A 62,870-nucleotide genomic window follows, 5' to 3' on the forward strand; every position below is an offset into this window, starting at 1 on the left:
AGGGGCGGGGCTCGCCCTGAGGCGGCAGGTCACCAGTCTATCACAGAGCTACACAGAGACCAACAACCATCACACTCACCTTCACACCTATGGGGGGTTTATGGCCCTTTTCCACTACCCTTTTTCAGCTCACTTCAGCTCGCTTCAGCCCGACACGGCTCGCGTTTCGACTACCTTAGAGCAGCATGACTCAGCTTGCTTCAGCCCTGCTCAGCTCCCAAAACTCGCACGGTTTTGGAGTGGGGCTGAAGCGAGCCAAACCGAGCCGAGTGGGGCTGGGGCGTGAGGAGACACTCCCCTGCACTGATTGGTGAGAAGGAGTGTCCTCACACGCCCACACACGCCCCGCGAGTACGCTGGGATCTGTAAAGACCATAAACCCGGAAGAAGAATAATTACGAATTACGAGAATTTCTGAAGCCTTATGCGCCTCACCTCATCTATACGCTCTTGCCAGTATCTGTTGGCGTTGGCGGTGACAACAAGCCACAGCACCAAGACCAGCAACACTAACGACTCCATGTCCTCCATGTTTATTGTTTACTCTCCGGGTCGTGAGACTACCGCTTAAAAGGTCACTGATGTCACTGTTTGCGCCGCCTAACGACATCACGTGACGTCCACCCACTTTCGCTAACTCCACCCAATGTGTCCACCCACTTCCAGCCAGCACGGTTCAGCGCGGTTGTAGTCGAAATGCAACTTCAACAGCCCCGCTCAGCTCGACTCAGCCCAACTCAGCACGGCACGGCTCAGCCCAACTCAGCCGCGTTGGTAGTGGAAAAGCGGCATTAGAGTATCCAGTTGCACCAGGAGGAAACCCGCACAGGAACGGGAAGAGAACATGCAAACTCCAGACGAAGGCTGTCTGTAACATGAGACTGTTTTTATTGAATTAACCATAAAACATGAACAGTAGTAAAAGCAAATTGCTAATTGTTAGTTCTGTTAGACATCCTTAGATGATCAAAGAAATACTTTTTTCCCTGTTAATATTTTTCACATTTAACAAACTTGCATACAGCATTTAAGAAAGCACCAGCGACTCTGATCTCACGTGATAAAACCACAGAATCAACACTTTCCTCTTTGTTCTCTCTTCAGGACCCAACCTTCACTCCCCTTCAGGCTGTAGGTAAAAAAAAAAGGCAAATAATAATTTTTGCTTTGCTAAATGAATTCGTCCAGAGCTGTCTTAGTGTTTATTGCATGTCAAACAAGTGAAATATGAGGCCGCGTGCCAAAATGTCAGAGTTGTCCTTTGATAAATATAAAACATGGAATATAAATATGAAGCCGTTCCCTGTGCAGCAGCGTGTCAGAGCGTGAGGCCGTGTCTTAGGGTGAGACTGCTTTCACAAGCACGTCGTCAGTAAGGCACTCGAATAGAGAGCCAGAGAGTCGGAGGAGTTCCCTGGCTAAATACAAAATTATCATAATAGAGCTAGATTTATCTCACATACGTAGTGGTGAGTTAGTGCAAGACTATCTGAGGAAGATATACTGTATATTAACAGAGCTCCATACTTAAAAGAATATGGTAAAGCATCGACTTGATTTTTGATGGCTTTTGCGATCGTACGACATCTGAGTACCACCACAGGGAACCCGACTCTAAGTGTAAGGCAACGTATCTCATAAACACTTGACCCCTGGACAACGAAATGTGTATCTTTATTTCTATTATATACTGTAGATGGGTTTTTAATCCAGCGCTTATTTTTAATTTGCTTTTTAAAGAATAACTTGGGATTATTTCTGAACACATTTTACAGAAAACGTTCACGACAGTTTCATATAAAACGAGTTAAAACAGTTTTATTAGTCCACTCGCTTGTTGGACAGATGACAGTTTGTGTCATGTAAAGGTAGTAGACAGATGTAATCGCAGAAAGAGTTTTATTGAAAACACACTAACAAATGGATCCAAAACGGAGATAAACAGAGGCAGAGTCGAAAACCAGGCAGTGGTGGAGTGAGGCACAGACAGGATATACGAGGAATACAATACTCACAGTCCAAAAACACAAACAGGGTCAAAACCAGAACAGTGACACAAAATACAAGGCTTTCGCAAAGTCTGTGTGTTACTCAGAGTCCTTATATAAATGTCTGTGCTGTGATTGCACTCGAATCAGGAACAGGTGCATGGCGGTTAGTCCTAATGATATTAACCATATTTGGTTAATTATAATTAATCATATATAGTTAATCGTCAACAGGTCAGTAAGATGATTGGGTATATAAAGAGCATCCCAGAGAGGCGGAGCCTCTCAGAAGTAAAGATGGGGCGGGGTTCACCGCTCTGTGAAAGACTGCGTGGGCAAACAGTGCAACAATTTAAGAATAACATTCTCAATGTAAAACTGCGAAGAATTTAGGGATCACATCACCCATGGTTCATAATATCATTAAAAGATATCTGAGAGAAATCTCTGTATGCAGGAGACAAGGCTGAAAACTGACACTGGATGCCTGTGATCTTCAGGCCCTCAGGAGACACTGCATTAAAAGCAGACACGTGTCTGTAGTGGAAATCACTGTATGGGCTCAGGAACACTTCAGAAAACCATCGTCTGTGAAAACACTTCATTACTGCATCCACAAATGCAAGTTAAAACCAGATATAAACAATATCCAGAAACCCCGCCCCCTTCTCTGGGCCCGAGCTCTTTTACGATGGACTGAGGCGAAGTGGAAAACTGTCCCGAGGTCTGACGAATCAAAAGTAGAAATTCTTTTTAGAAATCATGGACACCACGTCCTCCAGGCTAAAGAGGAGAGGGACCATCCGGCTTGTTATCAGCACACAGCTCAAAAGCAGCATCTGTGATGGTATGAGGGTGCATTAGTGCACATGACATGGGGAGCTTGTACATCTGGAAAGGCGGCATTAATGCTGAATGATATAAACACGTTTCAGAGCAACATGCTGCCATCCAGACAAAATCTTTTTCAGGGAAGGCCTTCCTTCTTTCAGCAAGACAAAACCGCTTTCTGCACATATTAAAACTGCATGGCTCTTTAGTAAAAGAGTCCAGGTGCTAAACTGGCCTGCTGCATTTGACCCTGAACTGTTGAGCAACTGAAATTGCATATCGGGCAAGAATAGGACAACATTTCTCTTTTAAAACTACAGTAATTGGTCTGCTCAGATCCCAAATGTTTACAGAGTGTTGTTAAAAGTAGAGGTAATGTAACACAGCGGTAAACACACCCCTGTCCCAACTTTTTTGAAACGTGTTGCTGACATCAAATTCAAAATGAGCAAAATTTCTCAGGTTCAACATTTGATATGTTGTCTTTGTACTATTTTTTAATCAAATATAGAGTTTCCATGATTTGCAATTCATCGCATTCTGTTTTTATTTATGTTTTAACTTTTTTGGGAACAGGCTTGTACAAAAATTGAATAAAAATAAAAACGTATGGCAGGTTTTTTTTCTTTGTTCTGAACTTGCTAGAAGTAATTTATGTTTTGAGAAGGAAAAAAAAATCAGAACCCTGAATACAAATGTCAAAAAGAAAGCTTTTATGTTAATTCACGATTGTTAAGATGAAGCATGCAAGATTTTGTCGGATTGTAATTTTCCATTTTGAGTCGTTAAATAATTTAATAAATGAAATCCTCTGAGTGTTTTTTTTCCCTTCAAATGTTTTGATCAATGAGATGAAGCTGTGCGTGTAAAAATCTCAAATTTGATTTCTGTTCATCCTGATGACTTGCTAGTCCCTCAACACACACACACCACTCTGCCTTCCTTGCATTATTTATGCAAAATTAAACCAGCCAGTGTCTCCTGTCTGATGCTCAGAGACCTGGATCGATCCTCTTGTTCCTTAAAGCACTTCTAGAAATTTCCGCTCGTCTTCGTCAGGTTACTGCGGAAGTCTTTTCCAGTGGATCCGAGAACACGAACGGTTTGATCAGTGTCTGTGTGTCAGCAGCTGAACAGAGTAAACCAGCAGAGACGTTCTCCACGTCTGATTACACTGGAGCAGACCCAGGGCAAATTAGATTTTTTGCATCATCAGATAAAAGGAACATAAAAAAATCTAAAATATAATATAAAAATACTCTATAAGCTGTATATACTGCAGCTACACTGTATTGTTGCATAGTCTTTTTTTAACGATAAATGTGTAAAGATAAATAATGATGATGTTGAAAATAGGGTGTAAATGTTTTCTTTTAATACTAATAAGTAATTTTATATATATTTTTGTTAAATATGTTTTGTTAGTGGTTATAAATGACCACAATTTAAGTCCAATTAATTTCATATCATTATAATATAGTCTATTTTGTTAATATAACTACTGTATATAGATTATTATACCATCATTTCAGTCACACTCACATAGATATTTTTCAAAATCTGAGATCATAATTTTATTTTTCTTTTAAATAATAATAATAATAATAATAATAATAATAATAATAATAATAAATGGAATATTTCAAGGTCGAGTTGGAACACAAAAAACAAAAAAGGTTTTAAAAAAACATTTTAAAAAAAGATCAGAGATAAGCTGATCTCATTAAAACGGATAAATCTCCGTTAAACCAGTTCACCACAGCGCAGGTGAATCCTCGAATCTGATTGGTCAGAAGGTGTGCGTTATTTGTGTTCAGTCTAAACACACAGGTCATTATAGAAAATTGTGCGTGCTGATTGGTTGTGAAATTCGGACTATTTCTCGATAATCTCCTCGGGAGACTCGGCAAAATGCCGGCCAGTCGCTTCGTCATTCTTTGTAAGTGAGGGAAGAATTACAAATGATGAAAGAAAATGCTGCTCCTAAAATAAAAGCACTAAAGATGCTCCGAAGTTTGGTCTAAAACGATTCAAAAGGAATACGGAGTTGTGATTTATTTTTTCGATTTCAAAACAAAGGATTTTATGTGACGCGGCGTAGATAAGTGACACAAGTCTGCGCCACAAAGTTATTACATTTACATGAAGATTGAGAAATTTTTTAATAATTTTTTTTTAAAAATCACCTGTGTTTTTACACAAAAAACAATTATCGTGGAATTATCAGTGGAATAATAACCGAGAGTTCACTTTCAGTGATCTCATCTCATCTCATTATCTCTAGCCGCTTTATCCTTCTACAGGGTTGCAGGCAAGCTGGAGCCTATCCCAGCTGACTACGGGCGAAAGGCGGGGTTCACCCTGGACAAGTCGCCAGGTCATCACAGGGCTGACACATAGACACAGACAACCATTCACACTCACATTCACACCTACGCTCAATTTAGAGTCACCAGTTAACCTAACCTGCATGTCTTTGGACTGTGGGGGAAACCGGAGCACCTGGAGGAAACCCACGCGGACACGGGGAGAACATGCAAACTCCACACAGAAAGGCCCTCGCCGGCCCCGGGGCTCGAACCCAGGACCTTCTTGCTGTGAGGCGACAGCGCTAACCACTACACCACCGTGCCGCCACTTTCAGTGATTAATTGTTAAATAACACGACTCGGATTGTAGCTCCGGCTGTAACGTGAACAAACAATACGCGACGTTTTACGCGACATATTAATGCGCTCGTCCTGATAAGTTATCGTTTCTTTAGTAACAGCTCAAACAAAGGGGTTCGTATAACAGACACTCCGGATAATCCATGAAAAAAAGAGAAAAACATGTTTAATAAAGAAAAGCGTATCATTGTTGACGTGGTGATGTTTCGGTGATATTTATGGAAGGAGTCTCGAGTGTTGGTGCTTTGTAACATCTGGGGGGTTTTGCGATGCTTCCCAGCTTTTCAGGAGAGAGAGAGAGAGAGAGAGAGAGAGAGAGAGAGAGAGAGAGGTGCAAGTCTGTAATTAAATGTAACTATAAACCGATAAAAAGTACATTTCGTTCATTAATAAATGAAATCTTGTAAACGTTGCTGCATGACACTCTGACGGCGTGGATTATTTTCCTCGAACTGCACAGCCTGTAGTGTGTTATTCCTTACATCACTGGAAACAATGACGTTTCTTGATTATAATCAAGCGTATCAAATAATTAACAGTTATTCCATGAAATCAAGTCGTACATGAGCTGACGGCGCTATAATCCACGTACGACGAGATTGAATGGAATAACTGATTTATTATAACCACGTTCACTGGATTTTGAGAAACGGAGCATTTTTATTTTGATTTTTCTCAAACTCGAGCAATAAAACTTTACACAAAACGTCCGACATCCATCAAATGCATTCATTCCATATTTTGTTGCTTTTTCATTTATTTTTATTTTTGGGGCTTTTGTTTTCGAGTAGTTTTTATTTCGTCCTCGGTTGCTTCAGCAACACGCGCCGCCATTTTGTTTTTCTCTCCTCATGGTATATGAGCTGATATCCTGGCAGTCGAGTAGCCAATCAGAGCGCACGATTGCTCATATCCAGTGAATGTAGATAGAATATATCTTATTATAAGATTACAATAAACAACATACTGTATAAAATTATTATAAAACCTATTTCTACACATTTTTACTCATTTCAAGATTGAAATTTGGCACTTTTTCTATTGGAAAATAGTTTAAAGCTTTTTTTTTCCTTTTTTAGAAAAGAGTGACTTGATTTAAAGCTTTTAAAGCCTGAAATTCGAGAAAATGTCGAGATATTTCTTGAGTAATCATCATTGCGGTTTGTTTTAATCCTTTCAGTAAAGATGAGATGAGATAAATGGGCTAAATCTGAGATAGCGTCGGTATCTCTTTGTTGGTTTGTTGGTTGTTTTGTTTTTTGCAGTGATGGAGTCCACGCTGTAGGTACAGTGGATGGGCGATACATGACGTTAGATCTGTACACACTGTAAAGGTGATTGGGTCATTTCAGAAAATCTCACACACACACACACACACACACACACACTGCTGCTGTCAGAAAGCACTTTTCTTAATGAACGCTGGAGTTCTGAAAATATTAAAGAACTGAAGAATGAAAAAAGAATTCGTGTGCACCTTTTAGCTTTTAACAAGTAGCTAAAGGGAAAAGCCATAAAGGTGGGTTCTACACTCGGGTAATGCCACCTCACTGCGCTTTTTATTAGACCTTTCAACCCTTTTACAATGGGTTAAGTGATAAAGTGACATTTACTGCCCGCTGCACTCCAGCGCTGTTCACACAAACACACACACCGAGAGAGAGAGAGAGAGAGAGAGAGAGAGAGAGAGATTCCCTTAACACTCCGACTCGGACCATCGTCCGTCCCGTCTGCTGCTGTCCAGAGAAGAGATTTGTGGATCCTGAGCGCCACCTTGTGTCTGTGCAGGATGCAGGATGTCACCCGAGTGTGTGTGGGTATTAATCATAGGCAGGAGAGTGTAAAATTCAATCGGCTCCCTCCATCCATTTGAGAAGAAGCAGCCTGAAGGTTGGCCTTGTACAGACAGAGAGAGAAAGAGAGAGGGGGGAAAAGAAATAAATAATAAAAAGGAAGAAAGCGAGAGAGAGAGAGAGAAAGCCCTCACCGTACACTTCATCAGAACCTCCTTGTTGGTAACAAATGGCGTGTCTCTCCGGTGGAGTTGTGCCATCAGAAACTCGCCCTCTCTCTATTCATTTCATTCCCGCGCCAGAGGAAGAGGTCAGGGTAGGAGCACCGGGCTGCTTCCCTCGCTCACACTATAAACCACTTTTTAGGAATTGTTTCTCAATAAGAAATGATCAGTCCATTTGTCTGCAGCCGACGGCGCCGTCTACCCGCCCGGACCGCCAATATTTTTTCGCTTGACCTGATCAGGGCAATAAACTAGACTGAGACACTTTCAATTTGTCACCGTGCTCACAGAGCCTCTGAGGTTCAGCGACTGATTACATCTCCCCACACACACACACACAGGTAAAAATTCCTCCCTCTCTGAATCTCCTCAGCCCGCAGCAGCAGCAGGAGCAGCATCAGCAGCACTTCCTCCCTCTCTCTCTCTCTCTCTCTCTTCAGCATTCAGCTCATCGAACCGTGTGTGTGTGTGTGTGTGTGTGTGTGTGTGTGAGATGAATCAGTTTCTCTTTTAACATAATGCACATGAATCGCTGATGGAGTGAACGCCTAGGAGAACATGAGTGATGAAGCGTGTCCCGTCCCAAATATTAGAAAACGGACATCATTTGCACCTTGGAGGACGTCTGCGGATGAGGAATACGGAATATTTCAGGTTTATGTGCTTTCGATGACATCATCGAACCAGTTCATTCATTCATCAATCAATCAATCAATTCCCCAAAAATTCATACACTTTTTTTATACCTTTCTAATTAATTAATTAATTTTGGTTTAATTGTACAGTTTCACTCATAGCTGTTTTTTTAATGTAATACATGAATACTGTACACTCTCAGGAGGAAAAAATCTCGAGCTGTTTATTTACTTTGCATTATTCTTATGTTTGAAGGTTAAAAACAAGCTACACGTTTAAGTAGTTCTTCGAGGGTTCTTTGGGGTTTTAATCTTCCAAAAAAAAAAAAATTCAGGAAGCTTTTCTCATATGTTAAAATTGTCCCAAATTTAAATTGTACATTTTAATAACTGAGTTTATTTTACACTATTTATAAAATAAGCACACTTTCATTCAGGAAAAAAAAGGGGTCTTCATGGGTTCTTTAAGGGTTTGATGATCTAAAGCCTTTCATCCGTCTAAAAAAAGGGGGGGGTTCTACCTTCTACTTTTTTAAATGTCAAACTTTTTTTTTTTAAATATTTCTTGTTTACGCACCATTGCAAATAAAATGAGCTTCACCTTCACTTGTGTTTCCTACCAGAATGTGTTCAAGGTTCTTACGAACCCTTAATTCTACACCCACGAGGTCCACCTGCTGTTTAATGGCGTTCTCTAATCAGCCGATCCCTTGATGCATCAAATCACGCAGATACAAATCAAGAGCTTCAGTTAATGTTCACAACGTTCAAACATCAGAACGGGAAAAATTGCGATCTCAATTTTTGTGTGACTTTCTTTCTTTCACTCAGTGCGTTTACATGCACATCCAAATCGAGCTACTGTCGGTAATCGAGCTAAGGGTCCCAGCAGGGGTGCCAGAGAAATCCAATCCTACATGCACACAAGGAAATCGAGCTATTGTGTGAGGTACATTGTGCACCCGAGCCACAGGTGGTGCTACACGCCCCATCGTGTTGGTACACTTCCGGTTGTCATCATGAAGAAGAGCTATTCAGAAGTATAAACAAAGTTATCAGTTCCGTGTTCACAAGAAGAACGACGACGTTCGTTCTCCTTGTTCCTCCTGACCTCTTCTGCTGCTCGCTACTACTACTGTTGTCATGCCAACCGAGGCTGTTGTGTTTCCCGCTTGTGGTCTCGTCACTCCCGGAAGGGGCAGTGCTGAAGTAAGTAGCTCGACTACGTAGCTCGATAGGGTTTACATCCACTAAGTAGCTCGGCTACAATCGCATAATCTAGGTCGCGTAGCTCGATTATGAGAAATCCAGTTCGGTTCGATTTCAGCCGAGCTAAGGTGTTTCCATGGCATTTAGAACTTCGATTTCAGTCAAGCTACGGCAGAAATTCAATTTTCTCTATGTGCATGTAAACGCACTGACTGTGTTGGTTTGAGCCAGATGAGTATGAGGTTTGAGTATTTCAGAAACTGCTGATCTCCTCCTGGGGTTTTCACACACAGCAGTCTCAACAGAATGGTGCAAAAAACAAAAAACATCATTAAGTGAGTGAGCGATGACAGTTCTGTGGGTGGGAAAAAAAACCAAACGCCTTGTTGAAAAGAGAGGGTCAGAGATCAGATAAATGGACAGATTTGAGGTGGTTCGAGCTTTTTTTTTCCTCCAGGAAGGCTATAGTAACTCATATAATCACTCTTTACAACCGTGGTGAGCAGAAAAGCATCTCAGCATGCAACAGCAGAGTAGAAGAACACATTGGGTTCCACTCCTGCAGCCAAGAACAGGGACCTGAGAATCAAGAACAAGAATCCTTTTTATCTAAGAATGTATTAACAGGAGAAATATGCAGTACAAACTCGGGGATTTAAAAGTACCGTATCTTGGTATCTGGTGCACTTTTTTAGAAAAACAGGGGTTCTTTAAGGGTTCTTTGGATAATTAAAGTCTTTTTAGCTTCTACATTGGAAAGGAACTCTTCATGATGAGAAAACATTTAATTTTGAACACTGGGCATCATCTTTAACGTTACACACAGTTACAAATAAAACATACGACACTCTCTTTAGGGGTCTTGAACTCATCTGCTTCTTCACCCACGTTATTTGTAATTGTGTCGCATTCTTCCATCTTTTATTTGTACAGATGTCCTTCTGTTTGTTTGCTTTGTTGTTTCTCCTTCTTCTGTAAAGAGTCCTTGGGTTGGTGATATGAATTAAACATTGTCAATCTTCTTCTTGTCTATCAGATGGAAACCTTAAAGGTTCTTGGTCGAAACCTAAAACTTCAACCCAAGAGTGATTTTCTCTCAGAAATGTTTCCGTTTTTGAAATTATCATCCAATGAGCCCTTAAAGAACATATTGGTGTGGACGAACAGGATAAGTGTGCAGAACAAACTCCAAATTATTGCTCGTTGTTTTTGGTTCATGTCCCAAACCTTTCAGAAAATTAAAGTTTTGTTTATTGTTTACTTTTTTTTCAGTGTTGTTTAGTTCATTGTGCACTATTACCTCCATCAAGGACATTATGGTTGGGGTGGTTTGTTTGTTTTTGTAACCTTAAGCAGGATTGTGCAAAACCTACACGCCTGATTTCTATGAAACTTGGTGGAAGGGTGTAACACGATCCAAAGAAGAACTCATTAAGTTTTGGAGTGGATCTGAATCACGGGGTGGATCCACGACTTTAGTTTTCCTTTTGCAACACTGCAAGATACAGCATTTGATCTTGGTGGAAGTCAAGACTCCCCCCTCGTATCCTTCAGGTTTCTTTGTTTATCTCAGTTGCAAATAAAACAAGTTACACCTTAGAGGGTTCTTCAAGTGGTGGCCCCACTGGCTGAAGGTTCTTCAAGGGTTCTTAAAAGATTCCTTGCACTGTTCAAGGTTTCATAAAGTCTTTCAAAAAAAAGGAACCATTTCTCAGAGAAAAACTTTGGTTATTAAGCAATACATTTTAACTAGCACTTTATTTTACACTATAAATATGAAGTACAGCGTCTAGTTTTTAGTAGGTAATAAAAGGGTTCTACTTTCAAAACCCTTTTTAATTAAAGGAAAGCACTTTGTTTTGACCCTGTCCAGGTTCCACAACATTACTTTTTAAAGCTGAAACTAAAACGAAGCAGCAGCACACCTAAAGGATCGTCAGCTGTCGCTCTGGATGAAGTAAAAATTCTACCAAAAGGTTTCCACGTAGCACCCGTTTCAAAATGTATAACGGTTAGAGGCATTTTTTACATTTTAAATTAGCAAGGGTTGGTTTCCAAAACGTTATTTAAAACAGCTTGGCAAAATGCCTCTATAAAAATATGACATTATTCATATTATGATTATGATACTCATAGATCATAGCTTATAATAATTATGATAAATACTCCTGTTAGCCGGCGGCACGGTGGTGTAGTGGTTAGCGCTGTCGCCTCACAGCAAGAAGGTCCTGGGTTCGAGCCCCGGGGCCGGCGAGGGCCTTTCTGTGCGGAGTTTGCATGTTCTCCCCGTGTCCGCATGGGTTTCCTCCGGGTGCTCCGGTTTCCCCCACAGTCCAAAGACATGCAGGTTAGGTTAACTGGTGACTCTAAATTGACCGTAGGTGTGAATGTGAGTGTGAATGGTTGTCTGTGTCTATGTGTCAGCCCTGTGATGACCTGGCGACTTGTCCAGGGTGTACCCCGCCTTTCGCCCGTAGTCAGCTGGGATAGGATCCAGCTTGCCTGCGACCCTGTAGAAGAATAAAGCGGCTTGAGATAATGAGATGAGATGAGACTCCTGTTAGCCATGCTGCTAATACTATAGTAATAATCTATCTAACATGTGACATCACATGACCTCACGTAATTAAATATAACCATCCATGCATTTATTGTCTTATTAACTTTCACTGATACTGAAACATCATCAGATGTTTTTATAGTGTCCAGTAGTGTTGGAGGACGCGAGGCCGGTCTCAAGATCACATTTTGAAGTTCTCGTCTCGGAATCGACTACTCGGTCTTGTATCGGTCTCGGACGTAGAGGACTCGGGATTTTATTTCAAGACCAGTTCACAACTGTGGGGATTTCACTAAATCACCTGCATATTATCTGATTTATTTGTTAACATCATTACTGTGATTGGATGTAAAATTCCCTGCTTCAAATGCAACCAATAACGTGACTCATTGCGAAAATGAAAATTTTCTTCCTGTTAATGGCTGTCACCCCTCCCCCAACCCTCCTTCACACACACTGGTCTGGTTCTGGTCTTGACTCGGCCTCACCACGCTTTGGTCTCAACCCCTCTAAGTCTTGGTCTTGCCTACAACACTAGTGTTCACTTTATCTTTTCTGATCATTAATGATGATAAACATCTTAAACACTGTCAGAAACAAGGGTACATACAGTGGTGCTTGAAAGTTTGTGAACCCTTTAGAATTTTCTATATTTCTGCATAAATATGACCTAAAACATCATCAGATTTCACACAAGTCCTAAAAGTAGATAAAGAGAACCCAGTTAAACACATGAGACAAAAATATTATACTTGGTCATTTATTTATTGAGGAAAATGATCCAATATTACATATCTGTGAGTGGCAAAAGTATGTGAACCTCTAGGACTAGCAGTTAATTTGAAGGTGAAATTAGAGTCAGGTGTGAGTGGGCACCCTGTTTTATTTAAAGAACAGGGATCTATCAAAGTCTGATCTTCACAACACATGTTTGTGGAAGTGTATCATGGCACGAACAAAGGAGATTTCTGAGGACCTCAGAAAAAGCGTTGTTGATGCTCATCAGACTGGAAAAGGTTACAAAACCATCTCTAAAGAGTTTGGACTCCGCCAATCCACAGTCAGACAGATTGAGTACAAATGGAAGAAATTCAAGACCATTGTTACCCTCCCCAGGAGTGGTCGACCAACAAAGATCACTCCAAGAGCAAGGCGTGTAATAGTCGGTGAGGTCACAAAGGACCCCAGGGTAACTTCTAAGCAACTGAAGGCCTCTCTCACATTGGCTAATGTTAATGTTCATGAGTCCACCATCAGGAGAACACTGAACAACAATGGTGTGCATGGCAGGGTTGCAAGGAGAAAGCCACCGCTCTCCAAAAAGAACATTGTTGCTCGTCTGCAGTTTGCTAAATATCACGTGGACAAGCCAGAAAGCTATTGGAAAAATGTTTAGTGGACAGATGAGACCAAAATAGAACTTTTTGGTTTAAATGAGAAGCATTATGTTTGGAGAAAGGAAAACACTGCATTCCAGCATAAGAACCTTATCCCATCTGTGAAACATGGTGGTGGTAGTATCATGGTTTGGGCCTGTTTTGCTGCATCTGGGCCAGGACGGCTTGCCATCATTGATGGAACAATGAATTCTGAATTATACCAGCGAATTCTAAAGGAAAATGTCAGGACATCTGTCCATGAACTGAATCTCAAGAGAAGGTGGGTCATGCAGCAAGACAACGACCCTAAGCACACAAGTCGTTCTACCAAAGAATGGTTAAAGAAGAATAAAGTGAATGTTTTGGAATGGCCAAGTCAAAGTCCTGACCTTAATCCAATGGAAATGTTGTGGAAGGACCTGAAGCGAGCAGTTCATGTGAGGAAACCCACCAACATCCCAGAGTTGAAGCTGTTCTGTACGGAGGAACGGGCTAAAATTCCTCCAAGCCGGTGTGCAGGACTGATCAACAGTTACCGCAAACGTTTAGTTGCAGTTATTGCTGCACAAGGGGCTCACATACTTTTGCCACTCACAGATGTGTAATATTAGATCATTTTCCTCAATAAATAAATGACCAAGTATAATATTTTTGTCTCATTTGTTTAACTGGGTTCTCTTTATCTACTTTTAGGACTTGTGTGAAAATCTGATGATGTTTTAGGTCATATTTATGCAGAAATTCTAAAGGGTTCACAAACTTTAAAGCACCACTGTCAGTACCTTAGAGGGAACTGATCCAGCGACAAGCTGCTGTACCGCTAAAGGGACAATAATGTACTTTATTTTCTGAGAGTGTAAAAGGACAGAGGGAAGGACTGATGAAAGCATCAGGATGATGATTTTGTTCGTCCCCTGACATCTGCACCTCAATTTGAGCCTTAAAGTCACTGATTCATCAATTAAAATATTTATACTTGTCCTTAACTGTTTTTTTTTATTTAACTTATTGAATTTATTTTTTAAATGTTTTCTGGTTCATCCTACTCATTCATTTTATTGTACTCCTATCATTTTGGTAATTTTTTTCCCCTCTTTGAAGGAAAATAATATTTAATAAAATCATAAATAATTTATTTTTTATTTATAAAATGATCAATGAACATTGTTTAGAATTTAATCATTTTAATTACTGCAATGTAATGACAGTAAACGTATTACATTTGTATTATCTAATATTGTTTAGTTATAAATACATAAAACAGAAAGAAGTTGAAATTTTCATACCAACACCAGTGTGAACATAAAGGACTACGGAACAAATTTTATATGGTACATTTTATAATTTTAAGTATCTTTTATATACACACACAGTTTTTTTCTCCTGTGTAACCATCATTCTTCTAACTTCATTCTGAAGTCCAAAATCCGGTCTCTAAAACAGCTAAACTGACACGAAGGTAAAAATTTAACCCGTTTGTTGACTCTTCAATCTCTGAACAAGCCTAATTACAGAACCTGTTAAAAAATGTAAAAAAATAAAACCTAGGTGTTAAAGATTCACTCCGGCACTACGTCACTATGAGCAGTGAGCTCAAAGGGTTCTGAATGAAAATCGCACCGGCCGTTAATGAAGAAACCCTGGTACTGAATTTCCTCGAAGCTTAATTCAGTGAAGCGAAGCCTGGAGTGGAAAACAGAATGCGTGTCTTGTGGCTCAGAGACTCTCCTACGATGTGTCATGAATTTTACAAAACCTGCAATCAATAGCAGCTGTTATTACGCGGCGAGCTGTGAGACGATTCAACGGAGGAAAAAAGTCAAAGAAATCACTTTACTATTGACATAAAAACGCATTTAAAGGAATAAAAGGAAATTTCGCCATTTGTTTTTTGATTACGCTGTAGTTGGAGGGGGTGATAAGCTGACACCGTGCCCTGATGTCAATCACAGAGCCGTGTATCAAATGACCCGAGTGGGCGTGAGCCCAAACGCCGTTGCTTCATCTCTGAGAAGTCGTGATCACATGACCTCACTCGGCAAAGAAGCAAACCATGGAAGCAGCGTCTCAAAATCTGTTCGACACCATGAATACGCTCACGCACCACTGAATCCTGGATCCGAAGAAAAAGGCGTTGATTGATTTTCTAAATCAGTCAGCAGCTCTGACAGTAGTGCAGGTTTATAGCTGCTATAACGTAAGCAAGAACAGGAACTAACTCATTTCCATTATAGATAAATAAACAGTACCGTACACACTCTTTAGGAAACAGCTGGAGTACAAAAGGAATAAAAGTCATCATAATAATAATGAATATCAAACCCAGTTTAAGAAGCTCGTTGCTCTAAATCATTAAGTTTCAGTTTTGTAACGTTCTCAAGATTCTGTACGGGTGAAAAGGTTAAGGTTCTAAGGAACTCTAGTATACGGGTCATTCTAGAATTCGAGCTACATTTCGCATTTCACGTCTCCGTATATGTATACAGTAGAAATCTCAGCATACAGTGTCTTGCAAAAGTATTCATCCCCCTTGGTGTTCGTCCTGTTTTGTCGGGTTACAAGCTGGAATTAAAATGTAATTTCTGGACGGTTAGCACCATTTGATTTACACAACATGCCTACAGCTTTAAAGGTGCATATAGTTTTTTATTGTGACACAAACAATAATTAAGATGAAAAAACCGAGATGTGGAGTGTGCATAAGTATTCACCACCTTTCGTATGAAACCCCTAAATAAGAGCTGGTCCAACCAATTTACTTCCTAAGTCACAAAATTAGTTGATTAAGATCCACCTGTGTGCAATCAAAGTGTCACATGATCTGTCACATGATGTTTGTATAAAATCACCCTGTTCTGGAAGGACCCTGACTCTGCAACGCTACTAAGCAAGCAACATGAAAACCAAGGAGCCTCCAAACAGGTCAGAGACAAAGTTGTGGAGAAGTATAGATCAGGGTTGGGTTCTAAAAAATATCCCACAGAGCTCCATTAAATCCATTATAGCAAAATGGAAAGAATATGTCACCACTACAAACATGACAAGAGAAGGCCCCGCCCACCAAAACTCACAGACCGGGCAAGGAGGGCATTAATCAGAGATGCAACAAAGAGAACACTGAAGGAGCTGCAAAGATCCACAGCGGAGATGGGAGGATCTGTCCATAGGACCACTTTAAGCCGTACACTCCACAGAGTGGGCGGGGCTTTATGGAAGAGTGGCCAGAAAAAAAAAAGTCATTGCTTAAGAAAACATGTTTGGAGTTTGCCCAACAGCATGTGGCAGACTCCCTAAACACATGGAAGAAGATTCTCTGGTCAGATGAGACTAAAATTGAACTTTTTGGCCATCATAGGAAATGCCGTGTGTGGCGCAAACCCAGCACCCTGAGAACACCATTCCTACAGTGAAGCATGGTGGTGGCAGCATCATGGTGTGTCTGCAGGGACAGGAAAGCTGGTCAGGACTGAAGGAAAGATGGATAGTGCTAAATACAGGGCAATTCTGGAGGAAAACCTGTTTGAGTTGGCCAGAGGTTTGAGACTGGGATGAAGGTTCACGGTCCAGCAGAACAATGACCCTAAACATACTGCTAAAGCTACACTGGAGTGGTTTAAAGGGAAACAGTTAAATGTCTTGGAATGGCCTAGTCAAAGCCCAGACCTCAATCCAATTGAGAATCTGTGGCATAACTTGAAGATTGCTGTACACCAACGCAACCCATCTAACTTGAAGGAGTTGGAGCAGTTTTGCCTTGAGGAATGGGCAACAATCCCAGTGGCTAGATGTGCTAAGCTAATAGAGACATACCCCAAGAGACTTGCAGCTGGAATTGCAGCAAAAGGTGGCTCTAACAAAGTATTGACACTTTTTTTTGGGGGGGGGGGGGAGTACTTATGCACACTCCAGATTTCTGTTTATTCATCTTATTGTTTGTGTCACACGATAAAAAAAAATGTGCACCTTTAAAGTGGTCGGCATGTTGTGTAAATCAAATGGTGCTAACCCTCCAAAAATCCATTTTAATTCCAGCTTGTAATGCAACAAAACAGGACAAACACCAAGGGGGATGAATACTTTTGCAAGGCACTGTATATATCACACACACAGTGTAAATGCTTTCTGAAAATGAATCACTGAAGTTCTCAGGATGTTGAAAATACTAAGAAAGTGTTTCAGACACATGATAATTTCACCATGCAACTCTCACGCTGTTCACTTCCTGATGATGAAGGAAGAACCAAACCCAAAATTCCTGACCTGAATTTCACTCTTCACCACACACACACACACACACACACTCACTAACTAACTTCAGTCTACGTCACACTCCTGGCATTTTAATTGAAAAACATTTGTAAGCATTCAACTTAGTTGATCTTAAAACATTTTTTTAGATAATAAGTAAAAATTCTTCGAAAATCTGTGGCAGTGATGTAATAAAATTACAGGTTGTCGGGGGGGAAAAAATCTATAAATAATTTAACTCTCTTTACCAGCGTCTCAAACCCCACCCCTTTTCCCATCGTCCTGCTCATCAGCAGCTAAACACAGAGTCATGAGAGTCAACACACACAAACCCAACAGCATCCTGGGGAATTAATCTTATAACAGGCTTGCAGCCATAAAATAATTCATTTGTTTACGGATTTGAAAATGTCCAAGTCGATTAAGCCAGCGTATCTGAGAGAGAGTTGAATAAAGGCAGCTTTAAGGTGGTTTTTATGGTCAGGCTAATTAATACGTGCTAATTAGTTTGCGCTAATTTGGCCAGTGCACTTTTGTTGTATAACAGGTTTCAGATACAACACAGGAAAACACCTTCTTCTTCTTCTTCCAATTATTTTATTTTCAATGTGAGAAACTGATGAAATGCACAATGAATTATATTCCAGCACATTTAGCGGAAACTGAGAAATGTCTAATTATTTCTCTCTTTTTAAAAAAAATAAATTATAAACATATATTCCTCTGCCGCGTCACCATATTGTTTTTCATTTTCCCTCCTGGGATTCACTTTACATTTCATAAATATGAGGACGAGTCAAACGAAACCTTATTGTTATTATTGTACATTGTTTAACGCAAATAGGTTTCAATTCAATATACTTCATTTATATCGCACTTTTAACAATGAACATTGTCACAAACCGTCTTTACAGAAACCCCAGATATAATATTTACATTTAAATTCATCAGCTTTAAGGTGGTAGTAGAAAAACTGGAATGATAGATCTACATTTTATTTGTTTGTTTGTTCAACTTTTTTGCAGCTACAAATTTAACATCCTGTTACTCTCGGTAATTTCTCAAAATTGTAAGGTTTTTATTTTATTTGACTCCGCCTCTAACCCTAACACGCCTCCAAAGAGTGAGAGAGAAAAAACAAAAGGAAAATGAATACACCAAGGAAAAAAGATGACTGGTATTTAAAAAAAAGAAAGAAAGAATGAAAATAAAAGCAGGACACAAATAAAACTAATAACGCAGACACCCATGAGGTCCACCTGCTGTTTTGGGCACGTGTTCAAACATCAGAACAGGAAAAATTGTGATCTCACAGTGAAGTGTGACTTTCTTCCTTTCACTGTGGTATGGGTGTCGGTTTGAGCCAGATGAGTATTTTTGGTTTGAGTATTTCAGAAGCTGCTGATCTCCTCCTGGGGTTTTCACACCCAACAGTCTCTAGAGTTTACACAGAATGGTGCGGAAAACAAAAAACATCATCGAGTGAGTGAGCGACAGTTCTGTGGGTGGAAAGAAACAAACAAACACCTTGTTGATAAGAGAGGGTCAGAGATCAGAAAATGGACAGATTTGAGGTGGTTCGAGGTTTTTTTTTTCCAGGAAGGATATAGTAACTCATATAATCACTCTTTGCAACCGTGGTGAGCAGAAAAGCATCTCAGCATGCAACAGAAAACAGAAGAACACATTGGGTTCCCGTCCTACAGCCAAGAACAGGGATCTTCGAGTCAACAACAACAATAGGAACTTCACTAGGAGTGTGTGTATACAGTATGTACTGTACGTGTCCAGCTGAAGATCTTCCAGAAGCACGAAGGGTTTAATTTTTTAAGCTCATTCATTATTAATCTGGATTAGTCATGTTTCTATAGTCATGCTTCAGTAGAAATAAAAGCACCTCTAGATATGAATCTATTCACTTACTGTTTTCCATAAAGACCTGGGTGGTTTTTTTTTCCCCCCTCATTTATAAATCTGAGTCTTGATGTTCATCTCTGGATCCACACTGACACCTAGTGGTAAAAGTGAAAGACTAAAAACAGATTTCTTGCTTTGTGTGTAATTTGGTGGATTTATTTCATAAATGGGGCATTTCTGAGTAGTGCAGATATAGTTTACAGAATGAGATTAATAATAAAGGTATAATCTCGGATTTGGATTTAGGTCGACATTATAAACTTTAAAACGCAAACTGCAGCGAGGTTTTCAGGTTCGGTTTTGAAGTGTGGCAGCACAACCACGCGATTTCAAAAAGTGATGGAGATAAAAAATCAAAAACTTTAACAAAAAGTACCAGTTTTAAGAAAAGAAGGTGTTTGGGACAAAATGAGGCACGTGACGCTTCATTTGCATATTAATGAATATGCAAATGATTTTGTTTGTTTGTTTGTTTAATAAGGGTAAAGGTGAACATGTTGTTGGGTCACTTCAGTCACTCTGTGGGCACTGAATAAACCATGAAACTAACAGCACTTTCAAGATGATCAATTATTAATCTGATTTCTGTTATAAAGGAGGCGTGGCATCTATAACTGATCATCTCCGTGAAGGTGTGGCCTCTGTGTATGACCGTCTCAGTGAAGGAGGTGTGGCCTCTGTGTCTGTTCTCTCAGTGAAGGAGGCGTGGCCTCTACATCTTTGTCTCAGTGAAGATGTGGCCTCTGTGTCTGTTCTTTTGATGAAGAAGGCGTGGCCTCTACATCTTAGGGGATCGGCATGCTCTTGCGACAAGGCTTTCGCAGATAGCTTTTCCCAGACAGTTGTAATTTATCGTTGAGCGGGGAGTAATAGGCGTGCGCGATGTTATTCACCGCCACAACGCAAGGGGGCGCGAAGTCACGAAATCGCTAGGAGTAGTTGGTGGGTGTGGTTAGTGGAGTGTTTATCCTCCGGTTACTTATGATGACTAGAACTGGAGTCATATAGATGTACGTACTTCCTCACTTCCTCGATCAACCGCTCTTCGTGCTGCTCCATCTTCGCTCGTGTTTTTAAAAATGGCGGTCGTGAAAACAAACCAAACCGGGAAAGTAGGGAAGCGGAAGTGCGTGTACAGCAGATGTAGAATGGACCAATCAGAGCCCTCTTGTCTGCGACGCTGGCTGCGGTGGTCACAATTTTTGGGAGGTGCGCGCAGAGTGTCTGCGAAGGGGGGGGGCTTCGCAGACGCTATCTGCGACGCCATCTGCGAGGACTGGGTTGTCAGCATAAATTGGCCTTTAGTCTCAGTGATGGAGGTGTGGCCTCTATACCTGTCAGACTCAGTGAAGGAGGCGTGGCCTCTGTGTATGACTGTCTCAGTGAAGTTGGTGTGGCCTCTGCGTCTGTTAGTCTCAGTGAAAGAGGCGTGGCCTCTGCGTCTATCACTCAGTGAAGGAGGCGTGGTCTCTGTGCCTGTCAGTCTCAGTGAAGGAGGCGTGGTCTCTGTGCCTGTCAGTCTCAGTGAAGGAGGCATGGCCTCTGCATCTGTTAGCCTCAGTGAAAGAGGTGTGGCCTCTTTGTCTGTTCTCTCAGTGAAGGAGGCAAGGTCTCTGCGTCTTAGTCTCTGTGAAGGAGGCGTGGCCTCTGTACTTGTCAGTCTCAGTGAAGGAGGTGTGGCCTCTGTACCTGTCAGACTCGATGAAGAAGGCATGGCCTCTGCATCTTAGCCTCAGTGATGGAGGCATGGCCTCTGTACCTGTCAGACTTGGAGGCGTTGCCTCTGCGTCTGTTAGCCTCAGTGAAAGAGGTGTGGCCTCTTTGTCTGTTCTCTCAGTGAAGGAGGCAAGGTCTCTGCGTCTTAGTCTCAGTGAAGGAGGTGTGGCCTCTGCATCTTAGTCTCAGTGAAGGAGGCGTGGCCTCTGTACCTGTCAGACTCGATGGAGGCGTGGCCTCTGTACCTGTCAGACTTGATGAAGGAGGCATGGCCTCTGCATCTTAGTCTCAGTGATGGAGGCGTGGCCTCTGTACCTGTCAGACTCAGTGAAGGAGGTGTGGTTCTCTCAGTGAAGAAGCAATGCAAAAATATTTCTGGTTTAAAATTAAACTTCACAGTCAGATCTCGTCTGTAAATCAGATCAGATTGTGTCGTGTTTCCTTTATACACATCACATCATCTCAGAAGTGGCGCACACTTTAATAATAAACAACGTCCTGCTGCATGAAACACAACACACATACACCACACACACACACACACACACTGTTCACAGCAATCTTAAGAAGTTTAAAATCCAGTTCGTTCAGAAAAACACTCCACGTTTCCCTCCTGAGTTTCAGCCCCAATATTAGCAATGACAGTAAAGTAGTGATGCCTGATTGACTTCTGGATACCAATAATACTAATAATACCAGCTAAAAAAAAAAACACACATGTTTGTGTGAAGATTTGGATTTATTTGAGGCTGTCATGTTTCATATCCATACAGAAGTTTGAGAAGAAATTAAATCTGGAGGAAGTTTTAGTTTCATGGAGGACGATCCACACCTCATCATACGGAGAGAGATTATTGCTGAGATTAACTGTCAGTCTACTACGCACTACGTTTGAGGTTTACAGCGCTCCGACAGGAACTGAACATGCAGAAAGTTGATTTTGGAATAATAATAATAATAATAATAATAAATATTTGTGACTTGAGCAGCAGCTCCAGCTTTGACTACACAAGGAATTGGTTTATTATCGTTATCATCATCATCATGCAGATATCGTAGAGATTGTAATTAATTCAGCTTGAGGAGTAACGTTTAATAAAATGAAAGCAGGCTGATGTGAAAATACCGACCGTTTCTGTTTGTGCTCTCGTTCAAAACGGTTTTTTAAAACACCCTGGGGCAATAAGGTAATGTTTATAAGTAAATGTACAGCCTCATGAGGAAAAAAAAAACAGAATAATTATATTTTCTAATGATTTTCTGCCGAATTTCAGAAAAATCAACATGGAAAATCTGTGTTTAAAAAAAAAAAAATCTCCAGGCTTTCTGTGGGTTTAAATGAAAGCACATTTTTAGGCACCGGTGTAAAAATGGCAACATTATAAAATATGTTTAATATTTGGCACATAATGGTGAAGAAAAGGCCACTAACTCTCAGCTACACAGTATTTCTTTGAAAAAATAAAAAATTAAATAATAATAATAATAATAATAATTCCAGTGTATGATTTTGTCCCAAGCTCTTAGATCCATCTAGATCACTCTCTTTTCTAAAAAAAATTTGAAAAAACTGGAGAAATATATTTCATGTCTTTAGTTAAGCCATGCAAGAGATAAGTAAAAAAAAAAAATCAGTACAAAAATAAAAAAAAATAAAATAAAAAAGGAAGCCCTATGAACGACCTTTGACCTCAAGACAAAATCATGTTCATGTGCTGGCGGACGAAGAAATAAATATAGTGTGTGTGTGTGTGTGTGTGTGTGTGTGTGTGTGTGTACACATACACGCTCAAGTATTTTAGGATTATCAGTTCAGCAGCCGGTCTCAATGGAGGACGAATTCAGAAGACTTTGGAGCGTTTGCTTCCCAGAGAGCCGTGCTGTGGAGGAGAAGAGACGGGGGGGGAAAAGAGGAAATGAGAATTTTTCTTAAAGCAGAAAAGGTCACAAAAGTGATGAAAATAAGTGTGGAAATGGGTGAGGCGTCACCTCTCTTTCCTCTCTGATGCAAATGAAAAGGTTGGAGGAAGTTTATCTCGCATGGCTACGTAAACTTACACGCAGTAACATTTCAGTCATAATTTGTTCTTTGAAATGTGTGCCACTGAGCTTTTTTCCCCCACAATGAGTAAATAATAATTATTATTCTCTCCACATTCACTGGATATGAGCAATCGCACGCTCTGATTGGCTATTCTACTACGAGGAGATCAGCTCATATACTGTGAGTAGAGAAAAAAAAAATGGTGGCGCGTGTTCCTGGATGTGGATGGTTTTCCTTGGTGGACGTCGGCGCTCTCCGAGTGAACTTCTAGTTTTGTCTTGCTTCTTTTTGAGGGCCACATACCGTACAGTGTAACACTGACACGAGGAAATGAAATACAGCAAATCAAAACACAGTGTGTGTGTGTGAGAGAGAGAGAGCGCTCATACCGTGGCCTGTTTATAAAAATGAGGTGCCAATTCCACCAGCCAGGACGATTCCACCGCAGTCACGTCTCGCATGTAGTACTTGGAGGTCTGAATCACCTCGTTAAACACCACCCTGAAATAAAACAGACATTCCGGGCACTAAAATGTAAATTTAAACCTAGACTGCCTTTCAGACTTTTCAAGCTGTAGGTCATAAACAGAATTTTATCTTTCTTTAGTGGACCGAAAACTAGTGAATTCGAATCACAGACTTCCAAATTTATTAGTTTTGGTTTTTTTTTTTAAATAGAATTATTAATGAATTTAGAGCCACGTGGCCTTGAATGCGCCATTATTTTTTCCTGCTTCACCATGACGCAATACAAGATACTACATCATGCATGAGATCACGTGGTGGGCTTTCCCCGTTCGCACAAGGTATTGTGGGATACAAATTTGAAACAGAAGAGAAAAATGGAGGATGTGAGTGTGCAAATGAAACGTGAAAGACTGACTACAGTAACAGAAAGCGAGAAGAAATATATATGTTGTTTACCAGCTGGGAGGTCCGTATGGTGAAATACCGTGACCGAGGTCTTGAAAGTACTGAGCGAGGCCCTCTGGGTCGAGGTCAGTATTCAAGGCCGAGGTCACGGTATTTCACCATACGGACCGACCTTAAGCTCGTAAATATATATATATATTTTTTTACCAAATTCTAACAGAAAACGAGAGCACACGAAAGGGAAAACCGAGCCGAGCCATCGTTTTGAGTCCTCATTCATGGCTATAATGCAAATTGCTTCCTCCTCGGTATACAAGTGCACTTCCATGGCAGGAAAACAACTACATTTTGCCGCCTATGTAGTCCCCTATTTATACAAATAGGAGTCATTCAGGATTCAGCCATGTTTTTGCTCGGCGTTAGCAACAGTTACAGGTTTTTAGCTTTCTCCTGAAATGTTTTCTTTTATTTCTTCTTCCTCAGGGGAGTAAAACTCGCTTTCGCTGTGAACACTGTCGTTATCGCTATCCATGCTGTAAAATTAATGCTATTCTCCTGAGAAATGCAAAAATAAATGTTGACAAAAATTGCTACTATGTTTGTTGTTGTTGTGAACGAGCGAGTCGCCAGAGGTCCGTAACCGGGGTCCGTACTGTAGAATACGGACCCGCTCGCCAGCCAATCAGAGCGCAGGACTTGATGGAAACCAGACCGCGAAAAAAATAAAAGACGTTATGTTATATACGAAGGAAAGGAAACGCAGGACCAAACTAATAAATATCGGCGCTCAGCGAGCACCTCGGTGTGATCAGCTGTTCGTTTAGCGACAGAATGATGGAACGGTCAGTGCATGCTCAAAGGGAAACCTGCGCATGCGCACACACAGACTTCCTCTGTCTGCTTGACTACGCGAAGTGAAGCGAGCGATTGATTTCATGCATATTATTTCCTTTAATCCCCTCAAATTAAATAACTTCCCAGCCACAGAATGGCCTGATATTTTGTGAGATATTACAGAAATAAGCATATATCACAATGACCACATTTCAGACGGAACTAAATTTCACTGATTTTATGAAATCGAAAGGCCGTCTAGCTTTAAAGAGGTTTATCCAAATCCAGAACCATCCGTACCCTGGTTACAGCCCTGTCTGAGGTCCATTCTGACAATAAGATGTAGACATGTCCGTGGTAGCTATTTGTCGGGTCCTTCAAAGGACCCTTCAAAATGGCCGCTATTAGACGCTTTTTTTTAATACTGTAAAAACAGGTTTAAATGTCCTTAAAGTCCAGTCAGTCCATAATATTAACTAATATTAAATTACAACACTGATTTACATCAACATCAGTCAACTGGTTTGTGTTGAAGAACTCATTCAGATCCCACTGTGAAGTTCAGACCCTTCAGAAGGAGGAGGGCCTCGTCATAATCGCCTGGATTGCAGGACCTGATTCCCCTGTATCGGTTTCCTATCATGTGAAAATGGGAGGAGTTTCTCAGCATGTTGTAGGCGGAGACTAGCAATGGATATGTTCTGTAAAATAAATATAAATTAGCAAAGGGTGCCAATACTTTAACTTCAGTAAAATTACAGACAATGTAAACTTTTTTTCTCCTCCTGAGTACACACTGGCCGAATGCTAAATTTTTTTTTAAATCAGGAACTGGGTAAGATCTATGACACCATCATGTCCATTACACTCCAGAAATATTGGCACCCTTTGGATTTCTTTGGGGAAAAGCATAAAAATGTCTCTATGGTTCTCGCATTAAAAGTATGAAAGAGATATAATTCTGGACTGAAGTGAATTTAATAAAATAAAAATCCAAATGTCGACCCTCGCTTTGCAGACTTTTTAAGAGAAGGCTCCATGCTGTCAGGTTTCACAAAGTACTAAAACCCCAGAAACCCCTCCTCTCACAACTCTCACTTTAGTTCCGATTCATTCTTATTCGCCGCCTCGCCTTAGCTCGTATCGTTTCTCCGTTTGACTACAAAATATATTTACAAAGAACAATAAATCCAGGTTGCGTACCATTTTGGAGGTTTCTCTCCGTAAAGCACAGAGTTGGGATGAATGTGAAGTTCCCGGTCATCCCGTAAAGTCCTGAGAGTGAACAGAACATGAAAAGTTGAGTATTTAGCATAATTTATCCCACAGCACGACTGAATTCTGGATCTTGATTGGTCAGAAGGTGTCAAATAATTTTAATACATTATAGTAAAGCTGTAACTTTAAAGGGGCCGACTCGGCCTTCCCAGAATCCTCTGCGCCTTTTTCCTTCCGTCGATATTCCACTGTTTGAAAGGTGCAAACTGTAACACGAAATTTTTAGATATTTTGTGAAAGTAGTTCTACTTTAAATCCTTTCAACTGATCCATTCCATTTTCGTATGGTTACTGTGTTGTAATGGACCAGAACCGGCCTCGGCTTTCTCGCCACGCAAGAGAGAAAACATCAGGCAGATTCTATTCCAGACTTCCACTGATGATACGTGAACGAAAAAAAAGCTCAGCGTGAAACTGTGGAGGTTTTGTTGTACAGAGAGCGAACAGTGTCGCTGCCACCTGCTTTCAAAACAAAAACGACGAACCGGATTCTGGGAAAAGTGAGCCGGCCATTTTAATTTTTGTCTTTTCTTTCATCTTCAGGAAACAGGATGATTTTTTTGTCTTATGAACAGCTTCAAGAAAGGCTGCTGAAGAAACGGCTGCTATAACAGAAATGAGAACAGGAGCTGACTTGGTTTCCAAATGTTCCCCAACCCCAATAATCATTCTGTAATACATTTTTTTTAATCTTTGCTGAGGCGATTCTTTGTTCAAAGGTGCTTATTTTATAGCCTTTGAAGAGGAGGTTCGTGACTCACGAAGAGTAAAAACTAGCGTTCGCGGAGATTCTTCCAGGTTCAAAAAACGATCAGGATTTATTTACACAGACACAAAAACTCTCCGTGGTTGACTTCAAGCAAAAATAACACAAAATTAACTTTAAATTCAATAACTTAGTGGTCAGGCGGCACGGTGGTGTGGTGGTTAGCGCTGTTGCCTCACAACAAGAAGGTCCTGGGTTCGAGCCCCGGGGCCGGCGAGGGCCTTTCTGTGTGGAGTTTGCATGTTCTCCCCGTGTCCGCGTGGGTTTCCTCCGGGTGCTCCGGTTTCCCCCACAGTCCAAAGACATGCAGGTTAGGTTAACTGGTGACTCTAAATTGACCGTAGGTGTGAATGTGAGTGTGAATGGTTGTCTGTGTCTATGTGTCAGCCCTGTGATGACCTGGCGACTTGTCCAGGGTGTACCCCGCCTTTCGCCCGTAGTCAGCTGGGATAGGATCCAGCTCGCCTGCGACCCTGTAGAACAGGATAAAGCGGTCAGAGATAATGAGATGAGATGAGAACTTAGTGGTCAATCTGTTTCACTCCTTCCACACAAAGACAACGCAGTGCCCCCCAGCTGACATCCATCACTACGTTATGCAGACGGAATTATCTAATTAGGAGGAGAAGACCGACCCAACATATTTATATTATTTACTCGTATTTCAAAGCTTAAGATTTAATGACAAATTACTTTTATATCGGTACAAAACAGACACAAATATATCCTCAGTATAATAATAATAGAGCGGCGGCTACAATTATCGACACCTAAACAATCTTTTGGCCGTTGCAAAAGTAGAAAAGACTTTCAATACGTAAATTGTGCATGAATAATTACTCAAACTTCCAGTGGAAAAAAATGAGTTGGTTCCTGATTACTTAGCGTATCAGATCATGTGACACCGTTCCATAATTATCGACATCCAGATGATTATTTATTTAAATAATAATAATAATAATAATAATAATAATAATAGGTATGTGGTATTAAGTTAATAAAACAGTTTTTATTTAAAATTTGTTTGACATAGACTTATATTTAGGACAAAATATGTTTTACATAAATGAGGAAGTGATTCTAATGTTTGTAATCATATGAACTGATAATGTTTATCCTGCATCAGAAAATCTTTTTGTTCCACTTTATAAGTATTTTTGTAGATCACATTTTCTTAAGAATTTGTTGTTGTTGTTTGTATTAATTTCTAGTTTTCCAATAAATATCAACGGGCAATTGAGATTGCAACTAGAGGTCTGCGCGGGACAGAATTTTCAGTCCCGCTCCCACCCGCGCCCGCATTGTGCAGTCCCGCTCCCGCCCGCTCCCGCATTGTGCAGTCCCGCTCCCGCATTGTGCAGTCCCGCTCCCGCCCGCTCCCGCAAAGAATTATGATTTTCAGTCCCGCTCCCGCCCGCCATATTTTGTCCCGCTCCCGCCCGCAAATCCCACATGATGCAGACGTTCGCGTTATTTCTCACGAAAGTTCTTGTCATTGGCTTGGGGAATTAAACATGCTGAGCTTAGCTGAGCTCTCCACTGACCGATCCTTCATTTATTGTAAGTTTATTGTTTAGACTCTGACATTCTGCTGACACATTCCAAGTTGAGCGCTGCATGCGCTCATGATTGACAGCTCTCGCTTTGATTGACAGCTCTCGCTTTGCACACTCGCACTCCCACTTCCGAGTCTGTGGCGTTATGATTCCAACCGCGATTTCATTCTCCTCTCATATGAAGTGCTGCGCAACCAAAACCAGCTCCTCAGATTATACACTGTCTATTTCTAGCTTTAAATTGAACAATCTGTGCGATACACAGTCCTTTTTAATACTAGTTAATACTTTTTAATACTTAGGACTAATACTCTTGACTTTTTAACGGTAATTGTACCTCTTTTTAAAGCAGCACTTACTTCTGAAGCACTGTGAGCTTCACTAGAGGAACTCTGCTCTTCTGCCATGATCGGAGATCTCAAACACGGAAGAGTGGAAAGAAATCGGAAACGTACGCGAGATTAGACCACATCCGCAAATTTAGGCATCTCAAAATGTTTTTATTAATGCCAAATAAAATATCCAGCACAAATTATATATGATAGACATAAATTAATAATTTATAAATTTTATTTTAAACACGTTTTTAGTTAGCGGGACTGCAGCTTATCACCTCTCCCGCCTGCGCCCACATTGTGCACTCCCCCTCCCGCCCGCGCCCGCAATGAGCTTTCAAAATTTGTTCCGCGTCGCACTGCTTTGCATCGGGTCCCGCGGGACTCCCACGGGAGTGCAGGGCTCTAATTGCAACCACATGAAAATCCAGGTCAAAGGTCGCATGTCATTCCTTGAACCAAAATATAAAATGCCTACTGATATTGTAATATGTGGTAGATATTTACAACAAACTGCACAAAAAAATATATTTTTTTCTGAAAGGAATAAAAAAAAATCTGAATATTTCAAGCATGTAATTTTTTATATGTGAGGAATTTAATTCAGGTCTAATTCTATTTATTGCAATCGGATATTGAGGTATTTCACCTGATGTCACAGGGTCACGTGACGCCCCGGTGTCCACCATTTTGAAGGTCAAGCTAGCTAATGTCAACAACATAGTAGCTAGTATGTTACTGTAGCAATGTTTACGTTCAGTCATTTGGATGACTGTTAAAACCTTTCAGTCTCAAGTTTTTCCTTTACTGTATTTACTAGTTTACTGTAATTATGATCCGGCAGCTATTTACACCGGATCCAGTGTAAATAGCTGCCGGCGCGCGCTCCGGCTTGCTCCCCCTCAAATTAAGCAGCGCGCTCCGGCTTGCTCCCGGAGTGCTCCGGCCGAGGTTCCGGAGCGCGCTCCGGCTTGCTCCCCCTCAAATTAAGCAGCGCGCTCCGGCTTGCTCCCCCTCAAATTAAGCAGCGCGCTCCGGCTTGCTCCCGGAGTGCTCCGGCCGAGGTTCCGGAGCGCGCTCCGGCTTGCTCCCCCTCAAATTAAGCAGCGCGCTCCGGCTTGCTCCCGGAGTGCGCTGCTTAATTTGAGGGGGAGCAAGCCGGAGCGCGCTCCGGCAGCTATTTACACTGGATCCGGTGTAAATAGCTGCCGGATCATAATTACAGTAAACTAGTAAATACAGTAAAGGAAAAACTTGAGACTGAAAGGTTTTAACAGTCATCCAAATGACTGAACATAAACATTGCTACAGTAACATACTAGCTACCATGTTGTTGAAATTAGCTAGTGCTAACAGCTAGCTGCTAGTACACTGCTACAACACAGACACCGACCCTAATAATACAGTTCTTGGTCATTGCCTGGTAACAGCAAATTTATAACGGGCCATGTCTCAACAGACTAAGAAGTTATTTCAATGACATTTAATAACATTTTGTTTATCCTGAGGACCGAAAGTAAATGAAAATGTGAACAAACCTTAGCTGTAATAAGATGGCGACCACCGGCTCCAGGGACGACCCGCTGATGTAGGCATGTTACCCAGCCTGACACAAAATATTTGTAGGCATCCAAACTCTTATACGCTTTCAGATCAATACCTGTGTATGGCGATGGGTTTTTAACGACATAGGTATACAGATCACGTGGGCCGAAGTCAGGTAAAGACGAGGGCTTCGTGTACTTCCGTACATCAGTGAACAATCCTGGTGGAAGCAGGTAAACATCGTTCTCTAAGCCTGCTAACCTCAATTTTTGCAAATACCTCTCCCTCTGCTCGCCCTGTAAATGCCCTACGTCGCTGGATAGTGAAGGTGTTTTCTGCATCTCGCTCCTTTTTCTTTTATGTTTTTCGTTTGTCGCCTTCCTCGCATTCAAACTGATTCGAGCTGTGACGTTCAAAATGGCAGCCTAACGATGCATCACATGACTTGGTCACGTGGGTGAAAAACCTCAATATGCAACCGGGGAGACACACACACACACACACACACACACACACACACACAGTGCTCAGCGTAAATGAGTGCACCCCCTTTGAAAAGGAACATTTTAAACAATCTCTCAATGAACACAAACAATTTCCAAAATGTTGACAAGTTTAATATAACATCTGTTTAACTTGTAACATGAAAGTAAGGTTAATAATAAAACTTAGATTACACATTTTTCAGTTTTACTCAAATTAGGGTGGTGCAAAAATGAGTACACCCCACAACAAAAACTACTACATCTAGTACTTTGTATGGCCTCCATGATTTTTAATGACAGCACCAAGTCTTCTAGGCATGGAATGAACAAGTTGGCGACATTTTGCCACATCGATCTTTTTCCATTCTTCAACAACGACCTCTTTTAGTGACTGGATGCTGGATGGAGAGTGATGCTCAACTTGTCTCTTCAGAATTCCCCATAGGTGTTCAATTGGGTTCAGATCAGGAGACATATTTGGCCACTGAATCACTGTCACCCTGTTCTTCTTCAGGAATCCAACAGTGGCCTTAGATGTGTGTTTAGTCATGCTGGAAAAGTGCACGACGACCAAGGGCACGGAGTGATGGTAGCATCTTCTCTTTCAGTATAGAGCAATACATCTGTGAATTCATGATGCCATCAATGAAATGCAGCTCCCCGACACCAGCAGCACTCATGCAGCCCCACATAAGGACACTGCCACCACCATGTTTCACTGTAGGCACCGTGCAGTTTTCTTTGTATTCCTCACCTTTGCAACGCCATACAGTTTTGAAGCCATCAGTTCCAAAAACATTTATCTTGGTCTCATCACTCCAGAGTATAGAGTCCCAGTAGTCTTCATCTTTGTCAGCATGGGCCCTGGCAAACTCTAGGCGGGCTTTTTTGTGCCGGGGCTTTAGGAGAGGCTTCTTTCGTGGACGGCATCCATACATGCCATTCCTCTGCAGTGTACGCCGTATTGTGTCACGGGAAATAGTCACCCCAGTTTGGCTTTCTACTTCTTTAGATAACTGCAGTGAACTTGCATGCTGATTTTCTTCAACGCTTCTCATCAGAAGACGCTCCTGTCGAGGTGTTAACTTCCGTGGACGACCTGGACGTCTCTGTGAGATGGTTGCAGTTCCATCTTTCTTAAATTTTCATACCACTTCTGCTACAGTATTCTGACTGATAAGTAAAGCTTTGCTGATCTTCTTGTAGCCTTCACCTTTGTGGTGTAAAGAAATTATTTTCTTTCTCAGGTCTTGTGGTATTTCTCCTCCATGTGGTGCCGTTGCTGACAGCATGAAATGGGGACGGGTTTTCTTTAAGTAACACCCTTTTATAGTCAACTGTCTGCTGGACACCTGTGTAACGACTAATTAGACTCACCTGTGATTGTGTTCTTGTTAAATTAGACATTTGTAGTCGACAATTGAGCTTTGCTCCAGAGACTTTCAGTGGGGTGTGCTCATTTTTGCACCACCCTAATTTGAGTAAAACTGAAAAATGTGTAATCTAAGTTATATTATTAACCTTACTTTCATGTTACAAGTTAAACAGATGTTATATTAAACTTTGTCTTGTCAACATTTTGGAAATTGTTGGTGTTCATGGAGATATTGTTTAAAATGTTACTTTTCAAAGGGGGTGCACTCATTTACGCTCAGCACTGTGTATATATCAGAGCACATGCAAAGATCGATCCATAACAGCTGTAAATATCCCTTAATCCCACAGGGTGTTGATAATGGTGGACACCGGTGAAAGTGATCACTATTATCGACACCTTACGTGACTTCTCAAATGTGCGTTTCGATACGAAATGGCGCCTGTCAAATGAAAGAGTCAGAAACAAAGTAGGTTTCGACGAGGAGCTCATGAAATATCGGTGAATTTGATCAGTAAAAACATGTCTATGATCTTTCCACCATGCTTACCTGCGATGATAACGTCCGGGTTTTCCTCAAATTGCTGATCGTGCTGAAAAAACTGTTGGAACTGAAACTCACCTTTGTAAAATAGTTTTTTATTGGTAAATCTGAAAAGGTGTCGATAATTACGGACTGTCGATAATTGTAGCTGCTGCTCTAATAATAATAATAATAATAATAATAATATCATCATCAATTGGCTCCAACACTGTTAGTACTGGCAAATGAGAGAAATAAAACACGTTGTGTCATGCTGCTATCGGAAAATAATCAACTTCTGGTGGTAACAGTGACTCCGCTTCATTACCGCATTTCTTAAACAAGCGACAAAACAAGATGCAGCTCCTGTTCTGATCCGAAAATGTAATATCAGCACGTGATAAGTGAAACGTCTCACCTGTAGGATCCGGAGTGATGCAAGCGAGCCGCGTTAGCAAAGAACCCGGACACGATGCACCTCAGAATCACATCTGGGTCACCTGATCAAACACGTATACACAAAACATGAAGGGATTTACAACCCCGATTCCAAAAAAGTTGGGACAAAGTACAAATTGTAAATAAAATCAGAATGCAATAACTTACAAATCTCAAAAACTGATATTGTATTCAGAATAGAACATAGACAACATATCAAATGTCGAAAGTGAGACATTTTGAAATTTCATGCCAAATATTGGCTCATTTGAAATTTCATGACAGCAACACATCTCAAAAAAGTTGGGATGGGGCAATAAGAGGCTGGAAAAGTTAAAGGTACAAAAAAGGAACAGCTGGAGGACCAAATTGCAACTCATTAGGTCAATTGGCAATAGGTCATTAACATGACTGGGTATAAAAAGAGCATCTTGGAGTGGCAGCGGCTCTCAGAAGTAAAGATGGGAAGAGGATCACCAATCCCCCTAATTCTGCGCCGACAAATAGTGGAGCAATATCAGAAAGGAGTTCGACAGTGTAAAATTGCAAAGAGTTTGAACATATCATCATCTACAGTGCATAATATCATCAAAAGATTCAGAGAATCTGGAAGAATCTGTGTGCGTAAGGGTCAATGCCGGAAAACCATACTGGGTGCCCGTGATCTTCGGGCCCTTAGACGGCACTGCATCACATACAGGCATGCTTCTGTATTGGAAATCACAAAATGGGCTCAGGAATATTTCCAGAGAACATTATCTGTGAACACAATTCACTGTGCCATCCGCCGTTGCCAGCTAAAACTCTATAGTTCAAAGAAGAAGCCGTATCTAAACACGATCCAGAAGCGCAGACGTCTTCTCTGGGCCAAGGCTCATTTAAAATGGACTGTGGCAAAGTGGAAAACTGTTCTGTGGTCAGACGAATCAAAATGTGAAGTTCTTTATGGAAATCAGGGACGCCATGTCATTCGGACTAAAGAGGAGAAGGACAACCCGAGTTGTTATCAGCGCTCAGTTCAGAAGCCTGCATCTCTGGTGGTATGGGGTTGCATTAGTGCGTGTGGCATGGGCAGCTTACACATCTGGAAAGACACCATCAATGCTGAAAGGTATATCCAGGTTCTAGAGCAACATATGCTCCCATCCAGACGACGTCTCTTTCAGGGAAGACCTTGCATTTTCCAACATGACAATGCCAAACCACATACTGCATCAATTACAGCATCATGGCTGCGTAGAAGAAGGGTCCGGGTACTGAACTGGCCAGCCTGCAGTCCAGATCTTTCACCCATAGAAAACTTTTGGCGCATCATAAAACGGAAGATACGACAAAAAAGACCTAAGACAGTTGAGCAACTAGAATCCTACATTAGACAAGAATGGGTTAACATTCCTATCCCTAAACTTGAGCAACTTGTCTCCTCAGTCCCCAGACGTTTACAGACTGTTGTAAAGAGAAAAGGGGATGTCTCACAGTGGGAAACATGGCCTTGTCCCAACTTTTTTGAGATGTGTTGTTGTCATGAAATTTAAAATCACCTAATTTTTCTCTTTAAATGATACATTTTCTCAGTTTAAACATTTGATATGTCATCTATGTTCTATTCTGAATAAAATATGGAATTTTGAAACTTCCACATCATTGCATTCTGTTTTTATTTACAATTTGTACTTTGTCCCAACTTTTTTGGAATCAGGGTTATAAAAGAACAAGACCTTTAAAAATAAAATGAGTGAAAAATGCAACAAAATACGATCTGAACATTACTTTCGCTCAACTCGAACAGAACAGTTCCTTTAACAACGTCAAAAACATGCTGCGAATTCATCATGAACCAGTGGGTGTGGCTTATTTGATTGACAGGCTGTTGAAAAGCCCCGTACTTTTTTTATGTTTAATCAGGAATGAACTCAGACCTTCACTGGAGGTTCGAGGAACCTTGAACTTGTTGAGCAGGCGACGGAGCTGCTCTCGCACCGTCATGGCCCGCAGCAGACCCTTATAGTTCAGGAAGTGCTCCTGACACCACTGAGAACTCTTCTGGTGCTACGGAGGGATGTGTAGAAAGGATTAACGTCATAACTCAAATAAAACGTGTCGATTCATACGTTTTATTCAATACTTGTGATTTAGTGACCTTCACGAAGGCCTCGTAGACATTCAGCATGGTCAGATGATCACCTTCAGCCACAGCGAACTTCCTGTGCTGACGCGCCTGGTGATCAGAGAGACAAAGTATGAATGAAAAGCGCATTCTTGTTTCTGTGACCAACAGCTCATTCACAGGGACTTGAACATATGCTGTGGTGGAAGAGAAATAAAACAGCGTGATGTGATGAGACGTCCTTGAGAAATAATCAACTTCAGGGTGTTACCAGGAACTTCGCTTCATCACACCACCCCATCAACGCTGATTATTTTCCTGTCACAGGACGTTTCCAGACTGAGGAGTCATTTACGAAGGAGTTGCTCTTATCTTATATGATCTGGGTTTTTTTTTTAAACATAAACATCACCAACATTGGTGCTCTCGCCGCATAATTTAATCAAAATGATTCCATGGAAACATCAGAGCTGTTTAAATATCACAAACTACATCCAGCCCAGAAGGAGTCGTTTTGAATCAATGAAGTGTCGACTCGCTCTCTTCATTGAGCCGATTCATTTGAAAACAATGGAAAAAAAGCAGAACTGTTGTACAGTGCCTTGCAAAAGTATTCACCCCCCCTTGGTGTTCGTCCTGTTTTGTTGCATTACAAGCTGGAATTAAAATGGATTTTTGGCACCGTTTGATTTACACAATATGCCTACAACTTTAAAACGTGCAAATTGTTGCTTTATTGTGACACAAACAATAATTAAGATTAAAAAAAAAACCAGAAATCTGGAGTGTGCATAAGTATTCACCCCCTTTTGTATGAAACCCCTAAATAAGAGCTGGTCCAACCAGTTCACTTCATAAGCCATATAATTAGTTGATTAAGATCCACCTGTGTGCAATCAAAGTGTCACATGATCCGTCACATGATGTCTGTGTATATATAAAATCACCGTTCTGGAAGGACCCTGACTCTGCAACACTAATAAGCAAGCAACATGAGAACCAAGGAGCCTCCAAACAGGTCAGAGACAAGGTTGTGGAGAAGTATAGATCAGGGCTGGGTTATAAAAACTATCCCACGGAGCACCATTAAATCCATTATAGCAAAATGGAAAGAATATGGCACCATTACAAACCTAACAAAGGAAGGGCACTGACCAAAACTCACAGACCGGGCAAGGAGGGCATTAATCAGAGATGCAACAAAGACACCAAAGAGAACACTGAAGGAGCTGCAAAGATCCACAGCGGAGATGGGGGTACCTGTCCATAGGACCACTTTAAGCCGTACACTCCACAGAGTGGGCGGGGCTTTATGGAAGAGTGGCCAGAAAAAAAGTCATTGCTTAAGAAAACGCGTTTGGAGTTTGCCCAACAGCATGTGGCAGACTCCTCAAACACATGGAAGAAGATTCTCTGGTCAGATGAGACTAAAATTGATCTTTTTGCTCATCATGGGAAATGCCATGTGTGGTGCAAACCCAACACCCTGAGAACACCATTCCTACAGTGAAGCATGGTGGTGGCAGCATCATGCTGTGGGGATGTTTTTCATCTGCAGGGACAGGAAAGCTGGTCAGGACTGAAGGAAAGATGGATGGCACTAAATACAGGGCAATTCTGGAGGAAAACCTGTTTGAGTCGGCCAGAGGTTTGAGACTGGGATGAAGGTTCACGTTCCAGCAGGACAATGACCCTAAACATACTGCTAAAGCTACACTGGAAGAGTGTCTTAAAAGGAAACATTTAAATGTCTTGGAATGGCCTAATCAAAGCTCAGACCTCAATCCAATTGAGAATCTGTGGCATAACTTGAAGATTGCTGTACACCAACGCAACCCATCTAACCTGAAAGAGTTGGAGCAGTTTTGTCTTGAGGAATGGGCAAAAATCCCAGTGGCTAGATGTGCTAAGCTAATAGAGACATACCCCAAGAGACTTGCAGCTGGAATTGTAGCAAAAGGTGGCTCTATAAAGTATTGGCTTTTGGGGGGGGGTGAATACCTATGCACACTCCAGATTTCTGTTTTTTCATCTTAATTATTGTTTGTGTCACAATAAAACAACAATTTGCACCTTTAAAGTGGTCGGCATGTTGTGTAAATCAAATCCAAAAATGCACTTTAATTCCAGCTTGTAGTGCGACAAAACAGGACAAACACCAAGGGGGATGAATACTTTTGTAAGACACCGTATGATGAGATTTCTACAGGATTTAATCCATCGTTTAAGATTATTTCTTTTTTTTTAGTATAAATGTGGTGTGTTATTTTAGTGCGATGTAACAGCAGTAACTCTTCCGCAGACTTTCATTTAAAAAGTGTTAAAGTAATCTGAAAAACTGCCACCTAAGCTTCATACACGATGGGCGACGGAGAAAACACGGACTCACGGCTGCTTTCTTCTGATTGGATGGCACCACAAACACGTTCTGGATCTGCATCATGGCGGCGATGGTGATGATCTCTTTGGAGCAGCCAAAGTTTCCGGATTCAAGGAGCATCTTGGCGAACATGGGGCTGAGCGGGAACTCGGCCATACGGACCCCCGTCGGCTCCGTCAGACACCCGTACTGATCCAGACCTAAACCAGGATGTCACATCAGCAGCACGCGTAAATAAATATTCAGCTTTTTCCAGGGACGATTTTCTACACGATTTATGATTTAAAAAAAGAAATTAGGGGGAAAAAGAAATCCACAGGTTTTACAAAATCACCATTCAGAAATGAGAAAACCGGCTTACCGCCGAGAGCGAAGAGCAACTCCAACGCCTGCACCATGGTCTGAGCCGGGGGAGGCTGAAACACAAGACGTGTACGGAATAAAACACTCGGTATCATGCGGTTATAGGAAAATAAATCAACAGCATAGTGAGGTTCAAGAGAAGTCCCAGTTGATTTTCCTCCAGTAGTCCATCCCTCAGTGCTTTATTCCTCTTGTACCACAGTGATTATCAGTAGGCGTGTCACATTTCACCAAATTCATGACTCAAATCGAATCATGATTTGATTTTTCCACGATATTTTTGAAAAACAAAAAAATTTAATGAAAGTTTTATGAGCAAAAACGTGCAGCATTTTTATTTTGCTCTTATCAACTTACTTAAATATTCGTTTTGTTAAATTTAAAAAAAAAATTTTTTTTTGATTTTCTTCACAACCAACAATATTCATTCACCCACGTTTGTAAGATTTGGAATAAAATATATATGTGTTATTTACCAGCTTAAGGTCGGTCCATATGGTGAAATACCGTGACCGAGGTCTTGAAAGTACTGAGCGAGGCGCTCTGGGCGGAGGTCAGTATTCAAGGCCAAGGTCACGGTATTTCACCATACGGACCGACCTTAAGCTGGTAAATAATATATTTATTTTTTTCTTTACCAAATTCTAACAGAAAACGAGAGCACCCGAAAGGGAAAACCGAGCCGAGCCGCCATTTTGAATCCTCATTCACGGCTGTAATGCAAATGGCTTCCTCCTTGGTATACAAGTGCACTTCCATGGCAGGAAAAAAAACTACATTTTGTGCTATGTAGTTCCCTATTTATACAAAATTGAGTCATTCAGGATTCAGCCATGTTTTTGCTCGGCGTTAGCAACAGTTACAGGTTTTTAGCTTTCTCCTGAAATGTTTTCGGAAAACAACCAATGAAACAGTGGACGATTTTAGATTACTTTCTGCCAGAGCTGAGGTTTCATCTCATCTCATTATCTCTAGCCGCTTTATCCTTTACAGGGTCGCAGGCAAGCTGGAGCCTATCCCAGCTGACTATGGGCGAAAGGCGGGGTACACCCTGGACAAGTCGCCAGGTCATCACAGGGCTGACACATAGACACAGACAACCATTCACACTCACATTCACACCTACGCTCAATTTAGAGTCACCAGTTAACCTAACCTGCATGTCTTTGGACTGTGGGGGAAACCGGAGCACCCGGAGGAAACCCACGCGGACACGGGGAGAACATGCAAACTCCACACAGAAAGGCCCTCGCCGGCCACGGGGCTCGAACCCGGACCTTCTTGCTGTGAGGCGACAGCGCTAACCACTACACCACCGTGCCGCCCTATGTACAACATTATTTTTTTTAATATTTTATATGATCAACTTCTTACATCTATTTTAAATAAAAATTATTATTCAGGATTCAGCTATGTTTTTGCTCGGCGTTAGCAACAGTTAGAGGTTTTTATCTTTCTCCTGCAATGTTTTCTTTTATTTCTTCTTCCTCAGGGGAGTAAAACTCGCTTTCGCTGTGAACACTGTCGTTATCGCTATCCATGCTGTAAAATTAATGCTATTCTCCTGAGAAATGCAAAAATAAATGTTGAGAAAAATTGCTACTATGTTTGTTGTTGTTGTGAACAAGCGAGTCGCCAGAGGTCCGTAACCGGGGTCCGTACCGTAGGATACGGACCCGCTCGCCAGCCAATCAGCGCGCAGGATTTGATGGAAACCGGACCGCAAAAAAAATAAAATCGCATATTAACGAAAATATTCCTTTTATTAAAAATTAAACAAATATTTTGAATCTGGTCCGGAAAATAGCATATGCGACCCTGGACCCGTTTCCCTCGCTTCCGCTGTTTTCATTTGTTACTTTGAAAAATGAGCAACACAACCGAGCACAGTGAACAGGAATTTTATTAATGTTTTATTTTTAACAATTTCATTAAAATCGTTTGCTTCAAAAATGCGATCAACATCTCCACCAGTCAAGGCTTCTGAGAGGTCTCTGCGCTTGGACTTCAGGACTTCCCTGGACTTTTTAAAGTCTTCGTCTTTCAGGATGTTTATCTTACTGTTGTTGTTGTCGTCAAGGCAGCGTTGAATACTTCGCGAAAAGGAAGACAAGGAATTCATGTTCATCGTCTAAATTTCCTTTTTTCTTCACTTGTATATAGAAACTCCATAGCAAGCTGTCTCACTGTTCAGAGGGGATGACTGTTACGTCTCTTTCCTCCTTAACTTCAGCGAGAAATATTTTGAAAGCGTTCATGTCGTACTTAGTTTTTTTTTTTAAACTGTGTTTTCTTTCTTCTTGTTGTCCTTGTGTGAACAAGTGACCTTCACTTGAAAGTATTTTTTTCAGCTTTTCAATGAGGTCTGTGTCCGAAATCATCTGGATAATAAAAAAATTCACTTTCACTGTGTTCAGCTGAGTCGTTTTTCACACACCGTTGGTCACTGGTTTCCACTGTGTGTGTTCGTTAAAGGAGGTCATGTGAGCGGGAGGGCCGCTGTGCTCGGGCTATACGGCACGACCTCCAGCCAAATATTTTCCCGTCCAGCCCTCCTGCTCACTCAGTCAATAAGTACATATTCCTTTTCTTAATAAACATTTATGAACAATTATACTCTCTCTATTTGCTTCTCTTTTCTTTATCTTTCAGCAGTTTGTAAGAGAGCGCGAGCTCTGATTTGTGGGTAAATCTATTTGTAGTCAATCACACAACACCTCTTTCACATTTTAGAGCCATTTTGTGTACTTTTTTCACAACATTAGAGCTGCGTTACTTCCGTCTACGATGAAGTCATGTACATTCCTGCTATTTTACGTTATTGCACCCTCTTCTGTCTAAACAACGCAATTACAGCTTGGAAAAACTACGCGATTACACAGCCTGAGAATAATCACGATTCTTTTTTTCATCGATTTGAATAGTCATAAATTTGCAGTGTTCTAGTCGAGCCACTAAACCTCAAGTCCGAGAACAAGACTCCAACGGCACCATGTGACGGTGTCTATTGCTGCCTTTATGTGAAAGCGTCTCTGCTAATGTGTTGGACTAACGTTACTGCTCGACTTCCCCACTTTTTGTTAATAGGCTACAGATAAAAAGCTCGTTCGTCGCTCAGCAAGCCCCGCCCACCATCAACAGAGCAATGAAGATAGCGTGTCACTTCCTTCTCTGGGTGGAATCTTACCAAATGATGCCTGCGATTCTCTTAGTATCAGATAAACAGAAATTACTGCTTATATTTACATGCTGCACGCTACACTCACAGACAGGAAGCTGAAGCGCAGAACGTTGTCGATGCCCAGAGCTTTGAGCTGGAGGATCACCGGAGCCAAATTACTGCGCTGCATCTCGGGCACAGTGCTCTCCGGAAGCTTCTCGAAGTCTTCCTCTGAATAAACGACACCAGTTTCGGGTCACTTCTTCAGGTGGAACACATCTGAGTTGTGCGATGGCGTATACACCGTGACGTACCTGTGTAAAGGCGGAAACATTTCCCGGGCCGGTTACGTCCTCCTCTTCCTGCTCTCTGAGACGCCGAGGCTTTGGAGATGGGCGTCACTACCAGAGACTCGATGGCTGTCAGGGGGTTGTAGCATCGCAGCTTGACAAATGCACAGTCGATCACGAACGCGATGCCGTTGATGGTGATGGACGTCTCGGCGATGTTAGTGGCGGCCACCACCTGCCAGAGATGCGTTTTATTTCATTAGATTACATAAACATGAGTGTTTTACTGGGAAATACGCCACTCGTGTTTTTCATACCAGCTCCATCCGGGACATGGAGAACCAAAACCTTTTACCTGAAGGGTGAAAAATGATTAAATTTGCATCGCATGAGGCATTTGTTTACCCATTTCAAACCACATGACCACAGCATTCCAATGGAGCTGATTAAATGTTAAACATTCGCTGTTGCACTTTCACCTTTCGGACAGTAGGTGGCAGCCGTTCGAACACTTTCAGCTGCTCGGAGTAAGGCAGGCCGGCGTACATGGGAAGGACGCGCAGATGTTTCTTCATACCGTGACGAGACAGAGAGCGAGCCTGATCCTGCAGCATGGACACCACCTTCTCCACCTCGTCCTACACAAATCACACACGGGTTATCGTTTCTATAGCAACAGTGTCTAAAAACGCACGTACATAATCACTGACACGGTGACGTTTTCTGGAAACAGGAATGTGTTTGTGGAATGTTTATGGACACAGTCTCCAACGTCGAAGTTCTCTAAAGCTGGAAGTTTAAACCTCAGGACAGAGGAGTTCACGCTTCTTCGCATTTCCTAAGTAACATGACAAGCTGTGGGGTTTTTTTAAATCTTATCGTTAAAAGAGAAGCTGGTGAAGGAATGATATATCTTTATAGCAATATAAAATTGTAATCCTGGGCTAAATGCTGTGATAAAAGAGGAATAAATAAAACATTTCAGGACGTGATTAAAGGGACAGTAACAGCGACTCCACTTCATCGTTGATTAGTTTCCTACAACAACACAACACTGAGTGAGTGTTTTATTCCTTACTTGAAAAGAATTGTTTGTTGTCGTTATGTCGCTTAGAGATATCGTCACACTCTGTCGTAGAGTCAAGAAGAAGAACCAGCTATTAATGATTCTTATTTTTGGCAAATTGAAACGCAGCGTTGTATGGAACTTCGCCGAGATGTGTAATGAAATTTAAAAATAAATGCTAAATCAATTTCAATAAGTGCAGGAGTCATGATAAAGCGTAATTAAAGTGTCAGATTTGATTAGCGGGATTTGATTACTTAATACACTGCAACTGCGCTACAACAAACCAAGTTCGCGTCCTTCGCCTTCAGTGACGATGAATCGAAGTCTTCATAAAAACATCATTGTGTTGACTAATTACAGTATCATGCACCTGTTCCGGATTACAGTGCAATCACAGCGCGTGCTTATAAGGACTCTCTAAACACAGAGACTTGGTAAACTATATGTGCTGTACTGAGTGTCTAACATTACCAAGCCTTATTATCTGTGTATTGCCTTTCTGGTTTTGACTTTGTTTTGTGCCTTTCGTCTTTGCCTCCACCATTCTGTTTGTGCCTCACATGATCATTACCCATTTCACGACCCTGCCTTTCTTCAGCTTATATTTTTGCCTGCCTGTTTGTAAATAAACAAACACTCTTCCTGTAATTACATCCATCATTCACCTGTTTACACGACACACTGATCCATGTGTTCCTCTTCCCCCAGAGACAAACAATCAGTAGAAGATTTAGAAAACAGAGCGAGTCAGTGTTTGGACATCGACAACGATACAATACAACGGTAACCTCCGTCATTTCCATAACAGAAGAAATCAATCATCACCTCTGTTTGTGATCCTTTACAGTGTCTTGCAAAAGTATTCATCCCCCTTGGTGTTTGTCCTTTTTTGTTGCATTACAAGCTGGAATTAAAATGGATTTTTGGAGGGTTAGCACCATTTGATTTACACAACATGCCGACCACTTTAAAGGTGCACATTAGTTTTTTTGCTTTTTTGTTTTTTTATCGTGTGACACAAACAATAATTAAGATGAAAAAACAGAAATCTGGAGTTTGCATAGGTATTCACCCCCCAACGTCAATACTTTATAGAGCCACCTTTTGCTACAATTCCAGCTGCAAATCTCTTGGGGTATGTCTCTATTAGCTTAGCACATCTAGCCACTGGGATTTTTGCCCATTCCTCAAGACAAAACTGCTCCAACTCCTTCAAGTTAGATGGGTTGCATTGGTTTACAGCAATCTTCAAGTTATGCCACAGATTCTCAATTGGATTGAGGTCTGGGCTTTGACTCGGCCATTCCAAGACATTTAAATGTTTCCTTTTAAGCCACTCTTCCAGTGTAGCTTTAGCAGTATGTTTAGGGTCATTGTCCTGCTGGAACGTGAACCTTCATCCCAGTCTCAAACCTCTGGCCGACTCAAACAGGTTTTCCTCCAGAATTGCCCTGTATTTAGTGCCATCCATCTTTCCTTCAGTCTCGACCAGCTTTCCTGTTCCTGCAGATGAAAAATATCCCCACAGCATGATGCTGCCACCACCATGCTTCACTGTAGGAATGGTGTTCTCAGGGTGTTGGGTTTGCGCCACACATGGCATTTCCCATGATGGCCAAAAAGTTCAATTTTAGTCTCATCTGACCAGAGAATCTTCTTCCATGTGTTTAGGGAGTCTGCCACATGCTGTTGGGCAAACTCCAAACGCGTTTTCTTAAGCAATGACTTTTTTTCTGCCCACTCTTCCATAAAGCCCCGCCTACTCTGTGAAGTGTACGGCTTAAAGTGGTCCTATGGATAGATACCGCCATCTCCGCTGTGGATCTTTGCAGCTCCTTCAGTGTTCTCTTTGTTGCATCTCTGATTAATGCCCTCCTTGCCCGGTCTGAGAGTTTTGGTGGGCGGGGCCTTCTCTTGTCAGGTTTGTAGTGGTGCCATATGCTTTCATTTTTTGCTATAATGGATTTAATGGAGCTCTGTGGGATATTCAAAGTTTGGGATATTTTTTATGACCCAACCCTGATCTATACTTCTCCACAACTTTGTCTCTGACCTGTTTGGAGGCTCATTGGTTTTCATGTTGCTTGCTTAGTCGTGTTGCAGAGTCAGGGTCCTTCCAGAACAGGGTGATTTTATATATACACAGACATCATGTGACAGATCATGTGACACTTTGATTGCACACAGGTGGATCTTAATCAACTAATTATGTGACTTATGAAGTGAATTGTTTGGAGCAGCTCTTATATGAAAGGGGGTGAATACTTATGCACACTCCAGATTTCTGTTTTTTCATCTTAATTATTGTTTGTGTCAGAACAAAACAATAATTTGTACCTTTAAAGTGGTCGGCATGTTGTGTAAATCAAATGGTGCCAAAAATCCATTTTAATTCCAGCTTGTAATGCAACAAAACAGGACAAACACCAAGGGGGATGAATACTTTTGCAAGACACTGTACAACAGTCAGTGAACTGCGATAGTGACTCGGGAGGAGAAATTCTTGAGAAGGAATTTTTATGTGCCTAAAATTTCCGCATATAATGCGAGTGTTTGGTGTGAGAAGTGGCTCTATTTCAGTCTTGCAAACTTTTCAGTATAACGAACTATTTGGACGTCACCCAAGGAGTTCGTTATAGCGGAGTGGAAGTGTGTTAGTAAATATCTGGTTTTTAATTGAATTATTATATGAGTTTTATTAAATGATCCTTATTCTCACACACACACCTGTCCGGTGAGGAACACCAGCACGTCTCCGTCATCCTCAGCTTCATGAATCTTCATGACAGTTTCCACGGTGGCCTTTACGTAATCTGGAACTGGACTACAAACAAATAAACAAAATTTAAAAGAAAAAAAAAAAGTGTCCATCGAATCTAACAGTGATGCTGAGATCAGAAACAGACCGTGATGACATTTAGAGGACATAAGACGAGTCTCTAATATGTTCAGATGATCAAAACAATCAAAAATCATCATGTCACGTCAGTTACAACTACAGCATTTAGCTGAGTGCAAAAGTTTTCACACCCTTTGAAACATTTCGCTAGAATTTCTTCGATGTTAGTTACGTCTCTGTAAATGTAAGTGTTCTAACAGGGTTTCAAAAGAAAAGTGGGGGGGGGAACTGTTGAACGAACAGGAATGTTAGGCCTGGAGGATGCTTAAAAGGTACAATAATAGAAGTATTGTGTTTATTTTGCTCACATACCAAAGAACATGCGCTTAATTTACTTAATTTAACATCACAACTCGGTTAACAGTGTAAGGAGGAGAAGGGTAACATCATGAAGAAGCAGCACCTGACTGTGTAGAAAACATCCACAGGGAATGTGCGGCCCTCGACAGTCAGGATCCCGCACGTGTCCTTACTCGGGTCTCCCGTTTCATTCAGGTTAAAAAAGTCATGAAATTTCTATAAGAATAAAAAAAAAAAAAAAAAACACATTATAACAATTATAACAAACAAACAAAGAAAAAAAAAAACACATTCAGTCATAGGAATTTTCTTCGGCCCAAATTTCACAACAAAAACTGATGAAAGGATGAAAGAAAAACTGCCCACGATGCAATTTCCTTCCGTATCTTTACTCCTTTTTTTCCAGAATACATGGGTCATGAATTAAAATATTTCATAAATGTTATTACTACATCATCATGTTCAAATCCTCTGCCTCTTTATTAACACTTTCTGTTTCTCCGTTGAACCTGATTGAGTTGTTTTAAACGCAGGAGTACCTCAAGGCTGGGTGCTGAGGCCTGTTTCATTCTTCTACTTTTTTTTTCATTTAATAAAAGACCAAGCGTTACATTAAATACTGAATATAATTTTAGAACACAATGCAGTACATTTATTTATTTATTTATTTATTTATTTATTTATTTGGAAAGCTGCTTTCTTTTGTCGTCAAGAAAGTTGGTCAATAAAAGTCAATGACTGTATTTTAGTTTTTAACATCAAAGACTAGTTTGAGAAGTTGGTCATGAATAAATTATATTTTAGAGAGTTGTGTACAGTTTTTAACTTGCTTTCAAATAGATGTACGTTAAAAATGCATTCTTGATTATGTTGCTTGAATTTTTTTTTTCAGGACAATTATTTATCTGCTAATATTTAGGAATGTCACTTATTTTGTCCTTGGATGTAATTTTGTTTATAGTGCATTTCACTGTTCAAAACCAAAGCCAAATTTGCAGCATGGTATAAAGTAAAGCAATGAAAAGGAACGGAAGTGAAGTAGAGTGTTGGAGTCTCATAGAAGATTAACGTAAAACGATGTCAAGTATTTGCAAAGTATTGTGAAATTATGCAAGTTAACAAAGAAATGTTACAAAGTAAAAGTAGCGTAAAGAAGAATAATGCAACGTAAAGCAGTGTAAAGTAAGATAAAATAACAGTCTAGTAATTTGGTGTAAGCAATGTAAAGTAATACAGGAACAAATCAGTGTAACGCTGCATAAATAAATAAATAAATAAATAAATTTATCCAAGTTAAGTATTGTAAAGTAACAAAGTAGCCTAAAGTAGGAATAGCATAACATAAAGTAACATAAAGCAATGTAAAGAATCATAAAAGTAGGTTAACAAAGTAAACCAGCAACGTAAAAGAATATAAAGTAAACACAATGTCTACTCACACAACGCATCATAAAGCAACGTAACGTAACCAAGTAGCCTGACGTAGAATAATGCAAACACCAACGTCATGTCATGTAAAGTGTGTAAACTTTACACATTTACACGGAACAATGTATCGTAAAGTAAAATAAGAGTAATAGTAACAAAGTAAAGCAACATAAAAACAGCAGGGTAACAAAGTGATGTTGAATAATGTCTAATAATGTAAAGGAACAAAGTCGCATCATGCAACAGAGTAACTGAGTAATGTAAAAGTAGCGTAAAGTAAGAAAGGAAGTTTCAGTTGTTTTGTTCTGTAAAGTTCTGTAATGATATTCTTCACGTCTTCCTTTAAATCATGTAAACACAGTAATTAAATAAAAGAAGAATATCCCAATTAGTTATATTGTTATATCACTTGAATAAAATGATGAAACACTGAACAACCTTGGCATCCAGTGTAGCGGACGCGACGATAAGTCGCAGGTCTCTCCTCTTCCTCTGAATCTGAGAGAGATGAGAAAATGAATGCAGTAAAACACCAGCAGGTGCTTTTTAATCCTTTATCTTAATCCATTCTGCACAATTTATCCTCAGTGAGGTAAACTCTTTAAAGGGGAACTGAAGGCAAATTTATCATCAAAATTCTATTTATTTATCTCATTTTATTAAATATAGGAATGCATTTTTGATCGCTATTTTGTCGCTGCTATAGCAACTTATGAGTGTTTGAAATATGCTCTGTAATATATCAGTCCATATGTCAAAGCGATGGCCGTAAACGAGATTTGTTGAGACCTGTGCGAGGCATCGTAGGACGGAAGTAAAACGTACAGCAGAAATCAAAGTGACCAACATCTGCCAACGTTCCCTGTGTCCGAAATTGCTCACTCGTTCACTACTCCCTACTCCCTATATAGGGAATTACTATATAGAGGACTATACAGTGAGCTCATTGGTAAAATTATAAAAACGCTTTCGGACACTAGTCCATCGCGCTGATATTTACGTCATTACTGTCGCACAATTAAAACGTGCCAGATCAGCTGGCTGGTGGGTTTCAAAATAATAAACACATGCGTGTGTTTTTGTGAGAAATCCATATTATACTGAGCGCATTTCACACATTAATCAATACAAAGTATATTTTCGTGATGCATTGTGGGATACTTTGAGTGCACTATATAGGATGTAAATAATCCTCACTAAGGTTTCGGACAGCACTACAAAATGGCGTCCTCACTAATATAGTGCCCTATATAGTGAGTAGGGAGCAATTTTGGACACAGGGGTTGTCAAAAGACGCGCGCGCCCTCTTTTGAATGCTGATGTAATCAAGCCGGAAGTTTTGTTTGTTTTGATAGCAATCAGGAAAGTTTGAAAAAAGTCGTCAGTAATCGTCATTTAAACTTGTTTCTGTGCAATACTTCGTTTGTAAAACAGTTTTCAAAATGGCGGCACTGACACCTGGCTGACACTTCACGTTTCGAAGTCTCGTGAAGATCGCGAGGATAAGTGACGCCTGCCGTGGACCAAACGAACTAAATTCAACACGGCTAAAAACCAAACAGGCCGATAAGTATCATATTTAATTGCAATTAGTTGCCAATACGAGTCACGATATAAGGTTACTAAAACCGAAAACGTAATTGAATAACACGTTAATTAAGAAATAAAGCAAGTTTAAAAATGACTTCAGTTCTCCTTTAACAGTTGTTGTTGTTGTGATTACACAGTTAGGACAGTCACTGTGTAATTTATTCAGCGGTCAAAATGGTGGAAATACAGGACAACAGTCTGTTTTCCTGAGCGTCAGCAGCTCCAAGCTTGTGAAAAAGGTACACTATGAGAGAGAGAGAGAGAGAGAGAGAGAGAGAGAGAGAATTAAAAATAAAACTCGTGCTGCAGGGAGCATGACGAGTGAGTCACCTTCTTGAGAAGGCCGATGGCGATGTCGGTGTAGAGAGTCCTCTCATGGGCCTCGTCCAACATGAGGACACTGCAGTGCCACACACACACACACACACACACACAATGAGCTCACGGCATCCAAAACCACTAACCACAGCAGGTTAGATTTCACTGCTGAGAAGATTCAGCTTTAAACAAAGCCTGACCTGTACTTTTTGAGCAGCGGGTCGGCCATCATCTCCCTGACCAACATCCCGTCAGTGAGGAACTGCAACAAGAAAGAATAAAGCAGGTTCAAGGTCAAAGGTCAGTTTAGGCTGAAGGTGAAACTAATCACTGAGAAAACGTGATTAAAAGCAAAAAGTAAAAGCAGAGCAACACAGTAACATCAAGCAACAAAATTAGAGTAACGGTAACATAAATAATGTAAAGCAACGGAGTAACAAAGTAATGGAACATAATGTAAAGTAAAGTAGAGGACAGTGCAGGGAAGTAAGGGAAAGAAATGTAAAATGTTGAGTAACAAAATAATTTAATCTAATGTAAAGCGATATAAAAGCAGAGTAACAAGCAAGTTAGAGGAACACAGTAATGTAAATTAATGTAAAGTAATGAAAAGCAACAAATGTTTAAGGAATAAAGTGACGTAATGTAAAGCGACGTAAAATAATGCAAAAAAGTTTGAGTAAGCAAGCACTGTAAAGTAATGTAAAGCAACAGAAATTTGAGTAAAACTAACAGAATGGAAATGTCAAAGTAAAAAAGGAAGGTAAAGTAATGAAAAGCAGCATAAAAGTTGAAGGAATAAAGTGACATTGTAAAGCAACATGAATTAGAGTAATAAAGCAACGTAAGGTAATGCAAAGTAAAATAATGTTAAGTAATGTAAAACAACATAAACCCTTAAGTAGCAAAGCACTGTAAAGTAGCAAAAAGCGACACATTTTTGGCAATGAAAGTGTTGTAAAGCAACGCAGGTTTGAATAATAATAAAAAGTGGTGGAAAGCAACATAAATTAGTTAAACTTTACCATAAAGCAATGTAAAGTAATGTAAACCAACAGAAATTAGAGTAACACAAATGTAATGTCAAAGTAAAAAAAGGAAGGTAAAGTAATGAAAGACAACATAAAAGTTGAAGGAATAAAGTGACATAATGTAAAGCAACATAAATTTGAGTAACAAATTACCATAAAGCAATGTAAAGCAACATTAAAGTTTGAGTAACAAAGCACCGTAAAGGAAAGCAACAAATGCTTGAGGAACCAAGTAATGTAAAGCAACAGAAATTACAGTAGCACTAATGTAATGTAAATATCAAAGTAAAAAGGAAGGTAAAGTAATGAAAAGCAGCATAAAAGTTGAAGGAATAAAGTGACTTTGTAAAGCAACATGAATTTGAGTAACAAAGCAACATAAGGCAATGCAAAGTAAAATAATGTTAAGTAATGTAAAACATAAAAGTTTAAGTAACAAAGCATTGTAAAGTAGCACAAAGCGACAAATTTTTGGCAAAGTGGTGTAAAGCAACGCAGGTTTGAGTAATAAAGTGGTGGAAAGCAACAGAAATTAGAGTTAAACTTTAACGTAAAGCAATGTAAAGCAACATAAAAGTTTGAGTAGCAAAGCACTGTAAAGTAAAGCAAAGCAACAAATGTTTGAGGAACAAAGTAATGTAAAGCAACACTAGTGTAATGTAAATCAATGTAAATGTCAAAGTAAAAAGGAAGGTAAATAATGAAAAGCAGCATAAAACTTTAAGGAATAAAGTGACAATGTAAGGCAACATGAATTCGAGGAACAAAGCAACATAAGGCAATGCAAAGTAAAATAATGTTAAGTAAGCAACTTTAATGTTAAGTAAAGTGTAAAACAACATAAAAGTTTAAGTAACAAAGCATTGTAAAGTAGCATAAAGCGACAAATTTTTGGCAATCAAAGAGGTGTAAAGCAACACAGGTTTGAGTAATAAAGTGGTGGAAAGCAACAGAAATTAGAGTAAAACTTTGCCATAAATGTAATGTAAAGCAACAAAAGTTTGAGTAACAAAGCACTGTAGCGTAAAGCAAAGCAACACATGTTTGAGGAACAAAAGTAACATAAAGCAACAGAAATTAGAGTAACACTAATGTCAAAGTAAAAATGAAGGTAAAGTAATGAAAAGCAGCATAGAAGTTGAAAAAATAAAGTGACACTGTAAAACAACATAAATTCGAGTAACAAAGCAACATAAGGCAAAGCAAAGTAAAATAATGTTTAAGTCACAAAGCACTGTAAAGTAGCATAAAGCTGTGTAAATTTTTGGTAATCCGAGTGTAAATTTATTTTTTACTACAAAATGTAAATTTCGATTGTACACAATGTAAAGCAATATAAATCAGAGTAACGAAGTGCCATAAAGCAATGCAACATAAGGTAAAGTAACATAAAACACGGTAATAAAGTAAAATAAAGGAATGTGAACTGACAACAATGTAAATCACAGAGTAACACAATGTAATGTAGTGAAGTGTAAAAATGGAGTACTAATGGTAACCTGAGGTACAGATGGACACTGGTACCTTTATTCGGGTGGCCTGAGGATCTGAGCAGTCGTCAAAGCGGATGGTATATCCCACCTCGTGCCCCAAAAACGCCCCACGTTCCTCTGCTACCCGACTGGCCACCTAAACACACACAGAGTACCAGAATTTTTCACACCAGGAACCAGACCCGTTCGTTTTCCATTGACAACCAGCATTGTACTGTGTCTGCTTTTGGTACAAAGAGTTACACAACCAGAATTTTTTAATACAGGTATCAGAAATGTGCCTTTTTCCATCTGTTATCAGTTCTGTACTAAAAGGTTCTGGTTGTGTGGTTACTGATAGTACCAAGAACCATGTAACCAGATCTTTTTACATCAAGTACCAGAATTGCATCTTTTCCATGAGCAGTGATCCTGTACCATTGGTTCTGGTTGCGTGAATACTGAGGTCTGTCTTTGGTACCAGGAAAAGCATGAATAAGGTGTAATGGTATTTAGGGGCGGAGCTAATTATTGATATGAGACTCAAACACAAACTGGCCGTTACTTCTGGAATTTTTTTTTTAATTCTATTTTTTTTGATGTTTTGTTTTGATTAATGTTTAAAAATTATGGCTATAAAATGGAAAAATTCAGACGGCCTTAGCATTTGTGGGGTTTTTTTTTTTTTTAATCTTTGAACACTTTAACTCCAATGGAAATATCTGGATTGTATGTGCGCGCATGTGTGGTGCTTTGAATTTATTGTTACATCATCTCTCTCACACACACACACTTTCAAAGCATACACTGGTACCTTTAGTACATTTTCAGGACATAAACCATTTACTGTGAATTAAATCACAAAAGCGATACACACCGATGTAGCGGCGACTCTCCGAGGCTGAGTCACGCCGATTACCTTCCCCTCTGCGGCCCATCCGGCCTCCAGGAGGTACTGAAAACACACACACACACACCAGTCCATTGCACACAGCCTGACACTGCAGAACTGAGCTCAAAGTAATCAGCGTTCTACACCAGGGCGAGAGAAAAATCAAAAACTGCACAAAGGCACATTTTCCTTCTCCTCGTCAGCACATTACACACAAAACATGTCATCATAAGTCAGGCCGTGTTGAGAGAGCAGAAGTGCTGGAGTTTACCTGAGGAATCTGGGTGCTCTTCCCCGAGCCGGTCTCACCCAGGATCACCACGGTCTGAAAGCTTTCCACCATGTACAGGACGTTGTTCCTGTGCTGCAAGTTTGACGTCAAGAGTAAAAAGATGTGTTCAAAAATGTGACAGCATGATGGGAAATTTCTTTCCCCCCCCCATCACTGGTACATCACACACAGCTGCAGTATGCAAATAGATATGCAAATGAGCTCTCTAACTAATCTCTAAATTTGTTTATCTTTCGAGGAGCGTTCACACGATTCAGCTCATACAAATCATTTACATTTGCATAATCCAAACATATAACTTGCCAAGATAATAATAAGAAGAACTGAGAGTAAAAAAAGATTAGAGTAAAAAGCTCAATATAAAGTAACAAAGTGATGTCAATTAATATAAAGCAACATAAAAGTCGAGCAATAAATTAACTAAGCAATGTAAAGTGACACTACAGTAAGAAACTAATGTCAAGTCGTGTAAAGCAACATAAACGTTAAAGTACCAAATTCATGTAAAATAATGTAAACCTTAGAGTACAAAGTCATGTAATGTAACATAATGTTAAAGTAGCAAAGTCAGAATGTAATGTAAACATTATGTGACTGTGGTACTTTAATGTTTACATAACGTTATGTGACTGTCACCTTTACACTTTGTTACTTTACATGACTTTGGTATTGTAAAGTTTACATGACATAATGCAACTTCGATACTATAAATGTTATGTTACTTTACAATACTTTATGTGGCTTTGTTACATTAACATTTACATTTCATGACATTACATGAATTTGGTACTGTAACATTTACATGACATTATGTGACTTTGTGTAACTACTTTAATGTTTACATTACTTTACGTTACTGTTACTTAACATTTACATTTCATTACTTTATGTGGATTTGGTACTGTAAAGTTTACATGACATTATGTGACTTTGGAACTTTAATGTTTACATTACTTTATGTGACCGTTACTTTTACATTACTTTATATGACCTTGGTACTTTAATGTTTACATTACTTTACACAACTGAAACTTTTACATTACTTTATGTGACTTCAATACTTTAAAGTTGCTGTTACTTTACACAACATGACTTTCTTACTTTAACATTTACATTTCATTACTTTACATGACTTTGATACTGTATATTTTACATGACATTATGCAACTTTGGTACTTTAATGTTTGCATTACTTTACGTGACCGTTACTTTTACATTACATTACTTTATATGACCTTGGTACTTTAATGTTTACATTACTTTACTTAACATGACTCTCTTACTTTAACATTTACATTTCATTACTTTGGTACTGTAAAGTTTACATGACATTACCCGACTTTGGTACTTTATTGTTTACATTACTTTATGCGACTTTGATACTTTAATGTAATGTAAGCTTTACAGTACCAAAGTCAGGTAAAGTAATGAAATGCAAATGTTAAAGTAACAGAGTCACGTAAAGTAATGTACACATTAAAGTAGCAAAGTCGTATAAAATAATGTAATGTAAACGTAACAGTCACATAAAGTAATGTAAACATTAAAGTAAAGTCGCAAAATGTAACGTAAACTTTGGTACTGTAAAGTCATGTAAAGTAATGAAGTGTAAATGCTAACGTACCAAACTCATGTAATGTAAACTTTAGAGTACAAAGTCATGTAAAGGAATGTAATGTTAAAGTACCGAAGTCACATAATATAAAGTAATGTAAACATGAGAGTAACAAAGTCATGTAAAGTCATGTAAAGTAATACAAACACTTAAATAACAAAGTAATGTAAATGTTAATAGTACCAAAGTCATGTCATGTAAAGCAATGTGAAAGTAAAGGAACAGTAACATAAAGTAACATAAAGCAAAGTAAAGCTACATAAAATAAAGGAACAAACGAAGATAATGAAATACCAACTAAAATGGAGCAAAAGAGAGTAAAAGAGACCCAACACGGTGTAAAAATTGAGTACTTATGATAAACAGAGGTACAGACGGACACTTTAATGGTTCATAAAGAATAAGGGGTCCAAGCACGGTGCGATAATACTTGCACAGTGATTAACAGAAAGGTGTCTGAATCTGGCCTGCTGGTGGCGCTAAAGGGTTTAAGAGACACAAACAAAAATTGGTGGGAAGACTTTTGGGACCGAGCTGAATTATTGCACAAAACTTTGATTAAAACGGTGTGTGGATGGTCGTATGGGTTCCCGTGGCAACAACTCAGACAGCGCTTGGACCCCGAAACACAGTATCGTTCCGTGTCAGTGGTTTAGTCTCGTGCAGATTCTTTAAAGATACCTTAAAGACGGGCAGCTTCTGCCTCTGTTTCTCCACAGACAGAGCGCTGTGAGGGTTGTAGATGACGGCGGTGCCACTCGGCTCCGTGTTCAGCTCCCTCTCCTCACACACTCCCGGCCCCTCGGCCCCTGTACATACACGTACACACACACACACACACACACACACCACTTCTTTTTTAGAAAACATTTGCTCTAAAGTTTGCTCAAAGCAGAAATAACTTAAGAATACACAAAAGTTAACACTAAGAAGTGAAAAAAACTAAAAAATGCAAGTAGATATGGACCGTGAACATTTCAGCAGAAGGTGAAGAAGATTAGAAGGAAGAAATGAAAATAAAGACAGAAGGAATCCACTACACGAGGCCTCCTATTTACTGTCATTATTATTAATTACACCACAGCGCCGTACGATTCTGATTAGTCAGAAGAAAAAAATGTTGATTAATTTCCTAGAACAGCAGCTCTGACATTAGCACAGGTTTATATTAATACGCTCGTTCTAATACGTTATCATTTCTATAGCAACAGCTTGTTCAAAGGGACGAGTACAGCGGATGCGCTATTAATAATAAACAGATTTATAAAAAGTAATCAATATGGTGATAAGGTGACATTTTCTGGAACAAAATATTTATTTAACGTTTATGGAAGGAATGACAGAAGCATCAGCTAGAAAAAAAGAAGCATCTAGACTATTTAAATTAAATTATTTCCATCGTGGTGTGATGGGATTTTTTAGAATGATCAGCTGTATGATGCAGATTAAAACTTAAAGTGTATATTCTGGACCAATTTTTTATCTGAAAGTATGTCCCTTTACACACTCCTCCAGAAGGGTAATTTTGCACAAGGCCATCTGTCTACAGCAGAAAAAAATAAAATAACAAAACGCGTCTGGAAAAACCCCAAGGGAGTCTGGAGCCAGATTCGTGACGTCACCTGCGGAAGCGCCAGCAGGCTACGCGAGCTTTGCACGGTTTCAGTGCACAGCCTGTGTAGACCAAGCGCTCCCATTTCTCTCTCATTGTCCGGTCTTTTGGGAAACGATGAGTACTAATCCCATCATGATTGGTGTTGCTACACCCTCCTACGATACATCTGTTAACCATTTTAATAATTACGCGATAACGTTGAAGAAATTTGCAGAAAACCACCAGGTCGTTTTCTCATAAACAAACCAGCGCTGACGTAGGATTCAGAAGGAGGCGTCCCGCACGCGACGTCACAAAAATCAGTGTTTGCCGGGAAATCCAAATGCCAAGTTTTTTCAGAGGCGGACCAATTCGCCTCAAATGGCTCGATTTCAACTGAATTTTTCTGGTATTGCGCAAGATTTAAAAAAATTGCACAAAATGCAAAATGTGACAAATATTTGACCAAAGTTTAATATAAAATAGGAGAATTACATTGATCTTGCTCCTGAATTTACCCATGATATGCACTTTAAAAAGTTTTGTAAAGAAAAGCAACCACGAGGCAGAGGGTAACGCTTCGCATCGTGCTCCCACCACCGTGCTTCACAAGGGAGACGGCTGTTTGGTTTCCGCCCATTTTAACGCTTTGGGGCAAAGCCAAAAGAGTTCAAATTTGATCTTTTCAAACCAAAGAATATTTTTCTACATGATTCTAGGTGTGGTTTAAAAACAAGTCTTTAATCTTTTCTAAAATGCACTAATCATGGAACAGTGTCTCTCAGGGGCTGAGTCGGTGTCCCTCCAGGAGGCGAGAAAAGCAAGTGGAACAGAACGTACACTACCGTTCAAAAGTTTGGGGTCACTTTGAAATGTCCTTATTTTTGAAAGAAAAGCACTGTTCTTTTCAATGAAGATGACTTTAAACTAATCAGAAATCCACTCTATACATTGCTAATGTGGTAAATGACTATTTTAGCTGCAAATGTGTGGTTTTTGGTGCAATATCTCCATAGGTGTATAGAGGCCCATTTCCAGCAACTCTCACTCCAGTGTTCTAATGGTACAATGTGTTTGCTCATTGCCTCAGAAGGCTAATGGATGATTAGAAAACCCTTGTACAATCATGTTAGCACAGCTGAAAACAGTTGAGCTCTTTAGAGAAGCTATAAAACTGACCTTCCTTTGAGCAGATTGAGTTTCTGGAGCATCACATTTGTGGGGTCGATTAAATGCTCAAAATGGCCAGAAAAATGTCTTGACTATATTTTCTATTCATTTTACAACTTATGGTGGGAAATAAAAGTGTGACTTTTCATGGAAAACACAAAATTGTCTGGGTGACCCCAAACTTTTGAACGGTAGTGTATGTAGAGAAGGGTACAGATGTGCACAGATGTGCAAGGAACCCCGAGAGAGTCGTTATATTTAATGGTGATGTAATGGTGCATTATGGATGTAATGGATAAGGATGATGAACATCAGGGCTCATTCTGGATGGCTTTTATATTATTCGTGAAGGTAACAGGAAAAAATATAAAGCTGCTAAACAGAAATACAACACAGAACAAGCTTCACTTATACAAAACACTTTATAGCACAAATAATAAACAAACCACAAACACACTCATCATCATCATGCATTATATCTCTCTCACACACAATGCACTGAAATAACATCACAGCTGTGACCTACACTCTGATTATAAAGGGTCGAATCCCTAATCTTACCGGGTTTCCAGAATTTCATGATGGAGTGGGGCGCCGCCATCTTGAAAAACTACGTCAGATATTCAGACAAAACTTTAAAAAGGGAAGCGCCACCAGGGGGCGACAGAGGGCCGATATTTATCAGCAATTATTTATCTATCTGTGTGTAAAATTCAGATGCTATGAAACACTGAGGAATTTGTTCTTTTCAATGTATTAATTTATTTATATTTAATCACTGGTATTCTTTTATTTCATACTTGTAATCTATTTAATTTTTTTTTTTACAATTTGTTCTTTATTTCACATGCTAGAGCACTCTGAGCTGCATTTTACACTACCGTTCAAAAGTTTGGGGTTACCCAGACAATTTTGTGTTTTCCATAAAAAGTCACACTTTTATTTCCCACCATAAGTTGTAAAATGAATAGAAAATATAGTCGAGACATTTTTCTGGCCATTTTGAGCATTTAATCGACCCCACAAATGTGATGCTCCAGAAACTCAATCTGCTCAAAGGAAGGTCAGTTTTATAGCTTCTCTAAAGAGCTCAACTGTTTTCAGCTGTGCTAACATGATTGTACAAGGGTTTTCTAATCATCCATTAGCCTTCTGAGGCAATGAGCAAACACATTGTACCATTAGAACACTGGAGTGAGAGTTGCTGGAAATGGGCCTCTATACACCTATGGAGATATTGCACCAAAAACCAGACATTTGCAGCTAGAATAGTCATTTAGCACATTAGCAATGTATAGAGTGGATTTCTGATTAGTTTAAAGTGACCTTCATTGAAAAGAACAGTGCTTTTCTTTCAAAAATAAGGACATTTCAAAGTGACCCCAAACTTTTGAACGGTAGTGTAAATGTATAAAAGGTGCTAGATAATTCAAGTTGAATCCTCTAATTATTATTATTATTATCTTTTTTCTTTGTTTTGATTCTGACACTATAAAATACTTTGAGCTGCATTTTAACTGTATGAAAAGTACTCTACAAATAAAGCTGTTGACTGCTGTTGACTGTTGTTTTTACTATTTTATTTTTTACCATGGGCGGCACGGTGGTGTAGTGGTTAGCGCTGTTGCCTTACAGCAAGAAGGTCCGGGTTCGAGCCCCGTGGCTGGCGAGGGCCTTTCTGTGCAGAGTTTGCATGTTCTCCCCGTGTCCGCGTGGGTTTCCTCCGGGTGCTCCGGTTTCCCCCACAGTCCAAAGACATGCAGGTTAGGTTCACTGGTGACTCTAAATTGAGCGTAGGTGTGAATGTGAGTGTGAATGGTTGTCTGTGTCTATGTGTCAGCCCTGTGATGACCTGGCGACTTGTCCAGGGTGTACCCCGCCTTTCGCCCGTAGTCAGCTGGGATAGGCTCCAGCTCGCCTGCGACCCTGTAGAACAGGATAAAGCAGCTAGAGATAATGAGATGAGATTTTTTACCATGACTTGTGCGGCGGCACGGTGGTGTAGTGGTTAGCGCTGTCGCCTCACAGCAAGAAGGTCCGGGTTCGAGCCCCGTGGCCGGCGAGGGCCTTTCTGTGCGGAGTTTGCACGTTCTCCCCGTGTCTGCGTGGGTTTCCTCCGGGTGCTCTGGTTTCCCCCACAGTCCAAAGACATGCAGGTTAGGTTAACTGGTGACTCTAAATTGAGCGTAGGTGTGAATGTGAGTGTGAATGGTTGTCTGTGTCTATGTGTCAGCCCTGTGATGACCTGGCGACTTGTCCAGGGTGTACCCCACCTTTCGCCCGTAGTCAGCTGGGATAGGCTCCAGCTTGCCTGCGACCCTGTAGAACAGGATAAAGCGGCTACAGATGATGAGACCATGACTTGTTTCTTTTTTTTCTGCTTTATACTGAAAAACACTGAGCTGAATTGTAAATGTATTAATGGCGTAGTATAAATAAAGTTTATTAGGGCCCGAGCACCATTAGGTGCAAGACCCTATTGTTTTTCAAAGGATTATTATTATTCTGCCGTGTTTGGCCTTATTTGAGGCATTTCCCATGCACGAAAACTCATGAAATTTGATACACACATCAGTCATTGTCACCGCTACTCAGCCACAGACTTTTGGCCCCGGGCATGGCCCAGGGACTTCATAGCACCCCTTTTTCCATTTCCCATTGAAATGAATGGGTAGAATTTTGGAGTGATGATGTCATAAGGCCATTTGGAGTGAAATTACACATGGTCATTTTTAACGTACTCCTCCTAGACGGTTCATCAAATTCATGTCAAACTTGGCAAACATATTGCCAAGATATTGCTGAAGTTGAATTGCTAAGGGATTTTTGATATGTTGTAATATGTTGAAATATTACAACCAAGATATTGCTGAATGTTGAACTTGATATCTTGTAATATGATTCTGATTCTCTTTAGCCGTTATGGGCCTGTCTGGTATAGCGCCACCAACTGGCCAAGGAAAGAATAGGGTTTTGAATATGTGTGTTTTGACACATGATGAATTTTAACATGCTCCTCCTGGACGGTTCATGAGATTCATGTGAAATTTGTTATACGTGATGCTAAGATGTCACTGATATTAAATAGCTAAGGGATTTTTGATAGCTTGTAATATGTTGAAATGGCTTTATGATTTTAATATCTTGCCACATAAACAGGAAACGTGTCAGAAAGCCACAGTGCATTGACTGTATGGTCGGACACTTCTTACTTCAATAGATATGATTATTATGATAACCTGACGCCCAATGGGCCTGCCTGTTATAGCGCAACCACCTGGCCAAGCAGGAAATGTGCCAGAAATTGGCAATGCCTTAAAAGCCTAGGTCACAACCGGCCGTACGTGCTCCTACGGCCGGTCTACATGCAAAAAACACAAGAAACGCACGGAGGGCGCACGTGTGACGTGCTGATTTTCAAGCCGTAGACTGGCCGCAGACGGGCCGCAGAGGTTCTTTGTCATGTCAGACAAACTCTATGGGCGCTTACATTTTTTTCAGGTTGCAAGACAAACTTACAGCCAACGTGCGTCTTTCTCCACGAACAAAAAAAACGCAGCGATTTGGGAAACGCCAAAAATCACACGGCCAAAAAATCGTACGTCCGGTTGTGACCTAGGCTTAACTGATTGATCTGACACTTTACAAAATATTGTGTATTATGATTGTGATGATATTCACATGTGTAATTCAGATGCCTAGCACAGCGCCACCATCTGGCCAAGCAGGAAATGGGGAAAAAATGTTCAATTAATTGATGGATTGATCTGAAACTTTACAAAATATTGGATATCGTGAGTCTGATGATATAACATATACAGTTCTGTGCACACTCATACACACCCTCAGTCATATGCATATTTATGCATACACACATACACTCACATGCACATGCAACATCTATGAACACACTCTCTCTCTCACACACACACACACACACACTTTCTCTCTCTCCCTCTGACAAACACACACACACACACACACAATAATAGCGGAGCTCCAACGGAGCACCATACCTCAGAAAAAATGGTAAACCTGAGTCGATTTTTTGTGGTTTGTCTGTGTACCACCAGTCATACACACCGCCTAGTGGTCAGTGTTAGTAATTACCAGTCATACACACCGCCTAGTGGCCAGTGTTAGTAATTACCAGTCATACACGCCGCCTAGTGGCCAGTGTTAGTAATTACCAGTCATACACACCGCCTAGTGACCAGTGTTAGTAATTACCAGTCATACATGCCGCCTAGTGGCCAGTGTTAGTAATTACCAGTCATACACACCGCCTAGTGGTCAGTGTTAGTAATTAACTGTCATACACGCCGCCTAGTGGCCAGTGTTAGTAATTACCAGTCATACCGCCTAGTGGTCAGTGTTAGTAATTACCAGTCATACACGCCGCCTAGTGGCCAGTGTTAGTAATTACCAGTCATACACGCCGCCTAGTGGCCAGTGTTAGTAATTACCAGTCATACACACGCACACTGCAGACACAGGAAAGCTAAGATGACTTAAAATTACAGCGTGAAATAGAGATAAGGAGGAGACACATGTATAGTTTTGTACATATATAAATGTACATTTTCACACCACAGAAACACACACACGCAGTCTTTGTCTGTCTAGCTCTCATCCGTCAAGCAGTCATGGCATTTGCAACATGCACATCACCTTTGAATATTTGATGAATATATGACGTGACTGTTTTGTTGGGTTGCAGAACCACATGCCCGGGCCCGTCAAGGCCGCTAGCGGCTTTAATTATTATTATTAACTTTTTTTTTTACTATGTTTTGATTCTGACACTATAAAATACTTTGAGCTGCATTTTAAATGTATGAAAAGTGCTCCATAAATAAAGTTGTTTGCTGCTGTTGTTTTTACAATTTAATTTTTTACCATGATTTATTTTTTCTGCTTTATACTGAAAACACTTTGAGCCGAATTGTAAATGTATTAATGGCCTGGTATAAATAAAGTTTATTATAAAATACTTTGAGACACTATAAAATACTTTGAGCTGCATTTTAAATCTATTAAAGTGCTCCATAAATAAAGTTGTTTACTGCTGTTGTTTTTACAATTTATTTTTTTTTTCTGCTTTATACTGAAAAACACTGAGCTGAATTGTAAATGTATCAATGGTCTGGTATAAATAAAAGTTTATTATTAACTTTTTTGATTCTGACACTATAAAATACTTTGAGCTGCATTTTAAATGTATTAAAGTGCTCCATAAATAAAGTTGTTTACTGCTGTTGTTATTGTTTTTAATATTTTATTTTTTACCATGATTTTGTCCTTATTTGTTTTGTTTCTACTTTACACTGGAAAGCACTTTGAGCTGAATTGTAAATGTATTAAAGGTTTGGTATAAATAAAGTTGTGTATTATTATTATTAACTTTTTTTTTACTGTTTTGATTCTGACCCTATAAAATACTTTGAGCTGCATTTTAAATGTATTAAAAGTGCTCCATAAATAAAGTTGCTTACTGTTGTTTTTACTCTTTTTTTTAATCATGATTTGGTTCTTTTTTTTGCCTGATTTTTACTGAAAAATACTTTGAACTGAATTGTAAATGTATTAATGGTCTGGTATAAATAAAATTATTATTATTACACCAGTATCAGATCTCAAGTTCCAGTTTTCCTGATGGATCTTAAGCACCAGGAAGTC

General features: G+C 40.1%; 1 protein-coding gene across 4 annotated transcripts; it reads right to left on the reverse strand.

Annotated features, from left to right (window-relative positions):
• Nucleotides 1-1,106: 1,106 nt before the first annotated feature.
• On the reverse strand, nucleotides 1,107-57,812 carry dhx35 (DEAH-box helicase 35). Of its 4 annotated transcripts, none has more exons than XR_009656012.1 (22): nucleotides 57,753-57,812; nucleotides 55,109-55,236; nucleotides 52,792-52,884; nucleotides 52,506-52,583; nucleotides 51,681-51,785; nucleotides 49,326-49,387; nucleotides 49,138-49,207; nucleotides 47,656-47,715; nucleotides 45,893-46,005; nucleotides 45,318-45,414; nucleotides 42,001-42,159; nucleotides 41,546-41,756; nucleotides 41,338-41,462; nucleotides 38,070-38,124; nucleotides 37,718-37,908; nucleotides 35,362-35,439; nucleotides 35,141-35,270; nucleotides 33,202-33,283; nucleotides 26,124-26,195; nucleotides 23,603-23,714; nucleotides 22,955-23,049; nucleotides 1,107-1,129 (listed from the first exon to the last, which is right to left on the reverse strand). XR_009656012.1 is itself a non-coding variant. In XM_060937153.1 (21 exons), exons 1-21 carry the CDS (start codon nucleotides 57,790-57,792, stop codon nucleotides 23,011-23,013), a joined length of 2,100 nt encoding a protein of 699 aa, XP_060793136.1. In that variant the 5' UTR covers nucleotides 57,793-57,812; the 3' UTR covers nucleotides 21,680-23,010. The 4 variants fall into 4 exon arrangements, 1 of the variants encoding a protein (XP_060793136.1); XR_009656010.1 differs by lacking the exon at nucleotides 1,107-1,129 and adding an exon at nucleotides 9,526-9,928; XR_009656011.1 differs by lacking the exon at nucleotides 1,107-1,129 and adding an exon at nucleotides 21,605-21,667.
• Nucleotides 57,813-62,870: the final 5,058 nt, after the last annotated feature.

The sequence above is a fragment of the Neoarius graeffei genome, chromosome 13 (genome assembly GCF_027579695.1).
Source record: "Neoarius graeffei isolate fNeoGra1 chromosome 13, fNeoGra1.pri, whole genome shotgun sequence".
NCBI classification, from domain to species: Eukaryota; Metazoa; Chordata; class Actinopteri; order Siluriformes; family Ariidae; genus Neoarius; species Neoarius graeffei.

What these genes read in the sequence shown, in the direction of transcription:
- dhx35 (XM_060937153.1), bottom strand. Translation starts at nt 57,792, where the DNA reads ATGGCGGCGCCCCACTCCATCATGAAATTCTGGAAACCCG. An exon ending in AGAAGCTGCCCGTCTTTAAG is followed by an intron (nt 52,885 to 55,108) that starts GTATCTTTAAAG and finishes TCAAACTTGCAG; the next exon opens with CACAGGAACAACGTCCTGTA. An exon ending in CCGCTGCTCAAAAAGTACAG is followed by an intron (nt 49,208 to 49,325) that starts GTCAGGCTTTGT and finishes GTGGCACTGCAG; the next exon opens with TGTCCTCATGTTGGACGAGG.